This window comes from Glycine soja, chromosome 12, assembly GCF_004193775.1.
Source record: "Glycine soja cultivar W05 chromosome 12, ASM419377v2, whole genome shotgun sequence".
Taxonomy (NCBI): domain Eukaryota; kingdom Viridiplantae; phylum Streptophyta; class Magnoliopsida; order Fabales; family Fabaceae; genus Glycine; species Glycine soja.
The window spans coordinates 9,092,371-9,164,459 of NC_041013.1; the positions used below are offsets into that span (position 1 = coordinate 9,092,371).

Genomic DNA, 72,089 nt, shown 5'->3' on the forward strand with positions numbered 1-72,089 from the left:
TATTTGTTGAGAGGTTCTTATAAGCATAGATAAGGTGTTGAATCATGTTAAATTTGTGTCATTTGTTATTTATATTTGTGTTGATATCATGTGTTCTTACTCATTATGCAACAAACTCATCTTTGTCTAATGTAAGACTTCTTACTCACACCTATACTTAACAGAATATGATTCATTTTCCATGATTATCAAAAGTAAGAAAATTGAGTTCAAGTACAAGTATTGGAAAGATGATTTTCTCTTATGAGTCAAAGACAATAACAACAGCATCATCACCTTCTTGCAATAGTGGTATTGCCCACCAATAACTACTAGCATCTACATTAAAAAAAAAAAAAACACTACTAGAATCTGGTTTACCAATTAACAATTCAAAAAATGTTGTTAGCAAGTCCTTGTTCTTTACATCAACAAAGATATTCACTACTACAAAAAAGAGACGGTTATTTGACATTTTCCACAATGATTTTGAATCGTCTTTGAATCCTCTATATTGGAAAGTGTTGACTTTTCACAATGGTTTTTAAATCGTCTTAGAATCTCTCTTTCTACATCAATTTTCATAGAAATCATCCTAGAATGTCTTTTTTTTTTTGTTTTAAAAATGTCAAATAATTGACAATTTGAAGACTGTTTTCAGAAAACCGTCTTAGAAAATATACATTCTAAAAATCCCTCTTAGAAAGTATTTAACATATTTAATCATGGGAAAATTATTTGAATTCATGTACTCCATGAAACAAACCATGTTGCAAATAATTTAGCAAAGCATGGTTTGGGTTTAATTACTGATAGTCTAAGTTTGCATGCCTAATATCATAAGCAAGAAAACATAAACTAAACTATATCAATAATCTCATGCTCTAAAGTCTATACAGAGGAGACCAATACATAGAAGATGTCCACTAAGAGAGAAAAAGACACAACATAGACTATAAACACTATTAGATGAAAGGTTAGAAAATTGAAGTTACAATTGTAAGGTTCTCATTTAATAAATTCACTAGGCAAAACTTCATAACTTTAAAGCAAAGTGAAATGTAAACGATGGAGAATATATAAAATTATTTTCTCTCTCTCATTTGTCTCTCTCAATATCTATATCTCCACAAGCTCCATTATATGCATCTGAGACAATGGTGACAGTTTCAAATATATCCCTCCTCATCTCTAAAATTTTGGGCCCCACATGTTCTTTGAGTTTTGAGTTGGCATCAACCAGTTGAAAGAGTTCCTTGACCTACATTTGAATTTCTTCACTTTATTTAATTACTTCCTGCAACTTCAATTCGAATGTCTTGAGAAAAATGAAGTTCATTAGATACAATATTATCATAGAAAGAAATGAAGAAAGGAAAAAAATATGGCTTCATTCATAATGTGTTCTACCTTATAATTATAATTATGGTCATTCAACAAATAAAAGTATATATTTTACGTTCTATTATTTCCTATTACTAAGCCTGACAAAAGTTAGTTTGGTTTGATGCCCCTAGAATCATCTAGAGCAACTACACACACATGCTAAAGAGTAATCTCAAAAGGAATGGATTATTAGATTCAATACAATCTGCAAACTATTAAAAAAGACCATGAACACAAACAAAGAAAAACATAACACAAAAGTAGCTAGAAAAGGAATATAACAACTATAATGCAATCAAAATACTAGCACACAACACAAGCACTGATTTTTGCACCGTACAAGTAAGAATCCAAAGAGAAGAAGATCAAAACATAACAATACAACAAATCTTTTTAATAGAAACTGAGTAGAATTTGATCTATATTTTGCTGTCACGTATAATAAATTTCTCAACAAGTGTAAGAATGACAATTGAAAGAATTTTGTTACGTAAACCAAAAATTTTAACATAGGCATGGATAGTAGTTAATATTTACCAAAGGCATCGATAGTAGTTAATATTTTAACTTTCTACAAGTTAAATAAGTAAAATTCTCTATTTGAATATCAGAACTCAAAATAAATCAAGCATGACATTACATCCAAATCATGGAAACAAGGTTGTCAAACTTGCAATTTTATGTAAACTCGTAGAGGCCTCATAAACTCGAAAGAGTTTACTCGATATAAAAAATATATTAATAATCCTATATATAAAATCATAACTAAATATTTCAACCCTAAAATAAATCAAAGTAACAAACTTTAACAATAATTCAATAAACTAACATAGTCCGCACTCAATCAAACATAAATTCATACAATACAAAACATGAATTCTTAAAACAAAAGTATTTAAAAAACATAGAAATAGTTCAAATGTCTATCAATCCTCTAATTAAATCATCTCCAATGTCACCACCGTCACCATCATCTCCATCATCTTCAAGCTCTTCCTTGATTAAGAAGTGATCTTCAATATTGTCATTCAAAACCAAATTGTCAATATCAATATCATCTAAAGTTGGATCACTTAAACTTCCTCCATCCAAGTCAATATTGCTTCCACTATCACTTTCACCTAGAGGTTGCTCAACTTGGACATTGTCTTCATCAAAAATATCATCTCCCTCTTCTGTTATCCACTCATCATCAGATTCCATATCTTCAAATGGAAGATCAAGCAAAAAAATTTCTTATTTGTCTATTTTCCAGCTTCAAGTTGTACAACACATAAACTAAGTCATTCATCTTCTTTTGATGCAAGTGATTTCTCCTCTTTGTATGAACTTATAAATAACATAAAAATTGAAGTTCATAACTTAACTCTGAGTTTGGTCTGATTCTACTCGATTTGCTACTCTACTCACGGTTTAACTCGTGGAGGCACTGTTGAATAGTAAACTCAAACAATTTTACGAGTTAAATCACAATTTTGATAACCATGCATGGAAATTCTTTCTCTGACAGTGGGCAGAAGAAAAATGATTACTTATTACTTAAGAATCAATCTTGTGATTCTTACATGAGACACCTTCATCAGTGATATCAACCATCTTGCAAGAATGAGACATTATCTTCACAGTAAGTTTGTCCATTATTAGTACCTGCAGGCAAGCAGCTCTTGAACCAATTCAAGATGATAAACAATTGAAGTATCAACAATTTTACTAGATTTCATTTCTTGAAAAAGAAACAAGTGTGTGTATGGATTTAAAGTCATCCTCCAAGTGAAGAACCAAGAATCCCAAAAGCAAATATTATTAGAAGGCTCATGCATGGTTCTTACATCCAACATAATCCCTCACAGTCTTGAACTAGACTCCTTTGAGCTTGAAGCATGAATGATGAACAAGCCCAATCGAACTCTAGATCACTTGGTCGTTATAGGCTCTAATACCGTGTAATGAACCAAGACAAATATTCCTAAGGGTTATGTTGTCCAGCAAAGGTTAATGAATGGTTTTTATGTCTAAAACTCTTATCATGAATGATGTTCTAAATCCTAATATGAAGACAAGAAGATAAATACAAATGAAAAATAGCTTGTGTAGTGGCTAGTATGCTGCAAATAAGTTATAGCAGAAAAAAAATGGTGAAAAGAAGTTTCTAACTTAATAAATTGAAAGACATGACATATGTATCAGATACATACATAAGGCTTGTAAGGATTGAATTAAACCAAACAAAAGAAGTAACAAAATTTTTTTTGTCTTCATTGCAGACTACTCAAATCTATAGAGAGAAAACATGTAATTTAAAGGTGTTTTTTGTATTGCTAACCAGTTACATATTACATTTCTTGTTTCTTCCCTTTGATATTAAAGATCAAGTGCCCCAATTCAATCCATAAAAGGATCATTATGCCATGTTAGGTGTAAGTTCTCTACTCCTAGCAGAAATAGAAAAAGGTGTAACAATCTCAAATCCATGTATTCAAATGACATTTAGAGCTCCGACCATCCCAACCCCACTGAAAACTTATGTAGTTGCACTCAACACCATAATTGTCTTCTAGTCTTTTGCCCGTTCATGTTCCTTGTTAAGCATCTAAAATCATTCCAATATTAAAAAAATGAATCACTGCAAATCAGAAATGTAATAGCAACATCTCTCACTTGATAAGTTTATTTCATTTATGATTAGATATAACCCATGTACTTAGTTAGATGTAAGCAGAAAATGAGTTCATCAAGTGCCTAGCTTACTCAATACTATACTTGAATATACAAATGGAGGATTTTTTTTTCTCCATCCTTGCAAAATTGTTGGTTTTCATAATATGATAACAAATCCAAAATATAAAGTAATCAACAAACATCAATGATACATGCAACAAAATTTAGGGGAGTGTATCTCACCTTATTGTTAATCAAGTTATGGAGTAGTATTACGTACACTTCTAATGAGAGGTGAGAGGTATATTACCGGCATCGTATCATTGGTTTTCACTACATATGCTTTAAGGTGTGTATGATTTTGACTTGTGGAAAGCAACCAAGTACATGGCATGCTTGATGATGGAGAAAGTGGCAGTAATAACAGCTTGACTTTCAACAATAGATGCAAGGATGGAAATAACAAAAACCGGCCAAATTAAACCAAATTACTTAAGTTAAAAAAATATGATCAATATGAAGAAGTCAGAGACTCGGAAGAACTAACCAAGTATAGAGTCATAAAAACCATTATGAACAGAGTTAAGGTTTTTTGACAAAAAAGTTGCTTGGCCCATGTATTGCACTACCAAACAAGGGTATATAACAAAGGAAAATGCAAGCTATGCATGGAAGAAAAATGTTATCAATTTCCATGTAAACACAATTGCAATAGATGTACAATAATGATTATTATCTTCCTAGAAAATAATAATAATAGTTACCAAGACTAGGATAAATCTTATGCACAATTTAGTCAAGCTATAAGCTCACCCTTACTGACAATGTAGTAAAATGACCAATATTCGTCAACATAGCTTCAGTTCCTGGTGAGACACAACTGTCAGAATTATTAAACTTAGTATTTTGTTGTTAAAATCTCATCTTTTAGTTAATCAAAGCTCAATTAAATTTATAAAATAGAAAATGAAGCATCCTAATCAACTTATAAGATAACTTCTGGTAGGTGCATAGCTGACTTACTAGTAATACACAGAAGCATCCCTCCAAGAGAAATCCAACCTTCTTTATCGGTCTTGATAAAGAACTTGGTTAAGTAGTATAGGGATATAACACATAATATTTTTGGATTCCAGCGTATTATATTGTAAACAATGCAAACACACTCAAATTTTGAATATAGTAATAGCAAGCAATGCAAAAAAAAATGATAATTAAAGGCTCTTTAATGAGATTATAACATGCATGAAAAATTTAAAATTTAATTTTTCTAGCTCAGCTTCTAATTCTTTCAACAAAACATATAGGAGTATGGGTAAATTGCACAAATTTATATTTGAATTGAACTCTAGGATTACTCTAAAATGACATTATGGATAAGCTCATAAACAATTCTTTGTTGTTGGTGGATTGTGGGCATTTAAGAATGAATGGTCTAATGAGGAACATGGCGTACCATATCATGAACCAGAGTCACACTTACATGGTAAAATATCATGAAATGTTGAGAAAGTTACCACGAAAAGGTTGTCCTAATGTCAAATTTGTTCTTCTTACCTTGGATTTGGTGCTTCCAACACTAGGTGTGGTTTTTTCAACCCCAGATCTACCACAAAAAGAAGAATCGTAAATGTTTCACAAAATAACAAACACAGAAGAAGAAAAATGAGAAGAAAGAACGAGATTTGGGGGAGAAGGGATTCAGAATGAGGGTTTAGACAAGAGCTTACCTTCCTTGATGGCCATGTTGCCAATAATGGTTCTGACGGAAGGGAAATTCAACGGTGATGATGGATGGGAGTGAAAGTGCGAGAGTGAAAATGAAAAGAGAGGGAGAGAGACAATTCTGACAATGACAATGTAAGGTTAGCAGAGAGGGATGAAGAGTGCTTTGTGAGAGAGAGGGTTTCACAAAGAAAGGAAGTCAAGCACGAGAGGACTACATGAGTGCCATAGTGTGGTAGAGGCGACGTAGCGGCGCGACAACACAGCAATGAAGGCTTCACACTTTTGCATAATGTAAGGGCGCGAGTGAGAGACAGATAATCAAAGAGTTCAAGAAGTGAGATTGCATGAGAATGAAAAGGGAAAATGCATCCCTTTCGAAGATAGTTTTTAAAATTGACATTGAAGTGTTGTTTTTAACATCGGTTCTTGAAGAACTGATGTCATAATACGTTTTCAAAGACGATTTTGAAAAAATAGTCTTTAAAAAATTACAATTATTTACAAAAATGTCATTGTATTTTGAATGACATCAATTTTTGTAGAATCGTCATTAAACCAATATTGTAGAAGATCATTTTTGAAGTATTGATTCTTCCCCTTCACAATTGGGAAATAGACACACATCATTATCAAGCTAACACCCAATTAGATGGGAAACATTTTAGAAAAACTTTACCTTGGTAATAATGTGTCTATTTTCCATTGGACTAGATTAACGTTGTTAGCGAGAAAATAAACAAAAAGAGTTGCATTACATATATTTACATATATTTTGGCAATTAAAGGATAATACTATTAAACATTTTAATAATAAAAAGATCAAGTTCAACAAAATAAAAAAAAATAGAGGAACTAAAAAAAAGTATTATAACATGTTATATATGCAATATTAATATTTTATATCCAAGTGATGGATTCCTAAAAATAAAATGCTAGATAGTATTTTAGCCGGAGCACATGTAGAAAATATCTGTTGTCTTTGCCTAAAAAAAGCCTCCAGCATTTAGTAGTCAACGATACAAAATATTTCTTTAAATATGGTTAGATTGATGTAAACATTATTAACAATATAAAAAAAATTCTCTAAAACGTTTACGCATGACAATAACTTACATTGAATACCTAATGTCTCGCCCACGCATGCACTAAAAAAATCTTTAAAGAGGCATGTGAAAATGAGCTGTGTAGATCTTTGACTTAAAGACAAAAGTTGGACGTGATGGAGAGAAGACGAAGGGGTTGACAAAAGCTCTAGGGTTAAAGTTCAAACGAGAGAGAGAGAACCGTGAAGTTGAACTTGAAGACAATCACAGAACGGGCAAAAAAAGTCGTATAGGGTCAGAACTTTACCTGCCAATTTACATTTTTTTTCCTATGAATCTTTCCTGTCTTATCTAACTTTCTTTTTATTAACCTTTTTTCTCGTATGAAAAACCGAACCCCTTTGGTTAAGATCAAATTGGACAACTGACATGTGAGGTCCGGATAAATATTTCATTGGTTATGCTCCCTTTTATAAAGATGGGGTGATTTATATATATATATATATATATATATATATATATATATATATATATATATATATATATATATAAGATGGGTTGTTTATCATCCCCATTGGTCTAAGCTCAAATGTGAGAAGTTGCAGTTATTATTGTAATACCATATAGAGTATTTATATATTTGGTTTGATTAATATATATTAGTGTTAGTATTTTTTTTCATCTATAAAAAGTAAATAAAATATTTTCATTACCAATACCAACTCATTTTCTAAAAGAACATGTTAACCCACAACTATGTGCAATGCTATATATATGCATTCGTGCACAAAATTGTTAGAAAATGAGTTTTTTTCTTTTTCGGGTGAGATGTTAGAGACTAGAAAGTTGTGACTTCTATGATAATTAAAAAAAAGTAATAAGTTCTTGAACTGCATTAGAGTATGGTTGAATAAAAAAGAATATTGAGTATGGTAACAATAGAAATTATCATATGCTCGTAAGTCATTTCATTCATATCTTGTTATTTTTAAGTTTAAATAATAATTATTCTCCTAAAAAAAGTTTAATTATTAATAAGATTTAATGCCTATTCACATATTTACTATATCATTCTTATTTTAAAAAATAAACAAATGGTCAATATGGAAATGTGAGGTGGATTTCTCATTTCTCTTTTTATTTAGTTAAAGCTTTATATATATATATATATAATCGCTCCTGTATGTTTGCATATATTTTTATTACACTAAATTTGATATATTAATATAATTGGGTTTTTTATTATACATTAACATGCATATATATTGTAGCCTATTCATCAGGGGATCAAAAGAAAACTTTATCTTATTTGCATACTAAAACGTACTTAGCTCATTTATTTATGGATAAAAGACTGTTTCTTAGTAATTAGAAGTATAAAAAAAATATAAAACTACGAACTTACATTTAATTTGAATATTTTAACTTTATAGCCTTGACAAAAATATTTACAAACTACCCTTTAGAAAAAATATTTTATCAATTAAATTATTGTTTAAAGGGTGGTTTCTAAATATTTAATCACGTGTTTACTGCAAAATTGAGATATAACATCATATTTTAACAGATAATACAAATATTCTAAAGATAATTTATTGCTGCAATTTAATTTTTGATTTTTTTAATTCTTAAAATTTAATTTTTGATTATTTCTATAGACATCTCTATTTTATGAAGAAGATGCAGCTATGAACAATCAACCTTTCACCAATTCACTTTTCTTTTTCCCACAAAAAATTCCCTCCCTAACTTTTTTGTTCTCTTTTAGCACTCATTGTATCCCAGTGAATTAGATCAAGTGACACCTTTTTTCTATTCTTTTACTCTCTTTTCCTTCAAAACTCTTCAATCAAATTAATCTCTCTTTCTTTGATTAACAAATATATATTAATAATTCCATAGAAAAAATTGAGAGATAAAGAGTATAACATAAGAATAAGGTTTAAAGAAAAATAAAGGAGATTACAACTTAGAAAAATTGAGATAAAGAGTATAACATAATAATACACAACTTTGAACAACAGAAAGAAAACTAAAATAAAGGAGACAAAAAAGGGTAACTACGTATTCCCATTACTGAAATTGCATAGCAAATGGTGACCAAATTCATCTTAAGCAACTTCATCAGTGTTGAGATTACAATCTTTCTTGGGTGTCACCAACATGCAAGTTGCACCTTATTGAGTCCAACCTTTCTTTACCTTCAGTCTCATGTCCTTTATTATATGCTTTATCATTTTCAACATTTCCTCATATCTTTTGGTCACTTTCCTTGGCAGCAGTTTCATAGGCATTTTGTTGATCTGTTTTGGAGACATAACCATAACTGGCATGATGGTCTGTGTTATTTAGTTTCGAAGGAACTTTCATCAGAAATGCTCCTTAGTAATTAAAGCCTATACGGTAGCTAGTTGTGATAAACACAAACAATGGCGGCAATTGGAAAACTTTTTTGTTTCATGATAGGGGTGGGGATTAAAATTATTGTCAATATCTCACTTTGCTTCTGTAATTTATGTTAATCTGGTCATCTGAACCCACAGGTGGATGACATTTCTCATGATCTTTTAATTCCTTTTCTCTTTTGTGCATTGAAGTCCTTCCTAAATTCCATATATACATAAATATATAATTAGACAAAATGCATGTGTAAACTGTCTCACAACCTAAAATTGTTATGTTAGAACAAATAATTAATGTGCATACGTAGACAATGAGCACCAAGGTGCAGCCTCATATTTTAAAATTAGTGATCAATATAGAAAGAAAAAAATTAAAAAAAATTAAAAAATCGCAAATTATATATGTTAATCAACAGAGATAAGTGTAGACCAGAAATTAAGAGAGAGAAAGCATAACAAATCAAAAAATTCCGGAAAAATAAGAGAGAAAGTATAACATAACTTTAATTAACAAATGTTAATAGTTACTCAGAAAAATTTAGAGAAAGATTATAACATAACAAATTAAAAAGATCAACACAATAATGTATTTCAAGGTTGACAAAAAGTGAATTCTTTTAAACCTACAAAACAAAAGTTAAAATAAAAAATAAATCAATTTTGTCTTCTCCTTCAAATCTCCAACGAATATATCTGTTTAAAATTCATCGATTCAAAACAACATCCACGTAACAAGATTATAAATTGCACAAAAAAAAATAATTTGATTTGACAATGTAATCATGCAATCAGGGAGCATTACATGTAAGTAAATAAAAATTGAAACGTTTTCAATTTTTTGTTAAATATAATTTAAATACAAAAGACCCATGGCTCTGATACCAATGGTAAGAAAAAAGGTGTTCAACAAACACACATTGCGGAATAAAAAAATCTATTTTATATTTAAATTATATTATAAACAGATGACATATTAAAAAATGTACATGTTGATGAGCTCTTGAAGCATAAAAATTCTTCAATAGTGTGAAGACTCTATGTGTTTAAGTTATACTATTTCTTGTTACCTTTTATTATTGCTAACCATTTAGCAATTAAATTAAAATTGAAATAATAATTGATCAAGTCAAACTTGTATCTAGCTGTCTTTTCAACCCAAATTTCAAATACAAAATCATACATGTTTGTTTCTTTTTTTTTTTACCAAATCTTTCTTATTATTTATATGCTCTAAAGCATTAGGTATCCGGAATCAAAATACAACAAATAACCTATTAATTACTATGACAATCTCATGTTAAAGAAAGTTACTATACCTCTTCTTGAAAATTTTCTATTGACAATTTTAACCATTAGAAAATTTCAATAGAGTCAATTCAATGATCACATTGTGACTCATCTATGCAAATTAATAAATGAGATATATTAATATTTATCCAATAAATACTATCACATATATATTAATCTATCCGGATTATTGATATCCTATTTACAATATATAATCCTATGATTAAGAACGTTTTAGATTAAAATTAGAACAAATTTGTTTCTCATTATCATAATCTTTATTATAATAATAAATTTTTAATTTTAATTAAGGATATTATCAAATGAACCATTTGGTCAAATAGTGAAATATGATAATGAAAATAAAATAATATTTTATTATTAAAATTAGAATTAATTATATAATAACTTGAATCGTGAACATACAAATTTATTCACAACACTATGTATAACCTTTTTACTCATAAAATAACTATTAACAAAGATAATTAAATAAAATTAAAATACGGGAACCATTACAACCACCAATATTAGAAAAAGTATTAAACCCCTATACATTTCTTTCCCAAAAAACAATGAAATCAAAAGGTAGTATTAACAACGTTTTAACAACTTCTAAATTTCATAACACCTACACATGTTGAGCAATTCACAGTGCATGTCAAAATCCCAGGAAGGAACACAATAGAATTAAAATCTTGTTGGACAACAATTAAAAAAATGATAAATGTGTTAAAAAAAAAAGCCAAACAAAGACCACTGTGGTTGAATACGGGAGATAAAAAAGAGAATGTCCAGCAGAGAGATAATTCACTGCAATATGAACAATAAAAAAACAGCAAAAAGAAGAAATACGTATGAAGAAGATACATAAAAAAGCCTATAAAATGCAAGAGGCATTTCTCTTCGCCTACTAATTCTCACCTCTATATTCTCTCCTTTTAAGAAGCAAACATTATCAGAATAGGATGGAAGAAGCTCCTTGATATTAGACGCAGAGGACTTTGTGGCAAGCACATGCAGGTTTTTTGCATGGTACATTAAACTCCACTTGTAAAATTAAAAAAAAAAATTATATATATATATATATAAGAGCATGAGATGTGAGAAAATTTATATGATATTTAACTTTTTTATTTTAATTGATGTGAGATTTCATATCACATGTATTCTAAGAAAGAATTCATCAATGCGCTCAATGGAATCAAACCGACAATTACATCACTAGGTAAAAAATTCCAAAAGCTCCAACTTTCAACACTGTGTCAATTTAGAAAGCACAAATAAAAAAAATACAATACGTGAACAAGATAAACCAAAGAGATTTTTGCAGTAGATAGTAACAAACAGATTGACAGAGAGAGAAAATTTTGAAATATATATAAGAGAGAGACAGTTAAATGAAAAATAAAATGTTGTTCTGAACAAAAAAAATAAACCAACCTAAATCTACGTGGGCAAGAGAAGAGAAATGGGAAGTTATAAGAGAAGAGGTGAACAATTCCAAGAATACGTGAACGTGAACTGTTATAGTGTGCCCATGTTCTTTTGAAGAAAGTGGAGGCAAATTCCAATTCTGATATATTAAAATGGTGCATTAAAATGTACTTACATAGTAAAAGTGAAGGGTATATTGGTCTATACACCAAATTATCTTTATATATTGTTATATCAAGAGGAAAATGAAATTTTATCTTGGTCCACAGGTTGAAGTTGCAAATAAAATGAAATGAGGATTTTCTGCATCATAACTACTCACTTTTATTTCGAGAAAAGCGTCTAATGGGCAAAATTGCCAATTAGTGCAACCTAAATAATAGTAAATACTTGTATACTGATGCAATGTTTACAAGCCGACCTTAGCTCAGTTGGTAGAGCGGAGGACTGTAGTGGTTTAAACCTCAGATATCCTTAGGTCGCTGGTTCGAATCCGGCAGGTCGGAAATCTTTATTTTTTCCCGTTTCCGCAATTAATTGATTAAATTTAGTATTTTCGAACCATAAAACGAAATTATTCATTCAACTCATGCTTACATTTTAGCTGGATCTACCAAAAAAAGAAACTCATGCTTACACCAACAAGCTACTCCAATTTAACAGTTACCATCAATCTTGATCTTATTATAACCTATGCAACTTAATATAAAAAATGACTATTCAGAAGAAAAAAAAAAGCTTTTACGAAGGGTCCTTTCAAATACTTAGCTAACTTATTTTATGAAGAAAGAAACATATTTATTGACTGAGCTTTTAAGGTTATTTTATGTTAATTAAAAACACATTTATAGAAGAAAATGAGATGAAATCTATATCAAACAATGCATGTGGAACCGGAGCTTAATTGAGAGAGTGAGAATTCAATTTAAGGTGATGTTTGACTTAATCCTTTTGTTTCTTTTAAGGATTTTAACTTTCATAAAAAAAATATGCCACTTATTTTCATAAAAAAATAACTAATATAGTTTTTAAAATTAAGTTGCAATATCCTATATTTTCTATCCCTTTCATCTTCAACCAATTGATGTGAGACAATGAAATTATGTTTTTAGTATAAAATAAACTTTTAAATTAAAACTTCAAATAACTTTTACTTTGTTTTAAAGCATTTATTTTAATAGTTAAGTTTAGAGTAACTTTTAACTAGGTTGAATCGTTTTAGTAATATCCAAGTTTGATCCGGTAAAAACAATTCTTGACTAAGTTTTACTTATCTCCTAGTCAAACTCTGAATTAGTCAAAGTCTAATTTCCTTGATATACCAGAGGATTAAGATAAAAAAAACTTATAACTATAAAAAGAAAGTAAATTACACCAAACATGACCTAAAAATCTTGCGATTTACTCATAAATTGAATAGGCCATAATGTTACTAGTTAACAAAACTTTATGAGAATTTTCTAATATTTAGGCTTCCTGCAATTAGTGATCAAGGTATATATTTTCATTTTTTGATAAAAAGAAATTTTTTGAAGGAAAATATTTAAAGCAAAATAGATGTATTAAAAAAAGAAATGTTGTTATAACAGATGAAATCATCTGTGAGGCTAAGCGAGAGAAGAAATCATTGTTAGTGTTCAAGGCCGACTTTGAGAAGGCCTATGACATCGTGAGCTAGTGATTTCTATACTACATGATGGAGAAAATGGGTGTTGTGGGTGAAAGGTTGCTTGAAATCATCATCGGTATCCATTTTAGTTAATGGCAATGCCACTTTTGAGTTTAAGGTTGAAAGGGGGTTGTGACAAGGCAATCCCTTTGCATCGTTCCTTTTCTTATTGATGGCCAAGGGGTTCGGGGGTTTGATAAGAGAAGCTGTTAAAAAACAACTCTTATCTGGTGCATCTGTTGGGTGAGAATGATTGCATATTGTGTTACAGCAGTATATGGATGATACAATTGTGTTCTTGAAGCCAACACTTGAGAATGTCCTAGTTCTCAAAAGTGCTCTTTGATGCTATGAAGTGGTGTTAGGGCTGCAGATAAACTTCCATAAGAGCAGTTTGGCAGGCAGTGCGATTGAGGACTGTCTGGTAACTTGGTTTGCTAGATTCTTGAATTATGCAACTATGGTATTACCATTAGTATTTCTAGGGTTACCTATCGGGGCTAACCCGCAAAAGTAATCAACTTGGAGACCAGTTCTTGAGAAGCTTAGGAGGAAGCTATCACTATGGAAACAAAAACATATATCATTGGGAGGTAAAGTATGTCTCTTGAACTCATGCTTATCTGTCATTCCACTTTTCTTCCAGCCTTTTTTAAAGTGCCCTTTGGAGTAGCCAAGTCTATCAAAAGTATTAAACAAAATTTTCTTTAGGGGCTCCAATTAGGTAAGGAAGGTGTCATGTGAAGTACTTGAAACACACTAGAAAGGAGGTTGAATAGTGTGAAGGATGAAACTTAGTATTTCAAAAACTATTAAAAGCTTTTCTCAAACAGATGTCAATGGGCGAACGGTTTCGTCCAAGGGGTTCAAAATTACTTTGGATAGAAAATTAGTTCACAAAACTTGGATAAGATAATGTAGAAGTGACTTAAAGGAAAAAAACAAGTTATATAGAAGGGGTAATGAAAACACAAAGGTTTTATACTGGTTCACCCCAACTCTTGGGCTACATCCAATTCTCCTTCAAACCTTGAAGGTTTCCACTAATCACATCTTTGATAACAACCAAGTATTCTCTATGTCACTTCAGGCTATAACTAGTACTTTCAAGGCCACTCCTGGTACTACACTTAATCTCCCCCTGAGATTAAGACCCAAATATTCTTTGTCACTAAGTCACTCCTATCTTTCACAAACAATATATGTTTAATGGAAAGTGTATTATAATCACTCAAAGAGTGTTTACACAATAGGCTCAAATACAATGAAACTCCCTGACTAAGCAAAGCTTAGATTCACTCAAGTCGCTGAAGTTTCTTTCATCCAATGGACTAACAGCGCTACAACACTTGTTTGTTTTGTCTTAGAATATTCTCTTTGTGATTCAAAAACCTTAACATGAACATCTTCAAACCTTATATAGACTTTCGTGCTTTGATTCGTTGAGAGATCCTAGTTAACCGTTGTCTAATAGCTTTGGTGTTTGACATGAGGTTGCTACTGTGCAGAGAGAGTGGGGAGCCACAAATAGTTTCTGCAGCATGCGTTCAGAGAAGTACATTCTTTCAGTGTCACCTAGTGCTTAGAGCTGACTTTCATCGTATAAATCAAAATAAAATTTAACAGTATAAGAAAAAAGGAATTAAAAATATCAAAACAAGACAATTTAAATCTTCCATTTTGTGCACTTTGGCACGAGTTTCTTATTAAACATATGGACATTACTTTCTTGTGATTTTTTTCAATTCTTGAGGATCGAGTAACTGTTCTATTACTTTTGCATTGCGAGCCAAGTGTGAAAGCAATTGTCTTCTCAGGGTTGGACGCAAAAGTAGTATCGTCTAGTGACTAGTATTTTACCTATCGTCTAGAACCTTTTTATTCATGCTTTTATGCTTGTATCTTATAAAGATAAAATGATATGTATCTTAAGCATGAAAAGTTAGTACATAAAAATTATACTTTTTAAAATCAAAACCTTAGGAATATAATTGTTTGGTATAGTTCAATGTGACTTGGACGCAGCCAGACTCAACATCATGGATCAATTGGGGGTCAGTGTATTTACCTAAAGATAAGGGGGGGCTTGGTATTAAGGACATTGAGCTTTTTAAGAGAGCTTTCATGGGCAAAAGGCGATGAAGGCTACTGGTGGAGAAAGATTCTCTATGGGTGAGAGTTCTTGAGGCTTTGTATGGAGTAATTAGGGGAGTCTTTTTGGAGAGGTAGTGCAGAATGAGGTTGTAGTGGTGGAAGGATCTGGCCAAGTTGTTGGAAGGGAGTCAATAAGGGGATGGTTTTACGGCAAAATTGGTCACCATGTAGGTGATGGAAAGGAAATCTTATTCTAGAAGGATGTATGGTTGGGGGAAGAGAGTCTGAGCTCAAAATTCAAGAGGATATTTTCCATTTCTTCCTAACAAAACACTTGTATTGCTGACATAGGCTTGTGGACTGCTAATATGTTGGAGTGGAACTTCTAGTGGAGAAAAGCATGCATGGATTGGGAGAAATCGACCTTCGAGGAATTTTTGCAATTGTTTAAATCAAGTGGCCCCTAAAAGAAATAATGCGGATCTTTGGATATGGAGGGGTTGTGCGGTAGGGACTTATACTATGAAGTAGGCTTATTGCTCGGGCAACCTAATGAAGATCATCAACATGCTCCTTTGTTCAAAGTCTTATGGAGTATTAATTGCCCATCAAAGGTTGTTGTTTTCGGCTGGAGACTAGTGTGGAATAGAATTCAATCATGAGTTGAGCTAAAGACAAGGAACATTTTGGGACCAACTCAAAGCATCAGCTGCCTATTTTGTTGGAAGGAAAACGAGACAGCCTGTCACCTTCTATTCTTATGTAGTTTCACTTATAGAGTGTGGTAGCATATATATATGTGTGTGTGTGTGTGTGTGTGTGTGTGTGTGTGTGTGGATTGGGTTTGAGCAATCTTTGCCTCAAACGTGCTTTGAACATTTTTGGCAGCATTTAAGGGCACTATCCGTGGCTAATTGAGGAAACTATAGATGATTATATGGAACGACCACTACTACAAAAATATTAATTAACGATGCAACTTCTACATCGGTGAGGAACGCCCGTTTTTGTTGCTTTATCAGTGGCATTTTTTGTAATAACTATGTTATTGAACAACAACGGTGGTACAAACACCATTTTTGAATGTTGTTTTCTCCTTTTTCCACGACGTCCTTCGAAGACACCGTCTTCATCGTTGATCCTTTTTCCAGCTGGTTATTTTACTCACGTGAAACCAATTGATGACTAAGAAGCTCAGTGACATACGTACATCTGCTTTCCCGCTCAGTCAGTACTTGCAGCTACCTTGAACATGCGCGTCCCCGGCCCCCGTCGATCAACAGCAGCGTTGAACAAAAAATAACTAAGAAGCCCAGAGTTCCAACTTGCAAAGCCTCAAAGTTCCAGCTTGAAAAGCCCCAAAGTTCATTAGCTTAGCAACATTTTGAATCAGCTAGCATGACTTGTTTCCCAACAATGACCCATTGCCATGAAGGTATGTTACATGCAATGTGATTAAAGATTCTGTACACAACATGCATAAAGATGAAGATTGTTTTCTCTGCCTCAGTATGTTTGATTGTTGGCAAAAAATTTGAACTCAAAAGCTGGGTTTTTTATTTTCTAAAAATGTCCATGTGCAGTGTAGGAGATATATGTCTGTGGTTTTTTTTTTTAGTAGTGACCGCATGAAATTTGTATAAATTAAATGAACTTTATAAGGAAGGTTGGTCATAACCAAATTCTTCCTCCACTTGATTCAACTAATGTTGATTTTCATTCATATTATTTATTATATGTTTCTCCGGATTATAGATATCTCTTATTGATGGGGGATGAGGAAGATTGGGTTTCTTAATGCACATTTGCAATGAGAGATTCATTGATTGAGTTTTCATAAGTCATAATATTGATAAGAAGCATTATATTTTGCCATTTTGAATTTGTTTTTATGGCATTGAGTACGTGAGTTGCAAATATATATTGAGCAGTTTTAAGAGAGTTAGTTTTTAAGAGTATACTATTTATGCTTATATTTTGGTATAGAGTATGGGTGTTTCTCCTAGGAAACTATTAACTTGTGTCATGGTTGGATTGTTAAAACAAGATTTCCGGATGCAAGAGTTGGTTGAGGAACAATTTCCTTAGGTAACGTTTCCTAAAGTGAAAAACATGAAATGAGCAAAATCTAAAAGATTAGAATAGAGTATAAACTGCATAACATGATCCAATTTTTTTGTTCTTCTCTCCATGCCAGTTGTGGAATGTAAGTGCATTTGTAGATAACATGATCTTTGAGTCTATAATAATGATGACTTAGCTGATAACTATTTCATACACACAACTATACAAGTTCTGAAAATCTTAGGCTAACTCATCTCACTAACCCGTTAAAGCTCTAAAATGGCTGTCACATTTTTCCACTGATAACATATTGATGCAAACTCTATAGCAAACCAGCCAAATGAGCGACCCCACCGTCTCCATCTGGCCACAAAGTTTTTCATATCTTAATATTATTCAGTAGCCAAGTTCTTGAGTAGATGTTTATTTTGTTTTATTAATCTAAATCCAGTTCAAACTAAAGTTTCTTAAAACAAATCCAAATCAATTTAATCATGTAAAATAATTCAAATACACACTAATAAGAAGACATGAGAAATAAAATAAATAAAGTAGTAAATCATACAAATCCACTTTTTAATACATTGATAAAAGAACGGTAGGAGGTTGAATAAACAAAGAAGCAAACAACACAAACATCCGAACATTGTAGAGGTACATGTTGTCAAAGCTTATATTATACTAAACTTCATTGTGAACTTGGATGAAAGGAAGAAGCACTTAAATCTTCAAACATGCTTGCAGGAAGCTTGAAATTTTGGATCTCAAAGTGGCAAGATTTATGACCACCAGAACAATGTAGTTTTCAGTTTCAGAATAGAACCCATTGTGCAGTACAACAAAATAAGATAAAATTATAAAATTTGCATAGAATGAAATCCCTCTCCTTAATGGCGTTAATTGAAGCGATAATGTTTAACAAAAAATGGAAGAATTTAAATTTTAGGAAAAATATTTTAAATTCTTAAATTGAAACATAGAAGGTGATTTATTAAGTTTTGATTACTAGAGGCAATTTATACTGTAAGGGTGAAACAGAGGAGAAATCAAAAAATTGTGTTTTCTTGTTTGTTCTAAAATTTGGTGTCAATAAAAAATTTATTCTATTAATTTTTAAAATTCTATATAATTTCCTCTTCGTCTAATTAGGCTGGATACACCTTGATACGGTTTGCAAAGGATTAAAACCTGCCAACATATAAGAAGGAATAGGAATTCCTAAAGACAAGTTAGGCATTAAAAACCTGCCAACATATTGAACTTATCACCCCCCTCAATTACTAATTCCTTGAGAGAGTGCAACCTTTGCACCAATACTTCCCCTGCAAAAAATTTAGGACATTCATAAATTAGAAGTGTAGAAAGGTGCAGGAACATGTTTTTCCCATCCTCCCTTGATAACCTTACTAAGTTTGGCATATTGCAGAGTGACAGATCTCTAGAGCCATGAAAACTACTCCACCATCATAGCACTCTTTGTATGTGTATTTTACATTAATCATGTTATTTATCCATAGCTCCTCTCTGCGTGGACCAAAAATAAAAAGGCAGCAGAGTTCCATGTTGTGCTGCTACTAATGGCCTTTTACTTTGAAAATGGAAGTCACAATTAAAAACATGTTTGTTCAGTCGAATCTAATTTTGGAAGCATTAGAAGCAGATTGGTACAACCTCTGATCTAGTCCTGTTCCTTCTGCCTTCATGTCTTGTAAGAGTTTCACCAACTTCAGAGAACACAACAACCATGATACCTGCCATGGCCCTTTAATTAAGCCCCCCATTCAAAGAGGAACAACCATGTGTGCAAGCTGTGGTGGAGAGGATCATCTTTAGATCATGGTCTTGGATGAAAGCAGGAATAACAAGAACACATTTCTCCTTTCATGATTGACAAGTTCAAATCGTGCTATGCCTTAAAACATTGTTGTGAAAGGTGTATTTGGGTTTGCTTTGCTTGTCATTTGTATGGCTACAAAAGTTTTATAGTGAGGAGATGAATACTGATGAAGTATCGTGGTGCCTATCTTTTCTTTCTATCTTATCATATTTTGTTATGTTTTCTTTCAGTGCATCACAACTTGTGATGTCCACTGCTATTAATAAAACTTTTTTGCCTTTCAAAAGAAAAAAAAAAGTGTATTAAAAGAACTAAATAATGTCTTTTTATTCAGTAACATGATAAATTTGATTAGAGAGAAAAAAAATATTTTTATTAAATGTACTTAATGAGTTTTGCATCTAATTATAATGCATAAGTTATATCTAATAAGATTTTTTTTATCTTCAACACGGTGATATCAACACAAAAAGGTCCATTGTAAAATAAAGAAAGTTAAGAGGAGAATTGTTATTGGCACTATCACTTTTTCTAATGGTACTACTCACATGGGTGCCTTTTAGAAATGTTCCAAAATTACCCTTTGGACGGAAACGAGTTTTTGTTACCTAAACGAGGTGGAAAAAATAAAACATAAAAACATGGATTTAGCACAGTGACGCAAGTGGGAAGGGGAGGGGTGTTGTTGTTCGAATTTGCTCAGATCTCGACGGTGTTGTGCTGCTCGAATGTCAACGGCAAGGTGGGGCAGAGCAGCACAACTTAGATCTGGGTGGGGTGGCACAATGCGCCTAGTCTGGTGGATGGTTGTGGGTGGGTGGCGCAACTTGGATCTGGGCTGGGGGTGGGTGGCGTGGCACCATGATGCTTAGATCTTTAGGAATGTGGCATGGTGGTGGAGTTGTTTGGAGGATAATTGTTGAACAAAGAGAGGGGAAGAGGAAAGGGTGTGAGGATAAATAGATAGGGGTAGTAATGTCTTTTCACCAATGTTGGTAGGCTAAATAGTAAATGTTGTAGTGGAAATAGTAGTACCCAATTAAGAGATTATAACGTAAACTAGTGGTTTGATTCTCTTTTTAGAATTGCCTTTTCTTTTTCTTTTTCTGGTTTTTATAAGTTATGGAACTTTATTGCCGGAACTGATTGGTGATTCAAACATAATTTTAGAATGCAAATCTCATTGTTTCAAGATTTTATTTATAAAACCATGAAATTTCCATTTCAATGCCTATTCTATAAACTTTTTCTTTTTCCCGTGCATTAAATTCATATTTTATAATTTAGAGGAGTAATTTCTTATATTATTTTAAAATTTTTAATACATTATTAATTTAAATATATTTTTATATACACACATGTTAAAAAAATGTTATTATTGGAGTGCTGTCCTAGGTAGGATTCTCCTTCAATTTAGTGATATTTTACATGTTTCCATTTAACTTTCTTTTATAAAAAATTAATTTAGTTTACTTTTTTTTATTTTTCTTCTGTGGTTTACATGCTTGATTTGGAATAACTAAAATTGAATAAAAATTTTAAATTACAATAAAATTATTTTTCAATTTAATTTACTTTTTTAAGCTTTAAATGTCATCTAAAAATATTTTAACTGTAAAATAATGTTATCAAGAAAGGTCATCTAATTTTGATTAGAGTTAAAGGAACAAATTATATTAATGTTAATGATTTGAATTGATACTTGATAATTTGATTAATTTTATATTAAACTATTTTCAATATTTAATTTCAATTATATTTTCCTCATGATATTTTTCCTTTAACTTTAATTATTCAAAAAATATGTTAAGTCATTTACCTACATAAATTTTGTTTTTAATTTTATTGTGGTTAATTCTATTTTAAATCAAATTAATTCCAAAAATAACTTGTTGATTAAATATTTTTCGTGAATAAATGTCATATAAAATGAAACTTTACTAAAATAAATAAATAAATATTTATTTTGTGGTTAATTTTTTATCAATATTCATGAAGGGATATATTTTCATCAATCATAAAATCTTGTATAATTTTCTTTAGCAAGGTCTAAATTTTAGTATGGTAAAAAATGCTATTAAATAAATTTGCATAATTAATTATAATAGTTCATTAAATATTTTTGTGAATAAATGTCATAAGAAATGAAACTTTATAAAAATAGATAATAAATATTTTTTTGTAATTAAATTTTAACCAAATATTCAAGGAGAGATATATTTTCATTAATGATAAAATATTGTATAATTTTCATTTGTAAGATCTAAATTTAGTATAGTAAAAAATATTATTAAATAATTTTGTATAATTATTTTATAATAATCATTATAAAGATATAATAATTTTTCATATTATTGTTGAACTAAAATATACACTAAATAAAACTTATATAAAAAATAAAAATTAAATTGATATAATAGTTAGTGTAAAAATATAGTTGCAAAATATTTTTATAGTAATTCGGCTGAAAAAATATATTATAAATAAGGTAATTATTTAAAAGATGATTATTATTGATGAATAAAAAATAAAAATGATATTGATCGTATTTATTATTTTGGAGTCCCTAATAACAAATTTTTTTCTTATATGTAGTTAATGATTAATTCACTCACTACTCAATTAATTTCATAAATCATTTTATAAGTTTAGATGGTTATTTTTCTCTAAAACCGCAAATGCCATAAATAATCCATACATTAATTACAAAATGCGAAGTCTTTTCTTACTACTTTATTCTATATTTTAACTTACAAGTTATTTTTTTTTTTCTATAAAAACTTACAAGTTAAAAAATAGCAAATATGATGAAAAGAAAATACATGTACCCAAACTAAAGCGAATGTCTTTTCAATGTTTTTTTTACGTTCTCAATGTTCCTTTTTTAAAAGGATTATTACAATTTAGTGTTTTTTTTTATTTTCCTTCTAGTAAAATTATTTTTTTAATCATTACAAATTATGTTTATTTTATTTTTAGTCTTTAAAATATTTTAAATAATATTTTGAATTATAAAAAACGTTATCTAAAATATTATAAAAACAAAAAACAAAATAAATATAATTTGCAAAGATTAAAAATAAAAAATAATTTTATATGGATAAAAAGTAAAAATATACTAAATCACAAACATTAACAATATATTTAATATATTTAAGTCTTCTTGAAAAAATGAAAACGATAAACATAAAAGTTAAAACAAACTTTCTTGATACAGAGTAAACGATCGAATTTCTCTATGAAGTTGATTGAGGCGCTGTCAAGTGACTCAAGTTCACCATAGGAAGATAAATAATTGCAAAAAGGTCTCCAAAACTACATTCTGCTAGTCAAATTAGTCCTTCCATTATCCTTCGTCAGTAACTCGGTTAGTAACCTTTGTCACCAACCTAGAAAACACTGTTTTTGGTTTTTTTTTTTTTTTTTACTTTTAACTGTTCTTGCTTTTATATATATATATATATATATATATATATATATATATATATATATATATATAATTTCTTCCTACACTCTTAATAACTTGATCTGTACCCTCAATTTTCAGAAACTTAAAAAGCCCTTCTGTTAAGCCTTGATCAATTAACCTACAAGATCCTTCAAATAGTATGTGATTCAATCTTGGTAGTATAGACATTCCTTCATTTCTATCCCCAAGCATTTTCAATTTTCCCGTGAATTTCTTGTAACTTTTGCAAGTGTCAAGAGGCTAATTGGTAGGAAAAATAGCGATCCCATAACTTTTGGAAAGTGTATGGAGACCGTAAACAAGTCTTACTTTTCCTAAGATGGAGGCTTTCCTCCTGCTCCTGACCATCCTTTTTTATGTATGTTTTGCTATAGATGAAAATGGTATACACTTAATGTTTCTGCTGAGGAAAAAATCACTGGCAATAAGAACCAGCTTACTATAACCATTGACAAATAAAGACTGTCCCCCGAAGAAATTATGAGAATGATTGAAGAAGCTGAGATACGAAATTCCTATGGAAGGCCATAGTAATACATTTTTTGAATCGACATGTTTACGTGATGAGAACTGCTTTGATGAAGAACGAAATCAGTTCAAAGCTTTGCTCACAAGAAAAGGAGAAGATTAGTTTTGCAATTAGTATGGCCACAAATTTGCTAGATGGTAATAACCAACAGCAAGAAGGAGAGGTGTTTGAGGATTATCTGAAGGAGCTTGTGAGCCTCTTTAAAAACACAATATGCAAGATTAGTTATTTGTTTGTGATACTAATAAAAGACAAGATTTTTTGTGATGCTAATATGTCATCTTGCACGTGGTAAATATATTATTTTCTAATCGATATTTTATCTTAAAATAGTTTAATTAATTTATACTTGCTATGTTGTTGACTTTTAGCACTCCATCTATGTCTGATTGATCCTTGGACTCGTACCATGTGTATAGATTACTTGTTTTTGCACCATGTGTTGCTTAGGTGCATCTCTTTTATTGTTGATTCTGTAGTTAAGCTTTTTAGATAGAGACGTGCAAATAGAAAATAATTCTCTATAGTGTAGTTTTTTCGTGTGACTCGGTAAAAATAGAAACTTAACATTTTTTTTTGTCTGGGATAAAAACATATGATTTAAATTATAATAATTTTTTTAGTAGAACGTCGTTATTTAGTGTAACAAGTTGCATGCCATGATACTGACTATTAGGAATGGTACCCGCGCGGTGGGGTGGCGACAGGGAGTACTTTCATCCAAGTGAAATGGAACATCTTCAACATCAAACCTACACAATGAAACATGTAAATATGTGTTTAGAAAATATAAAAAAGTCATGAATTAATATAATAAAATTTTCATACCGTTGGCGTTGTTGTGTCTGCATCGTCAACTATTGAGCAAAATTAATTCCATCTTTGATTTTAAGGAACCTAATGACACAATTATACAATCATTAAAACAAATTAATTGCTTAGAAGAAAAATTTACAAGTAAAATTAATTTTATTACCTTCAATCTCATTACGCAACCAATCTTGAGAGCACATCAATACCTCAACAATGTCTTCATTTAATTTGTTACGATGTGGAGTTAGAAACTGTCCACCAATGCTAAATGCAGACTCTGAAGCAACCATTGAGATAGGAATAACTAAAAAGTCTTTAGCAATCCTTTGCAAAGTAGGATACTTGACTCCAATGTTTTTCCAATATCCCAAAATGTCAAAGTTACTAATATTTGATTGATTAAACAATACAGGCTCCTCCAAGTATAAATCCAATTCAGATTTAACAAAATCACCAGAAGAAGTTTCTTGAACATATTTTAAAAAGTTAGAACTCCAATCAACCTTTCCACCATTATTATCCAAACCAGACACTATTGAAGATGAAGTGGGGAATAGAAGTAGTCCTTTTTTCCCTAGATTGATATTCAGAAACCAAATCTTCTAATAATTTTGTCACCTTATTCAATTGATTTGTGCTTTCACTTCCATACATGAGAGGGAAAAAATAATTTAGCAACTTCATTTTCAACCTAAGGTCCAAAATAATCCCTATTGCCATCACCCCATTGATCATGCCCTAATACTTCTCAAACTTGGGAATCATACTATCAGCCATACCTTGAATGGTGCTATTAGAAGAAAAAATCCATTCATTCAAAGCCAATCGAATTTCACACACTTTTGAAAAATAAACATTTGAAGTTGGATATTGTGTACCCGAAAATAACTCGGTAACTTTATGAAAGACTTCCAACTTCTCACAAATTTCAGTTGCCATTTTTCAATCATCATCACTTGGCAATGACTTATATTGAAGCTCTTGTTGAGTCAAACGCTTGAAAACTTCAAGATATGGCAATGCATAAACAAGCATTAAATAAGTTGAATTCCATCTAGTTCTACAATCCATCCTAAGTTTCTTTGAATAAGGAATTTCGAATTGTTCACAAGCCTCAATAAATTTTTCTTCCCTCTTAGGTGTTCTAACCCAAAAGGAAACATTATCCCTAATCTTCTCAATGGAATCATGGATAATTGACATTCCATCCTTCACAATCAAGTTTAAAATATGGGCACAACACCGCATATGGAAGTAAGTCCCTCGCAAAATAAATGAACTACCTCCAAACTTGCTAAGAATTTTAGGAATCATTGCATCATTAGTACTACAATTATCAACAATTATTGTAGATACCTTTCTATCTAGATTCCATTCAAAAAAAATGTTCAATTATAATCTCTGCAAGAACTTCAGCAGTATGTGGTGCAAAAACATACATAAACCTAAAATAAAATAATTATTCATCTTAAAACCAAGTTCTATGAGTACATGTTACTATAACTACACATATTACCAATTATATAAAATTAAAATCATAAAACTTTCAAGTGAATGATTATTTACCTCATAAGCCGACTTGGCAAATTCCAATTGTTATCAATGAAATGGGCTGTAATAGTCATATAGCCTTTGTTTTGATTCGATGCAGTCCACATGTATGTTGTTATAGCTATGCGACTTGAATTTTTTAGAATTAACTTCATAGTTTTGGCCCTTTCACTCTCGTAGAACTTTAGTATATCCAGCTTCAATGTATTACGGGATATTACTTTGAACAAAGGTTGGACAACATTACAAAACCTTCGAAACTCAATGTGATCAACCATAGCAAGAGGGTATTCATGCAATGCAATCATCTTTGTCAATTCCATCCTAGTAGCATCTTGATTAAAGGTATAGTTTCCAACTAAAATAGATTCGCCCCTATCTCCTACTGAAGATGATGATTGTTGAAGAGGTTTTAGTATTGATTGCTTTGGACCCCTCACTGTTCGAAGCTTATAGGTTCTAATGTGGTCATGCAAATGCTTCGTACCTGATCTTGTATCACCACCAAGTTTCTTTTCACAATATTTACATATAGCTTTCCATTTTTCCTCTATTTTCTTTCTTTTGAAGTGGGTCCAAGCAGCGGAAGTTAATCCTCTTTTATTTGAACTTCTTTCAACATCTTCAACTTCTTCAATATTTGGAGAATTTTCTGCTTCTTCCACCGGATTGCTTTGTGCGTCATTAGCAACTTGTTGTGTTTCTAATGGAGCAATACTATTAATGGATGGATCAATAGGCGTACCCATTTTCTGTACAACAAACAAGTAACAGAATTTACAAATATGAGTCATGTAAAATTGTAAATGCACAAATCTGACTCTTATTGCTAGATTACAAATTTTAAACTCAATGAATCATCCAAACCAAAACATCACAATAAGTTAGCAGCAGAACAAAGAATTGAAAATACAACAGAAATAAATAAATAAAACAGAGGAAGAACATACAACAGAGGAAGAACAATTTGAAGTTGCGAAACCCAGAAATGCACTGTGCGACTCGAAGAAGAAAAAGGTGCAACGAAGACTTCCACGAGTTCACGGCTGAAACAAATAGTGAAGAAGGAACGGTGAAACGAACGGTGAAAAAGCGAAGAAGTGAAGAGGGTGAAGACAGTGTGAAACAATGAAACGAACAGTGAAGAAGTGAAGAAGTGAAGAAGGAATGAAGGTAAAGCAGTGACGAAGGAACAAAGGTGAAGAAGGAATGAAGTCTGAATGTTTGATGCGGTGTTTTAGGATTTTGGTAATGTTTGTGTCTTTGTGACTTGTGAGATATTACTTATATATATGATAATTTTATTTTGTATTTTTTTAATAGTAAAATATTATATTAACCCTAATATTTATGTTATACATATTATAAGTTATGAGGGTATATAAGTAAAATTCTATATACGCGGGGATATGGGGACCCTGCGGGGCGGAGAGCATAGTTCCTGTCCCCGTCCTCGAATTAGCTGCGGGGGGGTTTTTCATCCTCATCCTCGTCCCCGCGGGGAATTTTTCCCCGACCGCAGGGCCCCGAATAGGGCAGTCCCTGTGGGGATCCTCGAGTTGCATGGAGAATTGCCATGCCTAGTGACTATTATCCAATAACTAAGGTCCCGTTCGGGGAATTTTTTATTTCAAAATTTAAAATTTGTATAAGCTAAGCTAATTTTCAGTTTATAATTTGTAGTTTTGTTTTTAATTGTGATTTTTTTTAATACTCAGGAAATCAATCTCAAAATTATGGGAGAAATGTTTATTAGAAAAAAATGTTGGACTCTTAATCAACGGGGATGCAAAAGAGAGAACCAAAAATAGATATGACGCAGGCACAAGAGAGCACCCATGGATGACTCACGACATCGAGTGTGACACTGGAACCGATGACATCACTGTCGATGACAAGCACATTGAGCAAATTTGACTTGCTGATTGCAAGCGCCAATTGTTGTGCCTTTTTGGCCAGCATGACAGCGTTGGGGTTGTGCACATTCTTTCGAAGGGCCTCGAGGCGAGAATCGCCTCCATAGTTGCTGGTGAAGACAAAAGGCTCGTGCATGATCAAGGTGCCATCATACGCGGTGGCAATGGTTGTGGCGACAGTGCCGACTTTTTTGAGAGAGAGAGAGAGGGGGGGGGGCATCAAGATAGAGTCCGTCAAGGGAGAAAGGGGATTGAGATCTAAAACTAACAACAAAACTCAACAAACCAATTTTTATTGTTTTTGAAATAAAGGTAAAACTGCTATGAAAATAAGTAAAAAAACCAACTCAATCTTAATTTTGCTTAACACATTTCCGTTTGGAAAATACATTTTAAAACATGAAACTTGAAACGCACAACCACCTCGAATGGGGCCTAGGACTTCAACCAAGTTTTGGACTTGATACTTTGCGGGTTATAGCCTTTTGAAAAACACTGGCACTTATAGGCCCATTCACCCACAAAAATGCATTTTGTTTAGGGCAAACTATGTTTTTAGTCCTTGAATCTTTTGAATTTTATCATTTTGGTCCTTTAGCTTTTAGAAGATTGGTTTTTGTCCCCAAACATTTTTTTTGTCCCGTATTTTGGTCCTTTTGCATCCAAATCCACCATGAACTGCCTTTGTAGCACTAGTTATATTATTATTTTATTTATTACATTTTCTGGTTGCCACAAATTGCTTAGTAACATATTTTTATTTTTTTCGTTTCTTTCTTTTACTCGATTCTAACTTACATAAACTTGCCCTTTTCTCTCTAAGAGAAAAATCATAGCACCCCATCATTGGAAACAACAGTCGCCAACGACACTAGCCACCGCCAACGACATCTCCATCGTAATCTCCAACGCCAACGACACTTTTATTCTAACCACTATGTCTCTCAAAATTGTGTTCACTCCTCAAAACATGTATAGAGTTGTGTTGTTGGCTTGTTTTCTGGTTTTTTGCAAGTTTAGGTGTGGTGGTTCAAAGCATCGTCATCCTCCGATACTCACATTGATCTTTGATGCGGCCCTAGAGTTTTGTGGGTTCACTCAAAGGACAAGATCCATTGTTGTTGCAACCAAATTCAAGGCTCCCACAACCAAATCTACGGTATTTGCATGACCTTGGACACTTGAAGGTTTGCGTGTAGTTCTCTGGTTTCGATGGTGTTTTGTGGTTCGGGTTTTGGGTGGGGTTTTATAGATGGGAATGGATGAAAATAAATAATTATTTTTTTATAGACCATGAGTATCTTTCACTAGAGGTAATATATCCAAGACACAAACTCAATATCTTTGGTTAAGCTGGAATAACTCTTCATTAACTGATCCACGTGTTCAGTGATAGTAAATAATCAAATTAGTTTAAGAAAATTATAGTATTTGTCATATTTTCCTATGTTATGCCCTCGAATGCCAATGTCTTGATGGCTCACACTCTACGATACTTTACATAATGACACTTCACTTAATTTTCATTGGTCAAAACCCTCTACCGGTTAGAACTCTCCATAGGTAATTCTTTCTAAGACATCAACAACCAACTTTGTTTACCACTTATAACGCCCAACTTTTTTCAAGAACGCTGATTGTCCCCACAAACCAATACGAGACTTTTAAACATGTTCTATCCTCACTCACATGCTTCCAAGGGAACTTCCTAGAAGGTCACCCATCCCTTAATTATTTCAAGTCAAACACGCTTAACAATGAAGTTATTAAGTGATAGGCTACCAAAACTAATTCCTTTAAGTCATCATCAACTATACAATGTCACACCTACACAACCTTTGGATTCCTCTCATTTTAGTTTGTATCGGTCAGGTATTACATGCCCACAAGCTTCCACTTGGTTCGTCCTTTAACCATACCATATTGGAAGAAAGATATGCTCTGATACCATTTATAACGTCCCTAAGTGTCGATGTCTCTGCAACTCACACTTTACAATATTTCACATAATGATATTTCACTAAACTTTCATTGGTTAGAAGTTAGAACCCTCCACCAGTCAGAATCCTTCGTAGATGGTTCTTTACGAGACATCAACAAACATCTATATTACCACTTCTAATGTTCGACTTACTTTCATGATCCTTGATTGTTTCCACAAACCAATATGATACTTTTTTAACATGTTTTGTTCTCACTCACATGCTTTGTGAGAAACTTCCCTTAAGGTCACACATCCTATAATTGCTCCAAGCTAAGCATTTATAATTCTTAAGTGAGAGGCTACCGAAAAGTAAATGTATCTTGTTGGTATAGATTGTACTAATTAATTTCTTTTAGTTATCCTCAACTATAGAGTCTTATACTTGCACAATCTTTGAATCTCTCTTATTCTAATGTCTATTCATCGAGGCGTTGCACTATGAATAATGGAAATTACACCAATATTTATAAATGTGCATTTGATTTGTCAAATTAATCCTAAATATGTATTATTTTGATTAAATTAATCTCTAATCTCCTTGGCTTCTAAACTAATTTGATTCTAACATTGGACATAAATTTCATTCTCAACTAATAAATATGTCACACTAAATCAATTTCTTCATTAGTCCTTACCTCGCTTTGTTCATTTTATCTTGTCATTAATAAACAACAGAAGTCAATAATTGAGAAATAATGAAAAATGGCTTAATTGCACTTTTGATCTCTCAAGTATCACAATTATGTGAATTCTCTCATGTTCTAATTGCATCAATTAGATTTCTCATGTATTGCATATGTGCGATTTTAGTCTTGTTGGTTTCAATTGGACCAAATGGATCCCTCGGGTATCACAATTATGAGATTTTAGTCCATCCATCACTAGTCAATTAGAATATATTGATGTAGAACTGATTTTCGATGTGTCAACTGATATGTCACTTACATGATGACACCAAGCTATCACGATGGTTGATTTTACATGCCTATGTGGTTCCTAATTTGGCACATGCAACTTTAGTCCCTCGATTATGGGGTTTGGTAAGGATTCGGTTTGGGGGATATGCACATTTTTTTGGAGTATATTTAGTGTTTTCGTATAGAAGATGCAGTGACCTTTTTCTTTGTCAAAATTATCTGTTTTGATTCTCTAAAAACATATAATTGGAGGTTAATAATTATGCAGATATGCATCATGTTTTGGCTGCTATTTTTATTATTTGGATTCTTATGTAGTGCTTTGGTGGGATGGTCTTTTAACTTCTTGTGATTTGAGGACCCCATTGTTTTTTATTAATATATATATATATATATATATATATATATATATATATATATATATATATATATATATATGTGTGTGTGTGTGTGTGTGTGTGTGTGTGTGTGCGTGTGTGTGTGTGTGTGTGATTTTAATCATCTTTTCTTAATTTTTGTCTCCAACATCAGCACACAAAATTGACATTTGAGGAATTAAAGTGGGTCATTATGAAACTTACTAAAATTACACGTACCAAATCATTTATTATGTATGCATGATGTCATACTGATATCATCATATGTGTCACATCAAGTGACACATCATCAATCAATATTATGTCACCAAATTCCAACTAATGAAGAGATTAAAACACACGATTGATCCGTAAGAAATCTACTTGACACAATTTAAATATAAATAATTAAAATTATACATCTTTAATACCTAAGGATCTAATAGGCGCAATTGGAACTTGAAGTACTAAAGCCTCACAATTGCGACACTTAAAATGACTAAAAGTGTAATTAAGCTATGTTTCTATTTTTTTAACTTTTATTTTAAATTTTAATTTAAAATATAGTTTAAGTTAAGAAAACATTAAGTCAAACTTAATCAAACTCGCATAATAATTGGTTAACAAAACTTCTCATCAAACACATTCTTATTTTATTTCCTCTTTTTTTTTAATACACGTATTTGATTTCTTGAAATGCTTGGAAGTTATTTTTTAATTTTATTAATTAGGAAAAGGATCTCACAAAATCAATTTCCCACATTATTTTGTCGTGTTCTCCAAATACACGTGCTGGTAATAGTCATACCAAAGAAACATAGCAACATCTTACACACAAACATTGCCCTGCATATTTGGTTTTCTGCAGGTATAATTTGATTCATCATGATGGCCACAAAAACTGCTTTCTTCAAGAGGATGACAATAAACTCCTTTAAGCTGAAGCATTAAACAGAGTCAACGAGTTTCCCTTAGGCCTTAACAATAACATCCCAGTGACGCACACACTCACTACGAGTACAACGTCACTGAGGGTATTTTCATAATTCACTAAATAACAAATACACTTATCAAAGAGAAAAAAAATTAAATAATAATAATAACACGAAGGTTTCGTTTCGTTCGTTCAAGCCAACACGAGAACTCCCAGAGAAAAACACGAAGATATATAATAGCGAAGAGAAGAAGCGCCAGATATAAAGTTCTTCTCTCTTTATATCAATTTGTCAAAGAGTCTCTGAAAAATCCCCGATTTTTCTTTCTTTCGAAGCCATAGTTCTCTCTGCGCTTCTCGATCTTCGTTCGCCCTCGACCTTCTTCGGATTCGCTCAATCGTCTACGGTTCTTCTCTTCGATCTGCGCCTTCAATTTCCTCATTCCTTTTCGCGGTAATTTTTCTCGTCTTTGTTCTTCCGCGTTGTGTTTTTTCATTCTTCTTTATGGATTATTTAACCGACTCTCGGAGCTTCGTTGCGTGCGTTTTTTTGCCGTTGCGAATGCGTCGGAGGTTACTTGTGTTTCGATAAAACCCTACATTTGCTTCGGTTATGACATATTTGTTTTTTTTCTTTGTGGATTTTTGGAATTTAGGGTTTTGAATTGGAGCTGCGGAATTGCGGAGAGTGACGCGTGTACAGCATGAGCATTGACAGCCCCGGCGGAGGGAAGGATTAGGGTTTCGTGGTTTGTGTCTGGCGGTGAGGATTTTTCCATGGGAGATGGAGGCGTGGCATGTATGCCTCTGCAGCAGCAGCATGTTATTGAGAGGTTGCCGAATGCGGCGGCGGAGAAGGCGCTCTGCGGAGGCAAGAGTGGGAACGGGTTCGATTCTGGGTTGCTCAAGGTAGCTGGCAAGAGGAAGAAGAAGGTAAAGGTGAAGAAGAAAGTGTCGCCTGCGGCAAAGAAGGTGGTGAAGAGTGAATTGACAGTGGACGGAGTGGGCAGCAGGGGTGGGAATGATGTTGAGAGTGGGGAAGTGTGCGGGGAGATGGATGAAGTGGAAGAGGGTGAGCTGGGGACCTTGGGGTGTGAGCTGGAGAATGGAGAGTTTGTACCAGAGAAGCCGGTGATGCTGATGCGGAGAAGTGAAATTGAGAATGGGGAGATTGTCAGTGAGAGATGGAAGAAAGGGGAGGTGGAAAGGGGGGAGTTTGTTTCAGGAAAATGGAGAAAGGAGGAGGATGTGGAGAAAGGGGAGATAGTTCCTGAGAAGGGTAGGAAAGGAGAAACTGAGAAATGGGAATATGGGTCGTGGAGAGGTGGAATGAAGGATGATATTGAGAAGGGAGAATTCATTCCAGATAGGTGGCATAGGGGAGACATGGGGAGGGATGATTATGGCTATGCTAGAATCCGCAGGTACCAGCCAGGTAGGGATAAAGGCTGGAAAAATGAACGGGAGCATACACCACCTTCTGGGAGATATTATACAGGTGATGAGCATTTTAGAAAGAAGGAATTGAATAGAAGTGGAAGTCAGCATGCTAAAAGTGCTCCCAGGTGGGAGAGTGGACAAGAGAGAAATATAAGGATCAGTTCAAAGATTGTGGACGAGGAGAAAAATGAACACAGTAATAGTAGGACCCATATGCGGGATTACTCTTCTGGAAATCGGTTGAAAAGGCATGGTAATGAATCAGAAGGCTGTGAGCGGAAGAACTATGGAGATTATGCCGGCTCAAAAAGTCGGAGGCTTTCTGATGATAGTCCCCGCCTTGCTTATTCTGAGCACTATTCTCGCCTCTCCGTGGAAAGATCTTATAGAAATAGTTCTTCTAAATCATCAGCAGACAAGTATTCTTCCAGGCATCATGAGTCTTTGCCTACCAGATCAGTTTATGACAAGCATGGACGAAGCCCTGGTAATTCTGAGCGATCCCCACATGACCGAGCCAGGTATTATGATCATAAAGATCGCACTCCAGTGCGTCCTTCACCCTACAGTTGTGACAGATCTCCATATAGCAGTGAGAAATCCCCACATGGTCGGGAGAGATCCCCATATAATAGGAATTGGGATAGAAGTCGTCACCATGATCATAAAATGAGAAGTCCTACTCATGCTGAGCGGTCCCCACAAGATCGAGGTCGACATCATGATCGGAGGGACCCCACTCCAAATTTAATAGAGCAATCCCCACATGATCGAACTAGGTCAAACATGCATCGAGAAATAAATAGTAAAATCTCATCAAGTGAAAAACATAACTCACAACATAGTTGTAAGGATTATGAAGATAAGCATGTCCAAAAGGAGGCAAATCTTTCTGATGTAGAATCTCAAGGTGAAAGAAATGTGCATAATGCCAGTAAGTCTTTTGAGATAGATGTCTGCAGTGAACCTGAAAAGGAACAACAATCCTCTAATCCAACTGTAAGCTGCAAAGGCTCTCCTTGCTTGGAGCCATTACCCGAGGAGCTAGCTTCTATGGAAGAAGATATGGACATATGTGACACTCCTCCACATGTCCCTGTGGTGGTGGATTCGTCATCTGGCAAATGGTTTTACCTTGATTATAACGGTGTAGAACATGGGCCTTCTAAGTTATCTGACATCAAGGTCCTTGTTGATGATGGTGTACTTATGTCAGATCACTTTATTAAGCACATAGATAGTGACAGGTGGCTAACTGTTGAAAATGCAGTATCCCCTGTGACAGCTCAGAGTTTTCTATCAGTTGTGTCAGAAACCATAACCCAGTTGGTAAACCCTCCAGAAGCCCCTGGTAATCTTTTGGCTGATACTGGAGATATTCTTCAATCTGGTCCTGAGAATTATCTGGGAATCCCGACGCCTATTCTGCAGCCAATGTTATGCTCTGAAGACAGTGGGATTGCATCTGTATTGTTGGAGGACCTCCACATTGATGAAAGGGTTGGAGTTCTGTTAGAGGGTTATGATGTCATTCCAGGAAGGGAATTTGAGGCAATAAAAGGTGTTTTGTCCTTCATTGATATTTATGTGAATTTCTTTTACAGAAAAAAAAAGATTTCTTATATCAATCTGTAATTTTCTGCTATTTGCTGCCATATCTTATCTTTTTTAGCTTGTTTATTTAATTGTCTTGCAGAATCTTTGCAAATGAATTTTGAATATGCAAAATGGGAGGGATTGGAGGAGTGTGAAGGTATGTAATTGCTAGGCAGTGCTTGCCCATTTCATTTAAGTTTTTAATCAGTTTGAATGATTCAATGTTTATGTTGGTTGATATTTCTTCTTCCAAAGGTGTCATGTGGTGGTTGACCAATTATGGGTTAGTTTGTTTAAACTTAAAAAGTGATTTTGAAAGAAGTGTTGTTTTAGGAAGCAAATAGGATTTGCTTCTTTAAAAAAACAGAAGTGTTTTTTTTTATAAGAAATACCAGTTTATACAAACAGATCACAAAATCAGAAAAGTGCTTATTTTATTACAAATTAGTGGTCAGTTAATAAAATACATGGTAGTTTATAAATAATTTTAGTTTTGACTCCATTATCCTGTTGTACTGCCTGAATCTTCTATATCTTTCTGGTGAACAAGCAATTTGCATTAAGCTCACTCAGTCATGATGTATTATGGTTTACTATGTCATTGCAGCTTTACAAGAAATATTGTGGTAGCATAAATTTTTGGAATCTACTACCTCTAGTCCTATATATATGATAATGAAACATAGGACAAATCATCAAAACCAAGAAAAAAAAAGTGGTGGTCACATTCAATACTATCATAAATTTTAATTTTATTCCAAAAATGCCCTTAAGTTTAAATGTTGTAAGTGATGGTTACATTTAATGCCAATACTCATAATCCAATGAGGGAGTGTCTAGTAAATAGAGTTAACAATAGATTAAGGGTATAAAAGAAATTTAACCCTAAATAAGTTTGAAAACTAGGCATTGTTTCTTATTATTAGGACCAAAGAAAAAGTCAATTTTTTGCTTATATATAGAACCAGAGGTAGTATTAATTATTTATAATTTGCCAGTAGATTGGTTGAATAAAGTAACATATTCTGGACTCAATTAAAAATGCATTTTGATATGAACTAATGAGATTCTAAACCAAGTTTCGAGTTTTATGTCATATGTTGAGCTTAAAATGGTGATTTAATTTTTCATGTTATGCACGTAGAGGTGCATTGATGTTTACATTTTGAAGAAGTTTAAAAAGCAAATGGTTATGCACGTGGTTAAGTATTTTGTTGTCTCTTTTTGTTCAGGTTTTCCTGGCCATGATACTTGCCTGAGGATGGAACATGATTCAAGAATTGATTCATCTAGAGAATATGAGTCTCAAGTAAGTATACCCTCTGGCAAGGAAAATGGATTTACCCTTGGTGTTCCTGGTGACTGGTTTTCTGCTCAATGGTCATGCAAAGGTGGTGATTGGAAGAGGAACGATGATGCCCAAGATAGATATTGTAATAAAAAACTTGTCCTTAATGATGGGTTTTCACTATGTCAAATGCCTAAATCTGGATGTGAAGATCCTCGTTGGACTCGAAAAGATGACTTGTATTATCCTTCTCATAGCAGGAGGCTTGATCTTCCTGTTTGGGCTTTTTGTACTGATGAGAGGGGTGATTGCAGTACTTTGAGCAAACCTGTTCAAACCAAGCTTGCTTCTGTTAGAGGAGTGAAAGGAAATATTCTTTCAGTGGTAAGGATAAATGCATGTGTAGTTAAGGACCAGGGATCATTGGTCTCTGAGTCATGCCACAAGACCCGAAGCAAGGATAGGTATCCTTCAAGGTCAACTTGGTCTTTCTCTTCAACCAGTTATAGCAAGAGATCCTCAACTGAAGAAGATTCTCAGTCAAAAGCTTCTAATGATCAAGGTTCTCTAGGCTCTTGCAGGAGCATGGAATTTATTAATATTCCTAAAGACTATTGTCGTACTGTCCATGACTTACAATTACATTCAGGCAACTGGTATTATCTTGATGGTTCTGGGCGTGAAAGAGGGCCTTCATCATTTTCAGAGCTACAGCGTTTAGTAGACCAAGGAATTGTAAAAAAGTATAGCAGTGTGTTCAGGAAATGTGATAAACTCTGGGTTCCCGTTACCTCTTCTGCTGAAACATATGATTTCGATGTTAGTCTACGAAGTCATCAAGAAAGTAGTACATTGTCTGGTGAATGTTCTGGACTACCATCAAAGCAAATTCATGGTGCTTCTGTTGGTGAGCATGACTCAAAGTCAAATTTGTTTAACAGCTTACAGCCTCAGTTTGTTGGTTATACTCGTGGGAAGCTACATGAATTAGTAATGAGATCATATAAGAGCCGAGAATTCGCCGCTGTTATAAATGAGGTTTTAGATCCCTGGATTAATACAAGACAGCCAAAGAAAGAAACTGAGAAACAAACATATTGGAAATCTGGTAACAATTCTCCCCCCCCCCACCCCCCCTATTTGTAGTTATCCCGTTTTCTGTTTCCACTAGCTAAGATACCTGTACTCCTATCCATTGTGTTGTTTTATACCTTGACTAATTGAAAGGTACATTGTTTGGATTATCCTCCCTCCTTTTTCCCTCGGTATGCTTATCCTTATTGTGTTTCTTCTAATCATTTTTGTTCAAACTTTTGTATTTGTATGCTTGCATAATACCCAAGTTTGTTTGATGATATATATTACATATTATGCTACCTGATTTAGCATTCTCCTCCCAGCTATGTTGATGCATTGGCCCTACTCGTACACATTAATATGAACCCAATAGTTGTGGTGTGGTCCCACCCACCCACCCACCCACACACACACACACAATTCTACCCTAATTTTGCTTTCAAACACATCTGGCCCATCTTGGTGAAACATTGCCGTGAGCTGATATCACTGAAGTGCATGTCAAACCATGCAAATGCAATACAGTAAAACACCATGTTTGCTACTAAGTTGTTTTGTTGCTAGTAAACAAAACAAATTGCTACTTCTCTCCTTCAAGTCTTGTGTGCTCTTTAGGTGTTTGGTTATTATTTGGTATACTTTATGTGGTTATGTTGAAAACTTGGACTTAGCCCATGCTGGAAATTGTATCCATATTATATTATAATATAAAGGGGTAATTAATTACACTAACCTCCCTTGAGGTCGTGGTAATTATATTTATTCCCTTCTTGATTGAAAAACTACATCTACCTCCCTTTTTATTTTTAAGGGTACTATATGTATAGTCCATACTCCATATATAAAAATTGGGTTGATATACATAATTTTTTTTATAAAAATGGGTATCAAGTAAGAATAATATATAAAGCAAATGAGGCAGGTGTAATTATTCAATCAAGAAGGTTGTAAGTGCAACTATCACTAAATTATAAATATTTTATATTCCAAAATCAAATTTACTAGCAGTTTTGACTGTGACTGTGTTTTGGAGGACTGCTGTTTGCTTCATCAATATGCATGTCAAAATGATACAAATCCTCTTGTTGACTTCATGCATATGCTGATGTAATTTATGTACGTCACTTTAAGTGCTCTGGTTATATCTTATGGATTCTAAAATTCTTGGCTTGGTGAATGTGGGGCTAATTTATTTCCCTTTAGCCTTTTGTACTGGTGTGACCTGGATAAGACTGTAAGTTTAGCTCATTGGTTTGCAATGTTTCCCTTTATTGATATGTTGGGGTATATTTCTTTTAGAAGGCGATGGACATGCTTCCAAAAGAGCTAGGATGCTGGTTGATTATAGTGAAGAAGATAGTGATTTTGAAGATGGCAGCCTGCCAAATTGGAAAGATGAATCCACTTTTGAGGCTTTATGTGGTGATGCTACATTCTCTGGGGAAGGAAGTGACATTACTGATCCCAATGTTGGAAGCTGGGGTTTATTAGATGGTTGTATGTTGTCACGAGTTTTCCACTGTTTAAGGTCTGATTTGAAATCACTTGCCTTTGCATCAATGACTTGCAAGCATTGGAGAGCTACTGTAAGGTTTTACAAAAAGGTCTCAAGGCATGTTAATTTGTCATCCTTGGGTCATTCTTGCACTGATTCCATAATGTGGAACATTTTGGTAGGTTCGGTATATATTTTACATTTAACATTGTCAGGAATGTTTCCTTGACTTTCTCTTCTAATCTGATTATTTGCTTGCAGAATGCCTATGAAAAAGACAAGATAGAATCTATTGTTCTAATTGGTTGCACCAATATTACTGCTGGCATGCTTGAGAAAATTCTTCTTTTGTTTCCTGGTTTATCTACAGTAGACATTAGAGGGTGCAGCCAGTTTGGAGAGCTGACTCTGAAATTTACCAATGTGAAATGGATCAAGAGCCATAGTTCACATATAACCAAAATTGCATCAGAGTCACATAAAATCAGAAGTGTTAAACAATTTGCTGAGCAAACTTCATCTGTTTCTAAGGTCAGCATTTTGGGTATTAGGGATGATTTTGGTGAGCTGAAGGACTATTTTGATAGTGTGGATAAGAGAGACACAGCGAAGCAATTATTCCGTCAAAACTTGTACAAGCGGTCAAAATTATATGATGCTCGGAACTCCTCGTCTATTCTCTCTAGAGATGCTCGTACAAGACGATGGTCAATTAAGAAATCTGAAAGTGGTTACAAGAGGATGGAACAATTTCTTGCTTCAAGACTGAGGGAAATTATGAAGGCAAACTCCTGTGACTTTTTTATGCCCAAGGTACACCAATAGGTTCTGCAATTAATTCTTTTCAAGTAACTATGGCAGATTTATTTTGTTGTTCATGTTTCATACGTTTTATTATTTCTTTGCTTTATAGGTTGCAGAAATTGAGGCTAAAATGAAAAATGGTTATTACAGTGGGCATGGGTTGAGCTATGTCAAGGAGGACATCAGTAGAATGTGCCGGGATGCAATAAAGTAAGTTTTATGTTTTCTATTTCCCACTTCTCTTGACAGAAGATGTTGGCCATTTTTATCTGATTCTATGCATGCCTATGAAATCATAGGCTTATGTTGACAAGAAAACAAAAGAACCTATCATGTTTTAAAAGTTTGGCAAAATTTATATTGTGTACATTATATGATCACCATTATTTTACCCTGATACGTATGTTGCGGCTGGATGCTTTTGCATATGGATTTGTTCTTTCAGCTCATATTTCTTAGTGTTTCACCCCCTCATTTATTTAAATGTTAATGTATTTATATGCTTATTGATTACAGAGCAAAGACTCGGGGTGATGGTGGTGATATGAATCATGTTATCACATTATTTATTCAGCTTGCAAGACGGTTGGAGGAGAATTCCAAGTATGTGAATAGCAGAGATGCACTAATGAAGTTGTGGGGAAATGATCCCCCATCGTCTTTATGTTCTACTTCCTCTAAGTACAAGAAGAGTAAGGAGAATAGATTGTTATCTGAGAGGAAGCATAGGAATAATGAAACACATGGTGGTTTGGATAATGGAGAATATGCTTCTGATAGAGAAATCAGGAGGCGTTTATCAAAGTTGAATAAGAAATATTTCAACTCGGAGAGTGAGACATCTGATGACTTTGATAGATCTTCTGAAGATGGCAAGAGTGATAGTGATACTACCACCACTGACACTGAAAGCGACCAAGATGTCCATTCAGAAAGTCGAATTGGGGACTCGAGAGGAGATGGGTATTTCACACCTGATGATGGGTTGCATTTCATTACTGATGAGCGTGAATGGGGGGCTCGCATGACGAAAGCAAGTTTGGTTCCTCCTGTTACTCGGAAGTATGATGTCATTGATCAATATATCATTGTAGCTGATGAAGAGGATGTGCGAAGGAAGATGCGGGTTTCATTACCAGATGACTATGCAGAGAAGCTGAGTGCGCAAAAGAATGGCATTGAGGAGTCTGACATGGAACTGCCTGAAGTCAAGGATTACAAACCTAGAAAACAGCTTGAAAATGAGGTTGTTGAGCAAGAAGTTTATGGCATTGATCCCTATACCCACAATCTTTTACTGGATTCTATGCCAAAGGAGTTGGATTGGTCTCTACAAGAGAAACATTTGTTTATAGAAGACAAGCTCCTTCGGATGTTGAATAAGCAAGTTAAGCATTTTACTGGAACTGGAAACACTCCAATGAGCTACCCTTTGCAGCCTGCTATTGAAGAAATTGAAAGGTATGCAGAGGAGCACTGTGATGCGAGGACAGTAAGAATGTGTCAAGGTATATTAAAAGCCATAAAAAGTCGTTCGGATGACAAATATGTAGCTTACAGAAAGGTATATGATCTTTTTACTCATGCACAATTTAATTGTTATCTTCCAATGGTTCTTTAGATTCAAGATTTTCTCAGTTTGTTGCCTTCTTTGAACTGTTATTTTTCCCTGTTCCTTGACTGTCTATTTGTCTGGATCATGCAGGGGCTTGGTGTTGTTTGCAACAAGGAAGAAGGCTTTGGTGAAGATGATTTTGTTGTGGAGTTTTTAGGAGAGGTATGGATTCATATATAAATATATCATAGTTAATAATAAAACTCCCTTTGTTCCTTTTTATAAGAACCAAATTAGAGATTTTGCTTGGTCCTTTTTTTGAAAACCAATGTAGAATGCCTTACTATTAATTATTTTCTTACTAAAATGCCCTTAATTATGAGTCATTTCTTGAAGTTCAAAAAACAGTAGGTGGAATACATTAATGTATTAGACTCTTTCGGAGTACTTCGCCTCATATATGGAGTATTTTGGCAACTTTATTTTGTCTTTTCACATGCACTGCCAATAAAAATTAGAGCAATATATATTATTGATGAGAGAGATTAAAGATAGTAAAAACGTTTTAAAAAAGAATGTGTCATTAATGTTAGGGCCTTAGGGGTAATTTTGGAAAGAACATATAAATTTAGGACAAATTTAATACTATTAACAAAATCAACTAATTTTCTTAATTCTTGTGAATTAGTTAATTGGGTCTTATAAAAAGGGCTGAAGGGAATATATTTTATAACAAAGAATATATAGTAAAGGCTTTAAAAATATATAATAATTATATGTTCATGATATTTTGCCTATGCAACTTCATTTATGAATCTTTAAGGCTTAATGTACAAACTATACATGCTTACATAACAGGTTTTCTGTAAATGTTAATAGAATTTGGGCTTAGGGCTTAATTTAACCCCACAATACTGACTTGTAAAATGAGGACTGGCCAAGCCTTATAAGAACTACATTAGCCAGATATCTAGTTGATGTGGGATTTCAAACACTCCTTCACACCTAGGACTGGCCATTTGGAGCACTGGCACATAAGAGTGACCCAATAACAACACCCCTTCATGCATAGGAATAGACATCTATAGTGTAGACAAATACGTATGGCCCCAATAATGGATTTAGAAATTAGAATAGACTCTTATATTATCTTAGAATTTGGACCTAGGGCCTAACTCAACCCTAGAAAACTTGCTTGTAAAGTGAGGGCCTTGTAAGCATTACATTGACCATGTCTCTATCTCAACAAATGTTAAATATCTAGACAACAATGTATCTATTAGAGAGTGGAAAATTGTGTGCTTGTGATGTTCTGTGTTCTCCATCATGATCAAACTATGTATGATTGATTCTCTGGCTCTGCAAACCTAAACTTTCGTGCATCTTAGATTTGAAATTAACATATTAGGAGTGTAAGTGTATATAGCCTGTAGTAGGCTTGAGTAGGATCGCTGTTGTAAGCCTGTCACCATCTGACAGTTACACTTAGTTACAGTTTCTATTCAGTTAGTTAGAGTTGTTATCTCATACTCCTTGCTTTATATAAAGAGCCCCTGTACTTTTCCCAAATTGAATAATACATAATTTCTGTTCTCCAACTTTTTCTTTGTAATTCTAACCAGGAGGGAATAAATAGTTTTGTGGTGTTTTCCTGTAACATTGTGGTCATCAATATTTATTCTTATTTGCCTCATGCAATTTTCTTTATCTTTCTCTTTTAATGTCTTTCTCCTGGATGTAGACTAATTCTGGATTTACCGCTAAAGTTTCACCACATAGAATATTAGGGCCCATTTACTTTAAAAATATTTTCTTTTTCCCATTTAGTTACAAAACTGCCACCTTGTTTTCAACTTATTCCTGTCTTCAAAGATTTGTTTTTGTTTTCTCTGTTTTTGTACAAATATTTGAAAACAAAAAACAAGTTGAAAACAATGCAGTTTTGTAAATAAAAGTGAAAATAAAAATTTAAAACACAAAATAAAACAGAAGTAAACAGGCCCTTAGAATGTCTCAAGGACAATGTATGCTTATACATGAGGTGTTGTCCTTTGAATTGATATGCTATCATGGGTCAGTGCATCTTAGTTTTTTTGTATAAGGCTATCTTGTTTAGAAGCCTAGTCAGTACTCTGTAGGATCATATGATATGCCTGTATGATTTTGTGATAACTGGGCATTATTAATGAATATTTATTAGGTCTATCCTGTGTGGAAGTGGTTTGAGAAACAAGATGGGATTCGATCTCTGCAGAAGAATAGTGATGATCCAGCACCGGAGTTCTATAACATCTACCTTGAAAGGCCAAAGGTGCCTACTTCTTAAAAATATAATTTGTTATGGGTTTGCCCATCTTTCAGCTTTCTGTACTTATATAATCTTCAATTTACATGACAGGGTGATGCTGATGGGTATGACTTAGTTGTCGTCGATGCCATGCATAAGGCTAACTATGCCAGTCGGATATGTCATTCATGCCGACCGAATTGTGAAGCAAAGTAAGTTGTGTTTTCTGTATTGTTCCTAATTTTTCTGCTGACTTGTCCAAGCCCTTGATACTCGTTCTAATTCCACTCCTCAAAACCCCCTACCCCACCTATCAATTTTCCTATATTTTGTTGCCATTTGCATCCCTGTATAGATTTAGACAGGGAATATGATGTTTAATTGACTCAAATTCGTATAATTTTTCTTTGATTTGATCCCTTAGATGGCCTTTGAGTAATTATTCATTAGCTCATGATATTTTACATTGAATTGATTTTTTTTTATCTAATTAGCTTGTCCATTGCCCTTTTGTATTGTGTTTTCAGAGTTACTGCTGTTGATGGTCATTATCAAATTGGTATTTATAGTGTTCGTGAAATCCAACATGGTGAGGAGATCACTTTTGATTACAATTCTGTTACAGAGGTGTGCCCTGTTGCCTGTCAACCTTTTCAAGTGTGTCTGCTTTCTATCTGTGTAATAAGTACCTGTTCATCTCGTTGCAGAGCAAGGAGGAATATGAAGCTTCAGTTTGTTTGTGTGGAAGCCAAGTTTGCCGTGGGAGCTATCTGAATCTAACTGGCGAAGGGGCTTTCGAAAAGGTTTGGATTTGGGAAATCTTTAACTTTTAGGTCCTAAGATAGAAGGAGAAAATAAAGCAAGCACATGTGAAAATAGAATTTGTATTGATGTTGGACACTTATCAGACACCACTGCACTGTTTTTAATGGCTGAGGGCCAAAATTCTGCCATATAAACACGCCATTGTGGCCATAGTGAGCCTTCACAAGTTGCATATGGTGGTTGGCAAAAAAACCACCACGCCATTCCACCATGTTGCACCATTTAACAAAATTGCACCACTGTATAGTCCTAGTCACATTCTACATTATATGTGTGTGTGTTCTACTACAAGTGAGTTAGTACTGTAGTTAGAGAAATTGTAGTCTAGAAAGTAGAGATATGATCAAGGCAGACCATAGTATTAAATTGCACACTATCGTGCTTCAATAGCGGTGTTGCATTGCTCCATTCATGTGTCAACGAACACTGTCGTGGAGCAGAGTTGAGTTGTGGTGAATTTTGCAGCCAATAGCATTAGCAGGTGGAGTGGCCACTTGCTGGGGAGGCGTCAATTTTTTTGGTTTTCTGACAAGGCTGCAACTTCTGGTAAGACAACCTCTAATTGGCTGGGCACAAATGTTTTGTATTTTTGAAAGATGGCGGATTATTCAGCTGATGGGACAAAGAGAAAGAGACCGGGGTTTGTTTTTCTGAAAGAAGATAGTGGATTAGGAGGTGGTGGCTGATGGGTGAAAGAAAAAGAGACTAGGGTTTCTTTTGTTTTTTGCGTGAGTGGTCTGCACCCAAAATTGTGTCACTCTCGATCCTAAACAGTCCTACAATTGTGTGTGGTTGTTTTCCACTGTTTTTTTATATAATTAATATTATGCTATTATAATTTTTTTTGACAAACTATTAGAAAGTTATAAAGTACTCTATAATATTTAAAAAATATATAGAAAATATCAATACGTTATTATTTATTAAATAATATTATATAATAGAGACTAATATGTAACAATATAGTACATTAGTATATATAAACATAATATATAAATAAAAATAATTATTAAATTAAAATAATAAAAATATGTATTATATATATTTAATAAGTAGAAAGAATATAAAATATTCTTAAACAAATAAACATATTATATAATAGAAGCTGTAGCATTTTGGGGGTGGCTGCACCGTGCCACAATCTGCTGTTAACTACTATGAGGCAGACACAAGGACATAATCTATTTATATGACGTGACATGGCTTGGATACATTATATGAAAAAAATGAAATGAAATGGACATACAACATATCCTAAAAACTGGACATACAAATCCTTGACATAGTTGTAAATTTATCTATTGTATTTTCCTGATCCACTGCCATTTTTTAGTAATTCTATATTTGATTCCATTTTAGCATTGATCTTATCATCATCATCATTGTTATATATAGTAATAAGAATGAAAAAGAAGATTCCATTTGGTTGTTTCTTAACTGTGTTGTACTTGTACCCTAAATTTTTTTAACTTTTGGCATATTTCCAGTCCATTGTTTGTGTGGTATTGGTTTCCTTTGTCATACCTTGTTCTTATGGAAAAATGGTAGAAGTCTTGGAGTCCTCAGTGAGTTAACTAGACATGGTTAACACGTTGGTTGTGTTCTTGTCTACATGAAACCATAGCTGATTGTAACTAGAAAGTGGGCGTGCATTGCACACTTAGTCACGGGCAACAAAACTCAACTGTGGAGAGAGTGAAGGAAAAAAATAGTGGCCCTGTATTATATCACAGTTTGACACGTGTCAAGTAGCTGGACAGATTTAATATAACTATTGACTAGTGGAATTGTCTTGTTATTATTATATGTTGTCACTTTAGTTGTTGAATGGAGTATTTCGTCTGTCCTCTCAGGTACTGAAGGAGTGGCATGGAATTCTTGATCGTCATTATTTGATGCTAGAAGCTTGTGAATTAAACTCTGTTTCTGAAGAGGACTATAATGACCTGGGAAGAGCTGGTTTAGGCAGTTGTTTGCTTGGAGGCCTGCCAGATTGGCTAGTTTCCTATGCAGCTCGCCTTGTATGTGCCTTGCTTCTTTTGCATTTAGTCAGTTATTTATTTTTTTAAGTTTTTGCTGTTATTTATATTTTGTTATTTCAGTTTCTGACTTGTATTTTATTTAATTATTTTTATTCTGGTGAAGGTGAGATTTATCAATTTTGAACGAACTAAACTTCCTGAGGAAATTTTAAAGCATAATCTTGAAGAGAAAAGAAAATATTTTTCAGATATCTGTCTTGAAGTTGAAAGGAGTGATGCAGAGGTTCAGGTGTGCTTTCTGTTTTTCTTCCTATGCTTTATTATCAAAAGATGATGAATTTAAGTAAACTTTATTTCTTTCTCTTACTGTTATGACTCAGGCTGAAGGTGTATACAATCAGAGGCTTCAAAATCTTGCTGTCACTCTTGATAAGGTGATTTTGCCTCCCCTTTTGCTCTAGTTTTTTTTTAATTTTTTTTAATGAAGATTTGCGTTTAGAATTTTGTTGTAAAAGAAAAATGGCAAAGGTCAATTTTTTGGTAAGGATCATTGCTCACAAGAATCGATGGGTCAATACTGTTTTAAGATTAAAAGCTGCTTGGTGTGGCAGTTTATAGTTGGTCAAGAATTTTGGATCTAATTCCATTAAAGATCTGATTTGATTTATTGTAAATAGGTAAAGTTAGAAGCTATGTATAGCAGATCTGTTGGGATTCTTTTTTTCATTGTATCCTTAATTATTTCTTTCTTTGATTATAAATAAAAATCATCTCGTGTGTGAAACATACACACAATAAACTCTAACATTTTCTATTTCAAGCATAGTTATTAGTATCTTATGATTCACTATTCGAATCTTACGATTCTATATAATTAGGCTACCGATCAATATGTTTCTTAAGATGAATCATAAAAGACTTTGTATCTTACGATACATGAATGAATCATGTGAAAATTACGATTCACAAGATTCAAGGATTCATTTTTTTTTTTAGTTTTCTTTCACCAATTTTTATGAAAAAATTAAGAAGTTATATAAGCCTAATTAAATAAAAAGAAATTGAAAGAACACTTTTAAGCTTATCCTATTTGATTACTCCTACTTTTTTTGTTGCTCACTCATTTAATGCATGTACTCTATTTAGCTATTTAATTGCTTCATTTCCATTATACCAAAATAAAGGCTTCACAAAACATCTCATGCTCATAGAGTTATGTTTTTTAGTTATTGATCATGAATATGTGCTTTAATAGGTTTTTATTAGTTGCATATGCTATGTTTTATTATTGATAATGAATCTTGCGATTCACGATTTAGAAAATGAGCCTTCCGATTCACGATTTGAATCTCGATTCAACAACCATGATTTCAAGCACTTCATCGTTACACTCTTCAGTGTAATGGCAAGTGAATGATGTTGGTGTCATTCACAGTCTGTACATTCAGATCTCAATGTAGAGCTGTATTTTTCCAGTAAATTTTGCTTTCTGCAGTTTGAAGGTAAATTTAAATCTTTGAGTGGTTTTACAGGTAAGGTATGTTATGCGATGTATTTTTGGTGATCCACTGAAAGCTCCACCTCCTCTTGAGAAGCTCAGTCCTGAAGCAGTTGTTTCCTTCCTCTGGAAAGGAGAGGATTCATTTGTTGAAGAGCTTCTTCAGTGCCTGGCCCCTTATGTTGAAGAGTCTACATTGAATGATCTTAAGTCCAAAATTCATGCTCATGATCCTTCAAGTTCTGGAGATATTCAAAAGGCAGTTCAAAAATCTCTTTTGTGGTAAGTGCTCACACTTCTAGTTTGTTTATGCAAATATTTATCCTGTTGGAATTTGCAATCATCACATTATGTTTCTTCCCCCCTTTGTAAAGGTTGAGGGATGAGGTTCGAAACCTTCCTTGTACATACAAATGCCGGCATGATGCTGCTGCTGACTTAATTCATATTTATGCTTATACCAAGTACTTCTTTAGAATACAGGTATGTTCTACAGTGAATGTCTAAGCTTTATAATATAGTGTAAAAGTTTTTTCTGCCATTTGTAATTTTTATTTACAATAATTTTTTTCATGCAGGATTATCAAACTATAACATCACCACCCGTCTATATTAGTCCACTTGACTTAGGTCCCAAGTATGCTGACAAATTGGGAGCAGGATTTCAGGAGTATCGAAAGATATACGGTGAAAATTATTGTTTAGGGCAACTGATTTTTTGGCATAATCAGAGTAACGCGGAGCCAGATTGCACCCTGGCTAGAATAAGCAGGGGTTGCTTGTCATTACCAGACATCAGTTCCTTTTATGCCAAAGCTCAGAAGCCTTCACGACATCGTGTTTATGGTCCAAGGACTGTCAGATCTATGCTGGCAAGGATGGTTAGTTATTTTGTATTTATGAAGTTCTCATTTCTAACCTTTCTTTTTTGTGGTGGGGGGTGGGTACTGTAGCTATACGCTAACAAATGATTAGGTAGCTGATATATATTTCATTAAATATCTTCAAGGTTCTAGGGTTGAATATATTTTTAATAAGTTTGGCACAAGCGACATATATGCTCTAGCTTGAAGCCAAGTGTCGAATAACATGCTTTACATATTTTACACGTTAAAATTTGTAGGTATCAGTTACTGTGAAGTAGGGATTCGATTGATTCCCTTGTTAACTTGGTAAAATGTTTTGCTTCCATTTTCAGTTTTCACTTTTAAGCACAAAAAAATACCTTATTTTCATTTTGTTTTTGTTTTCAAAGATATGGATAAGAAACTGAATAAATATTTAAAAATAGAAAACAAAATGAAACCAGGTAATATTTGTTGCAATTAAAAGTAAAAGAACAAGAATCATAGACATGAAATGTTTTCTCAAAGTGAATAGACCCTATGTTTCTGTGAATTAATGGGTAATATTGGTTGTTACTTGCCTTGCAAATAGCATGCTGGTGAGTTCTTGTAATGTAAAAATTTGCTAAATTATTAGGAGTAACGCAAACATGAATTTCAGTGTAAGAAGCTATTCATTACTATGCTTTTGTGGTTTCTAGTTTCTATTCTTTGTAATTGGTGATTAATTAACTGATGTTTTGTTTATCCAGGAGAAGCAGCCCCAAAAACCTTGGCCCAAAGATCGGATTTGGTCATTCAAAAATTCTCCGAAATATTTTGGCAGCCCAATGTTAGACGCTGTAATTAATAACTCTCCACTTGACAGAGAGATGGTTCATTGGTTGAAGCACAGACCTGCAATATTCCAGGCCTTGTGGGACCAGTGAAGTTTTGCTTGCATGGTTTGGGGAAAGCCCTTGTTAGAGATTAGAGAGTGGTTCATCATTCAGAACCTGCCTCCCTCTTTTAGCGTGGGGAGTCTAATTATTAATCCATAGCATAAGTTCTTGTTTCGCATTGTCCTTCATTCTTGTGTACAGTTTTCTTGACCTTTGATTTGTAATTCATTTGGTTGTAGGGCATTGTTTTACTCTTATCTAATGTCAAAAGAAATGAAGGGAAAATAGGTTTATTTCAAGCCATCGCTGTCTTATCTGACTTGAGTCAATCTTAATTTTCCATTCCATTGTTTCCGACTGATGGCTAAATTTTCAGATTTGAGATTATCTGAATTAGTTTTTAAACATGGTAGTAATGTGTGAAAGTGTGGCTATAAAAGTCCACCTTGTTACGTTATACATGGTAGTAATGTTAGGAATAATAAATTAATTTTTTGAATAAATAAAATAAAGGAAACTAGTGGTTAAGTGACTGATTCTAATGTATGAGTAATCTATACTATTAATAAAGAGAATATTTCTTTTGGTATCCATAAATTTTAGACAATTTTGTTTTTTTTAGTTTTTATATTTCTACTTTTTTTAAAAAAAAGGTAAAATTGCAAATTTGATCTTTCAATTTATCTTCAAAAATTATGTAATGTTGGTCTCTCAGGTCATAATTGGATGTTGATCGTTAACAAGTGATGTTGACGGTCACGTTCTTATTTGACGATGATCGTCATGTGTCATGTTTTGATTGGATGTCAATTTCATGAAAGATGAAATGAATTGTTTTTATTGACCAATTAGAACATGACTTGTGTAAGTTATCATCCAATAAGAATGTGACACGTGACCGTCAACCGTCAACATCCAATTATGGTCTGGAAGATCAACATTACACGATTTTACAAAATAGGGGATCAAATTTGTGAATTAAATTACTGGGGGACCAAATTCAAAATTAGAGATAAACTGGAGGACCAAAAATGTAATTTTACCTTAAAAAAATTATTTACTATTATCATGTTAGTTTTTTTATTAGTGTTATTTTTTAATTTTTAACTTCGAAGTCTTTTCCCCGTTTTTTATTTATTTAAAATACTCTCCCCCTACTTGTTTTAAAAACAATACTTGTTTCTTACATGCCATTCTTTACCTTACCTCAATATTAATATCTAAAATAAAACTTATTGTGTATTTAAATTATAAAGTAAAAAAGTTTAACATGCAAGAAGTGAACATTTTACTTGAAATTATATTAATATCTACAAAATATATTATTAATATTTAAATTACAAAATAAAAATGTATCACATGGGCATGTAAATCCATCATTAATATCTACATGAATACTTATTAATACTTAAATGTTAAAATAAAAATATATTGCATTCGAATAACATTTTATATGAAAGTATATTTATTTATGTCTATATTAAAAATACTACCATTTAAATTAAAAAAGAGTATCAAGTGGGAGTGAATATTTTACATAAAAATACATTAATATCTAAAATAAAACTTATTAAATATTTAAATTACAGACTAAAAATATATCACATGCACGGAGTGAACATTTTATATTAAGTTATATTAATATTTACAAAATATCACATGGGCATGAAAGCACATTAATATCTGCATGATTACTTATTAATACTTACATGTCAAAAATAATAATATACGGTATGAGAAAAATATTATGAAAGTATATAATGTCTATATAATTCATAAGCTGTGACACAAGTGACAAATAATTTGAGTCTTTTAAGCAAATGATAAAGGTTCCATCACTAACTATGTAAATAGAGCAATACATATAGGGAGAAGAATTTCTTCTTAGTTGGTACTCTATTTGCTCGGAGATTAATCTCATGTTTTTTAGAAGAAAAAAAACATAAATGTCTATATAAAAACTTGTTATTTAATATTTAAATTACAAAATAAAAAATACTTTAGGTAAGTGATTTTTTGCGTGAAAATCCATTACTATTCACAATGAAACTTATTTAATGTTTAAAGGAGAGTGAAATTATCACACTAAGTAATCATTTTACGTGAAATCATTTAAATATCTACAAAATATTTGATTCATATCTTAATTACAAAAAAAAAAAAAAATATCGCGTGAGCATGAAAGCACATTAATACCTACATGAATACTTATTATTACCTAAAATAAAAAAACCATGTGAGAATAACATTTTGGAATAGCTCCTCTAACGTGCACTAGGTGTACTTTAGAGGAAAGTGTGACTATTTTAACTTTTAATTATATCAATGGTCTACATCTTTTCACATTATCTACAATTGTCGCTTAAATTTAATTTTTACAAAATAAAATATAACAAAAAATAATTAAAAAATTTGCACTGCATGTATTCCTAGGCAAAGATACGAAGAACACTTTACACTCCGCACATACACTTCCCTTCGCTGCTACTCCGTTTTTTGTTGTTGAAACCAAAAATTGAATTACAATTCTTTTTTGTTGTTGAAACCAAAAATTGAATTACAATTCTTTGTCATGTGATATCACATAATTGTAACTCTCTCTTCACATAAGTTCGTAATCATGTCTTTTTGAGAATTGCATGCATGCCTTTCTCATTTATTCCAGGCTATTTTTAACTTATCTGTGTGATTAGTCTTTTTGACACCGGACCTCATACTTTGCTCAAAATTTAAATTCCCATTGTTGTATGATTGAGAGTAGTGATAATTATTTTGCAGTTATTGTGTGATTGAGCCTTGTGTGCCTCTAGTGCAAACCAAAAGTAAAAACCTATCATTCCTTTTCTTATCAGAACCTATCAATCCCATTCTTCTCATACAATTATTTTTCCAGTGTTCCTGATCTTAAAATTTTAAGCAACCACTCGTCTCCCACCAAATGGATAATGCTAGAAACGTAGGTATTTTTATGTGTATTCTGATTCTAATCATGGATGTTATAGCCGGGATTCTCGGTCTCAAGGCTGACATAGCACAACACAAGGCATCCATGTAGCTAGTAGCTCTATTTATGAAGTGCACTTAAGAAATGTGTGTGCAAAGACAATTTCAATGATGTGGAATATTCTATGTTAAACCTTCATATATATATATATATATCAAACAGGTTAAGCACTTAAAATTGTGGATACTTGAGAGTAGAAGGGCAAGTCATCAAGCCTACATGTTGGGGTTGAGTGCAGCAGTGTTTTTGGGAATAGCCCATCTTATAGTCAATTTGCTACGTTACCTCCCTTGCAATGTAAAGACTTCGTCCTGTAACGGTAAGCCATTCAGTGTGGCTTGCCTTATGGTTATAATTCCTTGTTTGTATACCAAAGGAACACCAACATATATGTATCATTCACCAAAGAGTAAACCTTCACTTTGGTCTGTCAACTATATTATTATTCTCTTTTCTAATTAGAGTACTTAAATTACTAAAATTATGTAAATAATTCTTAAAGTATTGAATATTTGTCAATTTACTAATGTTTAGGAACAAATTTTAAGGATTTTTAACTTCTCGGGTACCATTTATTTACACTATGATTTTTAATATATATTTAGAGATTATTTATATAATTTGTTTATTTGAAAACTATTTAGAAGAGAGAATAATACTTTATATCCATGAAATTGATGGTTTATTCTTCATTAAACTTATATCCGGCCTTTTCTTTTCTCCTTTTGATTGTGTTGTTGATCAGGATCTTGTGCGGCGTTGGATTGTGCACGCTGGCGATGGGGACCATAGCAAACAAAAGTTCAAAAGATCTCTCTGGTTTATCAGACAATCACTTGCTGAAAGTTGGTGGCATTTGTTGTTTTAGTCATTGTATTTTATGTATCACATATTACCTTTTAGCTACCACGGGGTCTAGCTCAATTGTTGAGTTGGAGTCTAGTATATTTAATTTGTTCAACCGGTTATCATAGAGTCTAGCTTAGTTGTTGAACAAGAGTTTATAATAACTGTTGAGTAAGATACTACGAGGTCTAACTGAGTTGATGAATATAAATCTAGCTCAATTATTTAGTAGACCGTGTGACTTGTGTAAATTTCTTATTATTTTTCTCCAATCTTATGATAAAAAATTACGTTTTAGCCATATTGATTCTATGAGCAATAGGAAATGTTTTTTTTTAAGTTAATAATAGAATATTTTATTTCTGTTTTTATTTTAAATCCAATTATTATTGTATATACTTGCTTTGTTCCTATTATAAGACTCAATTTCGTAATTCATCAAGATTAAGTAAAATAGTTAATTTAGTCAATAACAATAAATTTCTCTTAATTTTTTTTTTCAAAACTATCATTAGTTATGTTTAATAAAACTAACTGAAAAGTGAGCTGATAGTTGAAAGCTGAAAATTAACTTATTAAATTATAAGTATTCAGTTAAACTAGTTGTTAGAGTAATTAAAAAGTGTAAGGAGACAAAAAAAATCATAATTTATTTAAAAATGACGATTGGGGAATTAGGTAAATATATTTATAATAAAAATGAAAGAAAATATAAAAAGTTAAAAGTTAGAAGCTAACGTTTAAAAAAATACTACTTCAAGTAACATTTCAAAAAATAGTAAAAGATATTAAGAAGTTACTACAAAAGCTAGTTTACAGTCAAATAAATTTTTTAACTAGTAAAAAAGATTAAAAAAATGCTTTGCCGGACATAGTCATTGTCATAATTAATACTTTTTTTTCTCTTTTAATTGTTTGTAATATATTCTCTCTCTTATTTTAATTAGGGATATTCTATTATAAAAATAATTAATGCAAAGAACATTATAAATTAAGTCTTTCAAAATATAGTATATGTTTGACAAGACTAATAGAAAAGTTAGCTAGAAGTTACAAAATTAGTTAAAAATTAAAAAATTAATTTATTAAATTGTAAATGTTCCATAAACTAACGGTTGAAAAGTATAAAAATAATAAAAAATAATGAAATTATGATTCTTTTTTAAAAAGGGTAATAAGAAAATTTGATAAATATATTAAGAATAAAAATTGAAGAAAATTAATATAAAAGGTTAGAAACTAAAACTGTTGTTCTAAAGATTGTTACTTCAAATAAAGTTTAAAAAAACGTCAGAAGTTATTAAAAAAAAATTAAAAACTTAATATTTTAGTTATTAAAAAAATTAAAAACTAATTAAAATATCTTGTTAAAGATAATGACCATCACACTACATTTATTTCCCTACTGTTTTTTTTATCTTAAACTTGAAAAGAAGAACACTTCTCCCACAAATGGCTAGAGTAGCAGGCATTTTTCTGTGCCTCCTGATTTTAATCACGGATGTTACAGTTAGGATTCTTGGCTTTGAGTCTGAAATAACACAAAACAAGGTATGCTAATTAATTGAAGCTAGCTCTAATTTGTCAAGTGCATTCAAGAAATTAATGGGTACAAAGACAAGACAATTTAAATGTACTGAAATCCATGTTAAACTCCCATTTTTGTTTTCAACAAACAGGTTAAGCACCTAAGATTGTGGATATTTGAGTGTAGAGAGCCAAGTCATCAAGGCTTCATGTTGGGGTTGGGTGCTGCAGTGCTTTTGGGACTAGCCCATGCCATAGCCAACTTGCTTGGTGGCTGCAATTGCATTTGTTCTCAACAAGAGTTTGAGAAGGCTTCCAACTGCTTGCCTAATTTTAACTTGGTAGTGCATACCTTTCTCTGTTTCGTCCGTTGAAGTATTCACTACTGATATAATTAAAATAGTGTATACAAGGGAATAACTTTTAGCTCCAAAATGTAATTTCAATTCTTAGATTGAGTTTAGACCGAAACTTGTGTATACTATTTTTGTTATATCTAGAGTTGTGCAAAAATTGGTTTGGAGAAAAAACCGAACCAAACAGTTCCATATTGATTTAAACAGTTTGATTTTTAAACCAAATGTGAGAACTGATTTTTAAAATCAGTTTGAAATCGAATTGATCTTAAAAACTAGATTGAAGATTGAACTAATTTCAAATTAGTTTTCAAATTATTTTTTTATAAATATTTTGATTTTAGGAAAAAAGTCAATTATTAAATATACCAAATCAATTTTAAAACCAGTTCAGTTCGAATGAAACTTTTTTGATAAAATAGTTCAATTTTATTTAACCAAACCAGTTTGGTTTAAAAACTAATCCGATTCGATGCAGTTAGGTATTGGTTCAGTTCAAACCAATTTATATCCACACCCCTATGTATCACTAATCAATATCAAGTTTCCAATAACAACTTGTTTGCAAACCAAATGATTACTACCATGGATCATTCACTAATTTATATATATATATATACCTTTCTTCTTTTCCATTTTGATTGTGTTGTTCATCAGGGTTGTGTTGGCCATTGGATTGTCCATGCTGGTGATAGGGATCATGTGAAACAATAGGTCAGATGGTTCCTGTGGTTTCTCACAACATACTGGAAAAATTCTAATTGTATTTTGATTTAATTTAATTTGGTTATATCTTTATTCTTAAAATCACTAATCGTATCCCCTCTTGTATTGTTGCTTTGGTTTTTAATAAAATGCCATAAGTTTATTCCTGTGTAAAAAAACCACTAATCATATAGGCCGGTACTGATTTGTTGCAATCATTAATTTTTTTAGTTATTGTGATTAGAACAATAATTTAAACTTTTTTAGTTGACATTAATTAAGACAATGATTTAGAATTTCTTAATTACCATAATTAAGACAATATAATTTAGACTTTTCAAATTACCTTAATTATAGGATCAATTAGATTTTATTGTTTCTCTTTTTATTTAGGCGGGATTTTGTATATAATGTACATGTACATAAACCTGTGAATATTGCTTTTAAAAATAATCATTTCTTCATCTCAGAACCTATCAAAATCCCATTCCTCATACAATTATTTCCCCAGTGTTTCTGATCTCAAAATTGTAAAGGAACTCGCCTCCCCAGATGGATAATGCTAGAATAACAGCAGGTGTTTTTCTGTGTATTCTAAATTTAATAATGGATGTTATAGCTGGGATTTTGGGCTTCCAGGCTGATGTAGCACAAAACAAGGTATGCATATATGTAGCTAGTAGCTCTATTTGGGAACTGCATTTAAGAAATGTGTACAAAGACAATTTCAATGATGTGGAAACTTTCATAGTTGTATATACCGAACAGGTTTAGCACTTAAAATTGTGGATATTGCAGTGTAGAGGGACAAGTCATCAAGCCTACATGTTGGGGGTGAGTGCAGCAGTGTTTTTGGGAGTAGCCCATGTTATAGTCAATTTTCTATGTTGCCTCCCTTGCATTGTGAAGACTTCCTTCTGTAAGCAACTTAGAGTGGGTTTCCTTTTGGCAACTTGGTAATGTATCTTTCTCTCTTCTAGGACAAATTTTTAAGATTTTTATTTGGAGTACTATTCAGTACTATGATTTTTAATATTTCTAGAGATTTTGCTTATTTTAAGACTATTTAGGACAGAGAATAATACTTTATGGATGAAATTGATGGTTTGTTATTCATTAAACTTATACTCTTTTCTTTTCTCCTTCTGATTGTGTTATTGATGATCAGGATCTTGTGCGGCATTGGGTTGAGCACGCTGGTGATGGGGAGCAAAGCAAACAAAAGTTCAGAAGATCTATGTGGTTTCTCAGACAATCACTTACTGGAAATTGGTGGCATTTGTTGTTTTATTCATGGTATATTATGTAACACATATTACGTTTTAGCTATGGTGGGATCCAGCTTATATGTTGAGCAAGTTATTGGACAGAGTATGTAAATTATTATAAACATCCTATTATATGTTTTTATTCTTTTTTATATATTAATATATACATATAATATTGATATTAATTAATTAATATATTGTATAAAACATAGTTATTGACTGTGTCACTTATTTAGCAAACAAAAGTTCAGAAGATTTCTATGGTTTCTCAGACAATCACTTACTGGAAATTGGTGGCATTTGTTGTTTTATTCATTGTATACTATATTATGTAACGCATATTACGTTTTAGCTATTGTGGGGTTCAGCTTATATGTTGAGTAAGTTATTGGATAGTGCACGTGAATTATTGTAAACATTTTATTTTATTATGTGTTTTATTCTTATGAATAATATATATATATATATATATATATATAATATTGATATTAATTAAAATATTATATAAAAGATAATTGCTGATTGTGCCATGTATTTTAGCAAACAAAAGTTAAGAAGATCTCTAGTTTCTCATCGATCTCACTTACTGGAAATTGGTGGCATTTGTTGTTTTATTCAGTGTTATGTTATTATATTATGAAACGCATATTACGATTTAGCTATCCTGTGGTCCAACTTACATGTTGACCAAATTATTGGAGAAGGTGCTTGAATTATTGTAAATATATTATGTGTTTTTATTCTTATGGATAATACATATGTATATATAATATTGATATTAATTAATATATTATATAAAAGATGATTGCTCATAGTCTCAGGTATTTGCATGTTAAACACTAGTTAAAATAGGTCTCATTAGAGGTATAAGTGAATTGGTTTAGGTTGAGTTTGGTTAAATTTGTAACTTTACTAAAAAAATTTAAAGGGTTAGTTTGACTCAATTTTTTAAGAAAAAAAAAATGAAATCTAACTCAAATTAACTTGTTTGTAAATGGGTTAGGTTTGATCAATGGGTCAAAACATTTAATTTTGTATGTTTTTTAATGTAATATTTTTTATAAGCTAAAATTATTATTAAATAAATCAGACACAACTGTTTTTTGTTAGATTTTTTTATTAAAAAGAAAATTCTGTGATATTGTCACTCTCACTCCACTATGCTAACTCTTATTTATCTATTTTATCATGGGAATAAAAAATTAAGCATATAATATTTGAGATAAGAAGTTTCAATAAGTATGGTGATGAAGGGTTTCAAATACTTTTTTCTATCAAAATCAATCAAACCCTTGTCGATACGTCTATGTAATTAATAGTTAATATTATATATTGCATATATTATTAATAATAATAATTTAATACAAATTAACATGTCTGCAGATTTATATATTAAAACACATAAATCAATCCAAAATTCAATAAGCTTGATTGATTGAGTTCGGGTATGACTCAAACATAAAAATTACCCAACTCAAATTGTTTGGATTAGTTTGAGTCAATTCGAATTTATGAGTGACTTGCATCCGCTTACATCCCTAATCATAATTAAATTTTTTCTTCTGAAATCAAACAAAATAAAAATCAAAATTATCATCAATAAAAATGTACAAGCAAGTTTTATTTTTTTTCTATGAAATCAATGAAGCTTAATTCGAATGCATCAATTAAAACTAATCAATCAATCAATATTTATTATCAATATCTCATTTTTTTTTAAAAAAAATAAACGGCCAATAATTATAGATTGACAAAACTGAATTTCTAAAATTGATCAAATTAAAATTGATAATTTCTAACGTAAATTATAAATAACTGAATTTATACTTTATTGCTGCATTTTCACATGATGAGAAAATTGAATTATAACGTGATTATACAATTTTTAAAAAATAAGAACCTATATAGATATAGAAGATAAAAACTGAAGATGGTGACGGAATATTTGCTGGACCAAATTTTACCCTTCTTAATTTAAAACTCAGTTGACTTTTCAACATAAAATTTATACTTTATTTCATTTATTTGAGTTCAATAAGAATGTGACGGTGATGGTGAGGAAGGGATGCCGCAGCTAATCGTCGGATAGCTTCCATTGGTTTTAATGGTGAGGGTGGCGTGGCTGAATATATATGACAAATCATAAATCTCAGAAAAAAGGTATGCATGATATGATTCTGCTTCCTAAATCCTTTTATATTCTTTTCTATGGTTGTATTGATTTCTTTTTTATGGTTGTTGGAACTATCGTGAAATCAATTGGGATTCTTTTTCTACATATTTGAGAAAGAGTAATGCAAACTAGGTAGACTCTACTTCTCATGTAAACCTTTTCTATACTTTTGATCATTGTTTAATTTTTTTTTTTTCCGTTTCTGTATGTATAGATCTTGAATCAATAAGAAAAGTAAGTGTCGTGGATTTGAAACGCAAAAAAGGTATGCTTCAAGTTTTGTATTATTCTTTACGTTTTGGTGAGAGATTTTAACTCTTGATAAAAGATTCTACTTTGCTCTCACAAGATTTTTTTTCATCTTTTCAGCAAATGAAGGTCATTGTTTTGTAACTCAAAAACAGGTTCCTAACCTAGAAAAAATGTATACTTTTTCATGATTATCTGGAAAAATATAAAATTTTCATTGCCTCTTCTACATTTTTTTTAAAAAAACAAACAGGTAGTGATTATAATTTAAAAAAAAAAACCTATCTTTCTCCTATTCTACAATAATCATGATTTCTGGTAGTTTGATTTAATTTATCATACTATATATATATATATATATACTTTACCACTGTATACAAGGTTTCTTAATATAATGTATGTTTTTCCATATAATTTCCGTTGTGTCTTCTACAATTTTTTTTTTAAAAATAAACGGCTAGTGATTATAGATTGATAAGATATGAGCACTTATTTTATAAGAGGAAATATGGAGAGTTAGATGGACCATATAATTATACATGTAGGGATTAAATTTAATGTAAAAAAGTCATATGATATTAAATTTTAATTTATCATATTTAATTATATGATTGAGGTTTAATCCTCTCACTCTCATATAAATTATATTTTTCTCATATAATATTTCCTCAATAAAATATTTTATCAAATAGTGTGCTACAAGGTATTTTCTTAAAAAAAATCCAAAAATTAGAAAAACTTCATCTTTATACTTAAAACTAAACTTGACTATCTCTATCATGGTCTATGCAAGAAGAGAATAAAGAAAGAATAGTATAGATCGTGACTTTGTGAGACAGATTCTCATACACTCAATCGAATTCCTACACCAATTGGAATGTCAAATATTTGAACCCTTACCGGTCCCCTTTCTGTCATATGTGCTTCTAAAATAAAATAAAAAAATGGATTTCAAACATGTCACAGAGAAGATTATGTTTCTTAGAAGTGACTGTGTCTTGGAATATATTGTATCTCTTAGATTTTTTGCCCATCAATTAGCTAATTTTGCTTTTATTTGTAAAGAGATAAGTTGGATTGAGGATGTTCATAATCTGCATGTTTCACTACAATAAAATTTTCATGTTCCCCTTAAGAAAATATCCATCCTTTCTTAATTACAAGACTCATTTATGTTCTTTAAGAAAAATAATTTAGTTAATCACATTAAATTAGTTAACTATTTATACTATCATTTTAAAATTATTAATTTTATAATTTTCTATCCACTTAATTGTTTCTCATTAATATTTGAAGAGAAAATAATTAATGCACCTAAAAATTAAAAAAGAATTTTATATAAAAGAACAAACAAATTTTTAAAAAAGAATATTATAATTAGTAACAAAGGAAATATATATTTCGCTAAAAAAAAGTCCACCTAAATGGAATCCAACACAGTTTTTTTTAGAGGAAAGTTACGAAAGGTTGAAAGTTACGAAAATTATTAGCATTTAATTTAGTTGGCAATCATGTGTAATTGTATATAAATTATTTTTATAATTTTTTTCCATTTCTATCATTATTAAATTTTTTAATTATTGTCATCAACTAAATGATATTTTAATTGGGATAACAATGCATTCATTTCAGAAAATCGAAATTTAGATTTTGTTAAGTAGTTTTATTTATTTATACAAGCTTCCTTGACTTCAGAAAAATAATATTGTAAAAATTAATTTTATCATTGTATTTAATATTAATCGCATTTAATTATTTTTTAAATTTTTTTATAGTTCTTCAGTTATTTCTAATTAATAAATAAGCTTTATATTGTGGATTTTTTAATTGATTTTAATTTTTTTAATAATATAAAAATTAATATAATTTATATATAATAAAAAAATTTCTCCTCCAAATTTTTTAGTTACTGTGATCGGATGAGTAATAGGAAATGTTTCTTTTTTATTATAATAAAAAAGAATATTTTATTTATGTATATTACATTCTATGAATAATGATAAAAATCAAATATTAATTACATTTAAGGAATATATATAGCCGAAAATCATGTTTTATCAAATATTAAGATAAATTGATTAATAATTTTAAAAATTAATTGATAAATAAAATCAACTAATAATAAAAAAAAATATGTTTATATATAAGAATTGAGAGGTTACTATCTCTACTACGGGACAAGTGTCTTTATTTATTTTTAAAAAAATTCAAAGAGAGATAGATTCACACCAACATGTGTTAATAAAAAATAGGAGACTTTAATGCATATGCATTCATAATACACACAATTTTATATTATTATTCAATCATAAATTATTGTTCGAATTAAGATAATTATTTTTAAAAGTTAGTTATTACTTCCTGTAACATCCTGAAATATTACAAGTTATAAATCAATGTTTAATTGTATTTATTTTGTTATTTAACTATATGGTTGACTTAAATGATTTGAGGTATGACTTGAGTTAGTCATGTGTAAATTTCTTGATATGGATGTTGAGTTATGTGGAATTTTGTTGAGCTAAGTTGAAATTATGAGATTTTAGATTTTTGCCTAAACTTAGTTCAGTAAAATTGCGATCTACGATTTGTTAACCGTTGGATCGTTTTAAAATTTTGCCTAGAGCTTCCTAAGACATTTTTTCACAGTATGACTGTTGGAATTTTGAAAATAACAAATTTTGATCTCTCACCAAGCGCGAATGGTGCGCTAAACACAATTCCAACAGAGAGAGAATGACGCTGAGTGCCGAGAGGTGTGCTAAGCCCAATTCCAACAGAGAGGGAATGGCGCTGAGTGCCGAGATGTGTGCTAAGCCCAATTCCAACAAAGAGGGAATGGCGCTGAGCACCCAGAGGTGCACTAAGCGCGATTTGCAGGTTATATATGCGTCCTTAGCATGAAAACACGATTTTTCACTCTACTATTCTCCAAAACGCCACCCAAACCCTAAAACCTCATTTTTCACCACCCAAGACCACCGGTGGCTGTCCTGAGCTGCCGTTGAACCCCCACACCAAGAGGAACACTTTAATCGGAGTGGAATCCTCAGAATCCTCCTCAAGGATTCGGTGGAGAAAATTCCCAAATCCTCCGTTTTAAAGCTTCTCTGAGGTAATCTTCATTCCTAAACCCTTCTCCTAGTTAGTTTGAGTTCCTCTTAATGTTTCTTGTGTGTTGGGTACTGTATTAAGGTGTTTTTACACTTCCCTTTGAAAACCATAGAGAATGAGACATTGTAAAAGTTATCTTGTTATAACATTGAGGTTATTTTTGTGGCATTCACTGAACCCCGATCACATTGGCGTGATCGGAATTTCAAAACAATGTTTCCTTTTTGTAGAATCCGAAATACCCCTTAGCCCTTTATGTTTTGACAGGGGTATTTAACCCCGAATGTTGTCATTGACCTTGCTTTTGAAATCTATATTGATTTTCCTTCAATTTGACATATAGAGACTTGCGTTTGGATTGACGAGCATGAACGAGAGAGAGACCTCTGAGTAACGCAAAGAGGAACTGACGGAGAGCACATGATAGATGAGGGGATTTTATTATAAAATTTACCATTTTTGATACCATAGTTAGGGTCAGGGAACCTAACTAAGGGAATACATGTCTTTCCATGTTGTATGCTGAGTTTTTCTTTAGAAAACAATGCTTTTGACGAATGGGATGCGGTAAATCTATTGTTGATGAATAAAATAGTTGTCCCTATTTGACTTGTGTTGTTTGAAGACCTGGGAAGTGTGAATCTCAGGCATGAAAAAAAAAATATATGTATATGCGGAATGCGACTTACTGTTGATCTTGCTATTGATGACATTAATTGATATGTGATGATGTGGATATTTATGATGATATTGATTTGAGATTACGTTGCTAATGAAGATCATGTCAACATGAATTGATGTTATTATTGATGATTATGTGAATATGAAATGAGGTTATTGCTGTTGTTGTTGATAACGTCATTAAGATGAAATGATGTTTATGTTGAGAATGATATTGAAATGGAATGTTGATGATGTTGGAAATACATTGAGATGTGCATGTTATGTATATTCATGAGGGGTGCAGTGACCTTGTCGGATGTCCCTTGTGTGGGAGACTAGAGTGATTAAAGAATTTAAGCATCTATGAGGGGAATGCTTAGGAGCTTTAATTCATCCATGATCATTATATTTAATGGTGCCTATGTTTCATACGTTGGATATTGTGTATGTTCGTGGGGGGGGGGTGCATTGACCTTGTCGGATGTTCCTGGTGGGAGAAAATAGAGTGGTTAAAGAGTTTAAACATCTTTGAGGGGATGTTTAGGATCTTTAATTCATCCATGGTCTTTGTACTTGATGGTGCTCACGTTCATACGTTGTATGTTATGTATGTTCATGGGGGGTGCATTGACCTTGTCGGATGTCCCTGGTGGGGGAAAATAGAGTGGTTAATGAGTTTAAGCATCTCTGAGGGGATGGCTTAGGATCTTTAACTCATCCATGATCATTGTACTTGATGGTGCCCATGTTTCATGCCTTATATGACACAGGAAATAGTATGTACTTTGTACTAGGGGGTGCGTCACCTAATAGGAAACTCCCTTGTGGCCCAGGCTGATCACCGAGGGGGGGGGGGGGGGGGAGTTACGGTGCATGACTGGGTGGCCTCGACAATTACTGCATAGTTTCACTAAGTGAGGTGTCGTATGGACACGCTTAGGCTATTTCCTTGGTTGATGGTACGTATCACATTACATCTGAGAGTTGAGGTTAGGTGCATGCATCATTCTGAGCAGTATTGATTGGATCCATGGATGGATGATGAATAATTGTTGAATGTGGGTGTTGAATAATGAATGTTGTGTAAGCTCATGATGTTTTCCTATGTTTTCTTGCTAATTGTGATTATTTGGATTTAGCATTGATTCTTTTTATAATGAACTCACCCTTGTAATTTTGTATCGTGTGGTTGATACCTGTGATGATTGCGAATCTTGTTCGTGGGAACAGAATGACAGCAGTAGGGTGAAAGAAGTGAGATTTTGTTGAGGAGCCGTCGAGTCGACATGATGACGTTGAGATTATTTTGGGAGAGAGTTATGTTTTGTTAATCAACTCCTCCATAGTTGGTTCCATGATTCTTTTGTTGAATTAAAGATGTAAATCACATATTTGAATTATATGTATGAACAAGTTTAATTTCCATTATGTGAATGATGTGTACTGAGTTACTATACTAATATATATGTATCCACTTAAGTATTGGTGTGTTGTTTGGTGAATGTATATCGAGGAAAGAAGGAAAATTTATTTTCATTTTTTTATAAGCAAATTAATGGAGTTTTCATTTAAAATTTGAAATTTCTCGCAGCTTAAAGTGGTGATATCGTAGCAACGAGGCAGGTCGTTACACTTCCAAGTGACTTTAAAATAACTCACATTAATGTGTATTATGTACAGTCAAATCGTGAAATGTTATGTGGATTATACAATCATATTGGTCAATCAAATTTGATTTTTGTTTTCTTTGCAATTCAAACTTGAGGACCTTATAACAAATTTTATATTTTTATTATTATATTTTGATTTTTAATTTAATATTTTATGAAGAGACTGATAACTGCTAAATAATTATACTTTGATAATAGAAAATTAAGCAAATTTGGCTTTAAAAATAATTATTTAATAGTTATTTGTACTTAATTGTTAAAGAATTGATATTTCGTGAATTTTGGCTGCAGATATAAAAACTGGAGTCTGGAGGTGTTAAAAGCATAAGGAAGAAAATAATGGAAAAAAAATCGGAAAGGCCCAGCCCATTCTCTCGCTTAGCGCGTAGCTCGTGCTAAGCGAGCTAGAGAAGACAGGCACTAAGTAAGGCGTTAAACACGAGAGTCAGAATCTGTTACTCTCGCTCAGCACGCAGCATAGGCTATGCCGACACAAATGAAAACAGAACGCACTAAGCGCGCAACACGTGCTAAGCGCACGATCCAACAGAAGCAGCACGCGCTAAGCGAGAGGAGTTCGCTAAGCACACGATCTGAACACGCTAAGCGAGCCTACGAAGGCCTAAAACCCACTCCAGCAACTATAAATAGAGAGTTCAGCCAAGGGGAAACGACACATCAAGTCTCACAACACTCCTATCACTACCTTAAGCCTGAGAACTCCTCTTCTATTCCCTTTCTCTCATTTATATCCATTCTTTCTTCCATCTCTCTCATTGTAAAACTCCTCAATGGCCATGAGTGGCTAATCCCCTAGTTAGGGCCTGACAGGCCTAAAAAGCCAAACGATGTATGGTGTACTTCAGATTTATCAATGCAAGAGGATTCCTTTTCAGGTTTTTCTGTTCTATTTTCTTCTCTATTTCATCTTGCATTTTTATCTTTACTTTCTTTTGGGGGTTAGTTGCTCGGGAGAGGATAATTTCTAATAAGGTCTAAAGAAAAGATGCATACATTAGTTTTAGAGGTTAATTGTTCGGGAGAGGATAACTTCTAATAGAACAATAAAGAGAAGAAATCATAAGGTAATCATTGCTAGGCATAGAATGGTAACTTTATGCTCATGCATTTAGCAAACATCTAGAATCTATTCTTCATGCATTTTATTTATCGAGTCTTTTCAAAGGAATTTGAGAGATAGGTAAATAAAATAGGATTGTTATCGTGAGGCATCAGGGATAAGTAAATGGATAGATTTGGGTAGAACAGATCCGATTAATTTGATAAAGAAAAACCATAAAATTCATACATCCAAGGCAGGCTAGGCATGCTAGGTCTTAACATCTGCATCTCATTGAATTCTTTACATATTTTGTTTTTGATTCTTTTGTTCCTATTATTTCTTCTACTCTTTCTTTCAAATATTTCCCTTATACATTGAAAGTTATCCAATACAACTGCAACACAAAATCCATGTGAATTCGACACTCGGACTTCCGAGGTTTTACTACTTAGACATTTGGTACACTTGCCAAACGTCTAACAGAGACCACTTTCATAATCTCACTTTGAATTGTAGGCTTCACTCTGTGAACTATTACAAAATATCTAACGAAAACCAAAATTAAAAAAATCTAAACTTACAAGGATTAAAATTAAAAAAATAAACTTAAAGAGATAAAAAAAACATTAACTTACCAGAATAAAAAACATTTAAATAAAATATATAAGGCAATGGTCAAAGAGTCAAGAAATTCACGCACCTATTCATATTTAAGTAAATGCCTATAGACATAGCCACGCTGTAGAATGAGCTGGTTTCTACCTTGGCATCTCTTTCAAAGGAATCCAAGAGTGGGGAAAAAGAAGAGAAAGTAAACAACAAAAGCAAATTTAAAGTTTGCACTTTGTTGACAAAAGAAGCTTTTAGCGGCCACCTCCTACCAATCTCATTCTTTTGTGCACTTACTTTATTCTTTATATATAATCATATACATACACTACATTTAATTCCCCACTGTTTCTGATCTTAAACAACTTGGACAGAAGAAAACTTCTCCAACAAATGGCTAGAGTAGCAGGCATTTTTCTGTGCCTCCTGATTTTAGTCATGGATGTTGCAGCTGGGATTCTTGGCTTCGAGGCTGAAATAGCACAAAACAAGGTATGCTTAATTGAAGCTAGCTCTATTTTGTCAAGTGCATTAATTCAAGAAATGTGTACAAAGACAAGACAACTTTAATGTTGTGAAATCTATGTCAAAACTCCCATTGTTGTTTTCAACAAAACAGGTTAAGCACTTAAGATTGTGGATATTTGAGTGTAGAGAGCCAAGTCATCAAGCCTTCATGTTAGGGTTGGGTGCAGCAGTGCTTTTGGGACTAGCCCATGCTATAGCCAATTTGCTTGGTGGCTGCAATTGCATTTGTTCTCAACAAGAGTTTGAGAAGGCTTCCTCCAATAGGCAACTCTCAACTGCTTGCCTTATTTTAACTTGGTAGTGTATCTCTTACTCTTGCTTTTGGTTTCGAAGATCTTATATTGATTAGTGATATGATCAAAATAGTGTATATAAATAAAGTTGTAGAAGTAACTTTTGACTTCAAAATTGAACTTTTTGGATTGAGTTTAGACTAAAATTTGTATTTACTATTTTGATCATATCATATCTCTAATTAATATGAAATTTTCAACAACTTCACAAACCAAAGATTACCACCATGCATGGATCATTCACTAATTATATATCCTTTTTTTTTCTCTCATTTTGATTGTGTTGTTGATCAGGGTTGTGCTGGCCATTGGATTGTCCATGCTGGTGATAGGGACCATGTCAAACAATAGGTCAGATGGTTCCTGTGGTTTCTCACACCATCACTTCCTGTCCATTGGTGGAATCTGTTGTTTTGTTCATGGCCTATTCTGTATTGCATATTACGTTTCTGCCACTGCCTCTATGGATTAATTAGTGAGTAAGAAAAGCATCTAGAAGTCACTCATTTATGCTTTAGTGCTTTTGGAGCTTTCCTAAAAATGAGTGTGACTTTGCAAAATGTGTAGGAAGACTTTAATGCTCCTTGTACTAGAAAAGGGAAACATGCAACCGTTTTTTAGATGACCAAACTACCCTCTGCATTGACTTGTATCATTATTATCATAGTTCAAGTTGTTTTTAATTAGGCCATAGCCATTGAATTTGCTATCATCCTATGAAACTGGCTGTAGAAAAATTTTAGGTGCCATAGATCTTGGGTGTTAGCTACTTGCTATATGAATTTTTCCCCTTTTTTTCCCTTGAAGCTAGAAGCATAGATCTTTTTAGTTTTACTTTTTAGATTATTTTATTTTATTTATATTCTTCATCTTCACAAACTCATAATACTATCTAACAAAAAAAAATCTAATGTACAAAAAAAAACTCATACTCAATCCAGAAACTAAACCCGTTGTTTTAGTTTACATTTATTTTAGGATAAAAAAGCCGTTTTCTTTCATTCTTTTTTCTATATAAGCGCATGCAATACTAAATATAGGAGTTGCATTCTTGTTTACAATCCTCAAAAAGAGAAAATAAAAATGTCTTCCTCTAAAAACAGTTGGAATTTTCAATTAAAAAGTCACCTAGGCATGGCCTATAAATTTGTTAGGACCACCATCATGTGTTTTCAAGATTGTTTAAGGTCGCCTTTGGTACGAAGAATCTTTCGTCCCTGTTTAAAATACTTTTCTGAACATAATTAAGATGATCTTCAGAATAGAATTCTTGAAAGAAATTCAAAAAATGCATTTATTATTTTTTTTAAAAAGCGCACATTTACCATAATTTATCATGAAAAAATAGTAATTTTATATTCAATTATTTTGGAAAATTTTTATTTCCTTCTATAAAAGTACAAAATTTCTAAAAGATATTTATTCTTCAGAATCTCAATCCATGATTGTTGATTTGGCCTCGCCTACATGGAACTTCTAACAGAAGGAAAAGTACAACCCCACGTGAAATACAATTTGTTATTTAATTGAACTGCTCCAAATATCCAATGGCCTAGAATAATTTTGTTCGTTACAAACCGAACACATATGGAGCAACTCATAATTAGATAGAATGAGATACGGCAAAAGGACAGAGAACAAAAATGTTTATTTCTAAACTAATAATTGGTTTGTTCTTTTTTATAAGAAAAAAAATTAGTTTTATAGTTAATTTTATTAAATTTTATTATTTTTAATTAAAAAATAATTTTTTTCTTAATTGGAATTTAATATTAAGCATAATTCTCTATTAAATGAAAGATACTTTAAACATAATCTTATTAAATAAAATAAAAATGATCAAAATTTACTTACAAAAGAAAACAAAAAAATTTGTTTTTTTTTCTTATAAAAGAGAACCAAGGAAGTATTCTTTTGCTATTTTTATGAATGTCATTCCCTTTTCCTTTATTCTAATCCAAAACCAAAAAAATCTCTCTTAAATAGCATGCTTTCTCTCTTTCTGTTGTTAATTTTGTTTGGCTGATATGTCATTTTTAATGAGTTTGATTTCCATGTACTTTGTCAACAAAATTAGTAAATTACCGTACATAATAATGCGTGATTGTTGTATAGATTAGTTTCTCTCTTTTTAATTAAATGAACAATGAAACATGCAAAGTGACATGAGATTTGATTACATAAACTATCACACTTCCTCCCTTTGTACAAATTAACTCAACACAAAACAAACATCAACTAAATCAGTGGGGAGAAAAACTAACAACAAATTCACTCACGTTTGTTACTCCCCCTTCATTCTTGTAATCTTTTCATTTCCATGTTTACAGGTTAAATAAGAAGTTTGCCGATAAATAAAAAAAAAGGGTTAAATAAGAAACACAGAGAGTTTGAATATTGAAGAAGAACACCATACTAAACATTAGATGACTAAACATGGATCAGGAGTCCACCCAGAAATGCTATGATAATTAATACACACATCCCTTCAGAAAATCAGATTCAACTTCACACATGAAATTCATTACCAAGCCAAGGCTTCTTCTGTTTCCTTAATGCAAGCAGCCCCACTTGCCATTGGATGAAGTAGTACAACAACAATCTTTCTAGTCAAAACCACTTACATAACCTTAGAACCACATCATCCATCCCCTTTTTCCATCCCTCTAATTAAAAAACAACACCTCAACATTAAAAAAAGACCAACAAATACTTTAGCTGGTGTCATTTAGTAAGGGACAAAACTTAGATACAGTTCTCTGAATGCTTTTGATTGGTATTGTTCTTCTATTAGAATTGGAGTCTCACTTGGATAATCTGCCTAATGAAAGTTTACATCAAAGGTCAACATAAATGACCAAAAAAAGTAAACATTAATTCTGATTGAAAAACAACACCAAAAACACACATGGAACTGCATCTAATTTTTCCCACGGGATTTCAAACCATATCAATATATCGAAGCTACGGAGATTGAAATTAAAATTCTTCATCCTCGTCAGAGCTAGAGTAATCTACTCTCCTCTCCGCAATTGCTGGAAACAGCCTTCTATGAAGATCAACAGGCGGAGTTGTGGAGTTTTGGGAAGAAGAAACCGAACTCCTAGTCCCTTCTTTGGCGCTATTGCTTGCAGCCTTGGCTAAGTTCACGGTGGACTCGCTCACCTCTCTGCAAACCTTGTCCAATATGGTCAAGAAATCACGCACGATCAAGAACAAACGTAGCCCTTCGTCCTTCCCCGCGTTCCCGTGAAAGTAGTCCGCAGTGCTCTTAACCAAAGCCATTATCCTCTTCTCTTCATCCACCAGCCACGTCACTTCCTCCCTCGCTCTCACCATGAAACTCTCCATGCAATGCTGGAACTCACTCTCTTCCTCAATGCTCTTCATGTCCCTGTCCAAGAATTCTTGAGTCTTCACCATGGAGTAGCCAAGCTTAGAGACGGAGCTGCTTAGCGCATCCCCGTCTATAAGCGCGGCCTTTTTCACGTCTCCGAGCCCGGAGACCACCTGGAGTCCGAGGCTGCGGTAATGCTCCTCGGACTCCTCTGTTCCTTCGTCGGAATCGTTATTGGTTCCGACGCTAGAGATGCTTCTGCTCGCTCTTTCTGTTCGCACGGCTCTTATTCCCTCGGAGCGGATGATTTCTTGGACGACGAAGTGCAGGAGTGTTGTCTTGCTGTCTGTTCCTTTTACGTCGGAGAGTTTGAGGAGGGTGTCGAGCCTGAATGCCTGTGCGCCTCCACGGTAGGTTCCGTCGTTCATGCGGTTGCCGGTTTTGAGAACTGCTTCGAGTAGTTTGAGGAATAGCCTGCTTTTTCTGAGTTCGTGGCATGCAACCTGTTATTCAGATGCAAGAAGTAGTGATCAGCATGCAGCACTTAGTTTGTTAATCTAATAAATGGTGTCTATTATTGTAATGTACTTGTAGAGTTGTAGTCATTATGATTATTGATAGAAGGATTGCAAACTTTGAAATTCAAATGATGTTTTATTAATGAGAAATTCTACCCTACTCTTAGAAATAGTTGAATGAGTTTTTGTATGGTCATAGTCTCTCTTGTCTGTGTGATACAAGTAATTGAGTCTTATTAACTCTTTTTAGTAATTGAAAAACTCGGTTACAAGGTAAATAAAAATTGGTCGAGATTATGATAGTTTAAGACATGTAATAATTTTTCTTTTCTCCTTCTCTCTTTTGATTATCGCAAACTCATTCTTGACCCAAAAAATACTATCAAAATTCTTAGAATTCTCTAAATACATATCTTTCTTTATTTGGTCACCCTGATTAAAATAATTTAACTCCACTGTTGATGGTAAGTAAAATGAAATGACATGGGATAGAATGAAACAGGGTAAAATAAAATGCAATGAACTAAAGTTATCATTTTA

General features: G+C 32.5%; 3 protein-coding genes, 1 non-coding gene and 1 pseudogene across 4 annotated transcripts in view; 4 read left to right on the top strand and 1 right to left on the bottom strand.

The window, feature by feature from the left end:
* Nucleotides 1-12,336: 12,336 nt before the first annotated feature.
* Nucleotides 12,337-12,426, top strand: TRNAY-GUA. Its single transcript is given in 2 exon segments — nt 12,337-12,373; nt 12,391-12,426. It is a non-coding gene; the product is annotated as a tRNA-Tyr (tRNA).
* Nucleotides 12,427-32,232: 19,806 nt separating this feature from the next.
* LOC114379448 (histone-lysine N-methyltransferase ATXR3-like) lies at nt 32,233-49,940 on the top strand. Its single transcript, XM_028338109.1, has 20 exons — nt 32,233-32,507; nt 32,710-35,054; nt 35,190-35,246; nt 36,322-37,485; nt 38,754-39,127; nt 39,211-39,762; nt 39,863-39,963; nt 40,270-41,317; nt 41,459-41,530; nt 43,509-43,619; nt 43,707-43,807; nt 44,123-44,222; nt 44,303-44,398; nt 46,274-46,441; nt 46,566-46,691; nt 46,783-46,836; nt 47,935-48,182; nt 48,275-48,383; nt 48,479-48,781; nt 49,498-49,940. The coding sequence occupies exons 2-20, from the start codon at nt 32,831-32,833 to the stop codon at nt 49,672-49,674; spliced, it is 7,185 nt and encodes a 2,394-aa protein (XP_028193910.1). The 5' UTR covers nt 32,233-32,507; nt 32,710-32,830; the 3' UTR covers nt 49,675-49,940.
* A 4,988-nt stretch (nt 49,941-54,928) lies between these two features.
* LOC114378666 lies at nt 54,929-56,624 on the top strand (annotated as a pseudogene).
* Nucleotides 56,625-67,199: 10,575 nt separating this feature from the next.
* LOC114379360 lies at nt 67,200-68,500 on the top strand. Its single transcript, XM_028338002.1, has 3 exons — nt 67,200-67,365; nt 67,493-67,698; nt 67,989-68,500. Exons 1-3 carry the CDS (start codon nt 67,267-67,269, stop codon nt 68,164-68,166), a joined length of 483 nt encoding a protein of 160 aa, XP_028193803.1. The 5' UTR covers nt 67,200-67,266; the 3' UTR covers nt 68,167-68,500.
* A 1,714-nt stretch (nt 68,501-70,214) lies between these two features.
* Nucleotides 70,215-72,089, bottom strand: part of LOC114378667 (formin-like protein 3) — a 5,515-nt gene continuing 3,640 nt past the window's right edge. The window contains exon 6 of the mRNA XM_028337313.1: nt 70,215-71,534. Within this exon, the coding sequence (XP_028193114.1) occupies nt 70,674-71,534 (861 nt within the window). The 3' untranslated portion in view covers nt 70,215-70,673. The remainder of the gene's footprint in view (nt 71,535-72,089) is intronic.

Bases quoted from the DNA above. Each gene is read 5' to 3' on its own strand.
- LOC114379448 (XM_028338109.1), top strand. From the start codon at position 32,831: ATGGGAGATGGAGGCGTGGCATGTATGCCTCTGCAGCAGCAGCATGTT. The intron at 46,692-46,782 runs GTGTGCTTTCTG...GTTATGACTCAG, and splicing joins GGAGTGATGCAGAGGTTCAG to GCTGAAGGTGTATACAATCA. The intron at 48,782-49,497 runs GTTAGTTATTTT...TTGTTTATCCAG, and splicing joins GATCTATGCTGGCAAGGATG to GAGAAGCAGCCCCAAAAACC.
- LOC114379360 (XM_028338002.1), top strand. From the start codon at position 67,267: ATGGCTAGAGTAGCAGGCATTTTTCTGTGCCTCCTGATTTTAGTCATG. The intron at 67,366-67,492 runs GTATGCTTAATT...TCAACAAAACAG, and splicing joins CTGAAATAGCACAAAACAAG to GTTAAGCACTTAAGATTGTG. The intron at 67,699-67,988 runs GTAGTGTATCTC...GTTGTTGATCAG, and splicing joins GCTTGCCTTATTTTAACTTG to GGTTGTGCTGGCCATTGGAT.